The sequence below is a fragment of the Colobus angolensis genome, unplaced genomic scaffold (genome assembly GCF_000951035.1).
Source record: "Colobus angolensis palliatus isolate OR3802 unplaced genomic scaffold, Cang.pa_1.0 Scaffold35, whole genome shotgun sequence".
Lineage (NCBI taxonomy): Eukaryota > Metazoa > Chordata > Mammalia > Primates > Cercopithecidae > Colobus > Colobus angolensis.
The window spans coordinates 8,187,751-8,243,473 of NW_012116821.1; the positions used below are offsets into that span (position 1 = coordinate 8,187,751).

Below are 55,723 nucleotides of genomic sequence, written 5' to 3' on the forward strand. Positions count from 1 at the left end.
GGAGGTTGCCATGAGCCAAGATCAGGCACTGCACTCCAGCCTGGGCAACAGAGCAAGACTCCATCTCAAAAAAAAAAAAAAATTATACATGCTTCTTAACCTTAAAATATGTGTTTTGAACTCCCCCACCTTGTATAAAATATTGGACTAAATTAATATTTTTTATTCTTAGGGTCGCTGGTCATCCTCTGGCACAGAATGAACGTTGTCTTCACATGTTTTTACAAGATGAAATAATAGATAAAAGCTATACTCCATCTAAAATAAGACATGCCTGAAATTTGGCAAGAAGGGGCAAAAATGTGACTATTAATGATTGATAAGCACCAGTGAAGAAGTTCTAACTTTTAGCATGCTGCGCAGAAACTGGTATAACATGCCTTCAGTATACTAACACTCATATGCTCAGTTTTGTTTTGTTTTGGCAGTTGACAAGAAGTTAATTTGCTTTAGTGAAAATCCTTCATTCCAGCCTCTCTATATAAATAGCTCTTCCTTGCTGTTTTAATGTGGTGCACACTAGAGCCTCACAAACCCGTTATTCCAATGTAATCTGCAGTGTCCTAACTAAAGCTACTGGCTTGGTCTTATTTGCACAGTTTTTGTGTCTTGTTTGCTTCTTGCATCTGATTAACTAGAATATTTCTCTTTCCCCCTTTTAATGTGTGATGTCACTTGACCCAATTTATGTGTAGGAGCACTACACCATTGGTTTCCAATACTGCACACATAAGATACATACTTGTGTGCAGAAAGTATCTTCCTTCAGGCTTATAATACCCTTCACATGGAAGATTAATGAGGGAAATCTTTATATTCTGTATAAAAACAAAATCAAATTTATATACTAAAATCATTTGTCTAAAAATTTAAGTTGTTTTCAAATAAAAATTAAAATGCATTTCTGATATGCACTGACTGTGTTGCCTCCAGCTTTTCTTTGCTCTCTCTGAGTGACTGCTTAAGTCATTTGTTGAGAGGGATTATTTACTAATTATATACTTCTCATTCCTGTCATTCCATTCCCTTTAAACAGTGGCGACATCAAATATACTTCCACCCATTGAATGGGGTATTTTCAACAACAACAACAAAAGTGATATACTAAAAAATGTATTCCTTAAGACTTACTGAATCATTTTGAAGCACTTTGTGTATTTCAAAACTGCTTTATAAGCTCAAGTCATTTATTAAAAGGACTTTTAAAGATAAGTCAATACCATTTCTCCTATTTTTCAGAAGTTTTTTCCTAGTTCAACTGAGTGACTTGTTTAAATAAATTTAGCAGGGGTGTAATAACTCTTCTTAGTCAGCAGGTTTGTGCTTTCTCTTTAATTTGGTTTGGGATAGTAGCACACTTTATCCTCTTTAAGAGAAGGGCACAGTCTTGTAGCCTGACCTGCAAAAATGGTAAGATACCAGAAAATACATGACTTCTTGCTGCCTAGCTTGTGTTGTGGTCAGACCTTTCAGCCAGAATGTGGTCTCTGGTTTGAGTCTGTACAACTTCTGGTGGTTTGGGGACCCGTTGTGACTTGGAGTTAAATCCCAAGGTAAAGAAATTTTGTCCTCCTACAGCAGAGGCGTCTCCTCTGAAGATGGATCAGTCCATTTAAAAGGAAACAAGCTTAGGTCTTGGCCGAACTAGGATGTCCACCAAGCAGATGGAAGTCATAGGAAGAAGTCATAGTTGCCCCATAAGGCCTTTCGTTGCTCAAACAGTATTTCACAGTTCCCTAATACTGGACATTTCAATTACTGTAAAGTAAGAAGGTACAAAGCTAAGCAACACGTAAATTTTATTTCAGTGAACTGAGAAGTAAAGTCAAAGGCTGTCAGTTTTGGGTATGCAGAACAGAATAATGATAGCTCTGCAAAACCAAAGAATTCTTTAAAGCAGTGGTTCTCACCAAGGCACAATGACTTGCACCTATAGTGCCAGCATTTTGGGAGGCCAAGGCAGGAGGATTGCTTGAGGCCAGGAGTTCTGAGACCAACCTGGGTGACATAGTGAGACTGTGTCTGTACAAAAAGTTAAAAAATTAGCTGGGCATGGTAGTGTGTGCCTGTAGTCCCAGCTACTTGGGTGGCTAGCTGGAAGTTTATCTTGGGCCCAGGAAGTTGAGGTTGCAGTGAGGCAAGATCATGCCACTTCATTCTAGCCTGGGTGAGAGTGAGACCCTGTCTCAAAAGAATTTTTTTTTTTTTTTCTGTTAAACATTAAAATAAAGCAGTGGTTCTCAACCAGGGATGATTTTGTCCCCCAGAGGATGTTTGGCAATGTCTGAAGATATTTTTGGTTGTCTCTACTAGGGAATGTTACTGGAATCTAACAGGTGGATGTCAGAGATGCTGCTAAACCTCTTACAATGAACAAGCCAGCCTCCCACAACAGGAAAATGTCAGTGATGTCAGGGTTTCCACTCAACATAGAGTCTTGATTTTGATCACTTACAGATAAGGAATAGTGTGGTTTAGGATGGTTTGTACCAGCCTGCCCACTTTTAACCTCTACCACAATTTCCTAAGGGCAGGCATGCTCTTGAAAAGTCATTGGTTTTAAAGTAGGCGAAAAGTTTATTCTAGGTAACATGTTTTTGCCTAATGGAGGAGGGTACTTTTCAGTGTTGTCTCGTAGGAAATTGAGACCATGGTTTATAGTAAAACTATGCCTTTAACCCACTGAAGTAAAAATACAGGTGCTCATAATTCTAACTACATAGGAGGGGGTTCCAGAATCCCTTAAGAATCTTCCTAAAAAAACTAATTTGGCAGTGAATTACAAAGCAATAGATGGGTAATTCTAAGGAATCTCAGGCTCTGTGTCCATTATTTAAGTATTTAATTGCCTTGTCTCAACTCCTGCCAGTTATAAAGAGTCAATATCGGTGGTAACTTTAGTAACTTACATTGAGGATTACATGTAAAATTCATAGAACAGTGTCGGAACATATAAAAGCATAATAATAGTTATCAGTTGACAGTGGTAGTCATGGATACAACAGTAGTAGTAGCAAATGGTACCACTCTTACTCATTTACCATGGCAGTTCCAGAATAGGTTTATCTGGTATTTGATTTGCTACCCAGAGGTTCTGCCATCATGACCCCTGGTAGTGATTATGACTTGGAAAGGGGTGTTAGGGGAGGAGGAGCATCTCCTTTTTATTACATCCCATGGTTTTTCCACTCAGCCCTTTTTGCTAGGAGGCCACCCTAGATTAAAAGTCTGTCCTGTTGTGTCCACTTGCTTTGCGTTTTTTGGTTACATGAGTGGGGTGAATATGGCCAATGAAGGAATAAGGCTGTGGCCCCCAGGCCTTTACAGATAAAATGTGTTTGAGCTATGGATGGACAGAGTTTAGGCCCACTCCCTGGCATATAGATTAATATTCAGTGGGTGCCAGCTGCTATTATTAACAAAACGCCAGTGTTTAGGCTAGGAAAGGAGTTAAAACTGTTTTAGGATAGAGAGAATAAGTTTGTAATAATTCCACTGTGATCTCTGTCACAGAACTTCCCTATGAGGTAGATAATGTTATTTTTACAAATGAGAAGACTGAGGTTTTGAAAGCTTGAGCAGAATTTTCAAGGTTAACCAGGAGAGGATGGTACTGGATATAAACTGTGAAGATGTTTGATTCTAAAGGCCATGGCTTGGTGTACTTCCTTGTGGACAGGGCCTATGACTTTTTTTTTTTTTTTTTTTTGAGATGGAGTCTCACTCTTCCCCAGGCTGGAGTGCAGTGGCGTGATCTTGGCTCACTGCCTCCGCCTCCTGGGTTCAAGCAATTCTCCTGCCGCAGCCTCCCGATGTAGCTGGGATTACAGGCGTGCACCACCATGCCCAGCTAATTTTGTATTTTTTTAGTAGAGACGGGGTTTCACCATGTTGGTCAGGCTTGTCTCAAACTCCTGACCTCAAGTGATCCACCTGCCTCAGTCTCCCAAAGTGCTAGGATTACAGGCGTGAGCCACCGCACCCAGCCGTGCCTATGACTTTCAATACAGTTACTGAATGAGTGAAAGGGTGAATGTTAAGAAACAATTCCTATATCCTTTGTTATGAATGAATAGGTTTGGTTTGGTTTTTCTAATAGTATTTTTCACTTTGTCTCCCTAGTATGTTTTTTAGTTTTGATTTTAAGTTTAGGTGTAAGTAGCTCTTTTGGACATGCACAGCTTACTAGAAGTATCGTATTTTCCTAAACATAGCTGCCCACCACAATTACTCTCTTGGGACTGAGTTTAGGATTTTCTTTTTTAAAGCTTCCCAAGTAATTCCAAAACTGTCAGGTTTGGTCATTTAGCTCGGAGGCCCTGTGATTTCCTTGAACTTGGTCAAATCTGATCTTACCTGGCTACTTAAGTCATTACAAAAAGAAATCAAGAAATTGAGAAAAAAGGATTTATCAGAACTTGAGAAATTACTTTTGTAAATCCCGATTTACAGGAAGTGAAGTTTGCTTTATTCCAACCTTGCTAAGAAAGTAAGACTGACTTGGAGGCCAGGGAAATTAATTTAAAAGCACAAAGGAAGCTTAGAGGGTGCTGGGCAACAACACCTCATCCCAGATGCTCTTTACTGTAGAGTGAGTGCCAGAAATGAAAGCGACCCAGTGGACTCAACTAGCAACACCAAGCACTTGATTGTGCAAAGTGCTGACAGACAGGAGAGATCAAACACCAGCCCTTTCCTCAAACCCAGTCATGAAAAGACTAAGAGGTACAGTAGTCACGGCAAATGTGAGGACAAGAAGGGACACAGTAGTTCAGGTGGATGGAAGGGAATGACCAAAATGAAATAAATAATTCTGGTTTAAGCTTCTACAGGTAAAAAGCTTGAAAGTTGGCACCAAGCCTGGCACAGTGGTATGCACCTATAATCAACAGTACTTTGGGAGGCTGAGGCAGGCAGATTACTTGAGCCCAGGAGTTCGAGACCAGCCTGGACAACATGGCAAAACGCAGTCTCTATAAAAATTAAAAAATTAGCCAGGGATGGTGGCACGTACCTGTAGTCCCAGCTACTTGGGAGACTGAGGCGGGGTATCACCTGAGCCTGGGAGGGTGGGGCTGCAGTGAGCCGTGATTGCGCTGCTGCGCTCCAGCCTGGGTGACAGAGTGAGACCCTTTCTCAAGAGAAAAAGTTATCATCTTGTCCTTAACAACAAGAAAAATCTGGACAAATGGAAAATCAATGACTTTTCTTGGACCCATCAGAGAATTGAGGTTGAAGGGCAAACCACCATCCTAAAGTCTGGAGAAACAGGGCTATCTAGAGAGAGAGAGCCAAAATCTGCTTATCTGGAGCAAAAGCTACTGGAGCCATAAGCTAGTTGGAAACACTTAGATGGTAATGAATTGCTAGCGGCTGAGTGTGGGCGAGTATGAGAGTGAGAAGTCCCTGGGGATCGTAGTCTTTAAGAGGGGTCTCCACAGGTTCGTGAGCTTTACCTCCAAGAATCCCACCACATTCTCAGTGAAGTTCTAGTAAGATCTCTGGCTCTGATGTGGAAAAAGGATCAGTGTCCAAAACCTTTATTACAAAGGCTTACTCTCCAGGGTGAAAGACTGCCAGAGCCTTATCCCAACTGGCGGAAGGGCGTTCTTCCCACTCTAGCCCCTCCCCTCTAGGCTTCCTGTCTTACTTAATTGGGGCGGGGATGGGGACTTAGTCAAGAGGGGTCAGGATTTCAAGGAAATAGACTGGAAATGCTGCAGCCAGAGACGGGAGTAGGAGGCCAGAAAGGAAAAGCTCTACCACTGGAAAAACACTTGTGAAGCTCACAGGCCCACTAAGACATAGATTTAATCTGAAGATTATAGAATGGCCGGGCGCGGTGGCTCAAGCCTGTAATCCCAGCACTTTGGGAGGCTGAGACGGGCGGATCACGAGGTCAGGAGATCGAGACCATCCTGGCTAACACGGTGAAACCCCGTCTCTACTAAAAAAATACAAAAAACTAGGCGGGCGCCTGTAGTCCCAGCTACTCCGGAGGCTGAGGCAGCGTAAATCCGGGAGGCGGAGCTTGCAGTGAGCTGAGATCCGGCCACTGCACTCCAGCCCTGGCGACAGAGCGAGTCTCTGTCTCAAAAAAAAAAAAAAAAAAGATTATAGAATATCCCGCTTCCCACAGTTTACCACCACACCAATGGGATTCCAGTGTAATCGTAGTGGATTACAGCGGAAGTCCCCCTCTGTGGAGGAGTAACTAGGGAAACCCAAAGTTAAGAGACAGGCAAAAGCAAAGACACTAGAGGAAGGTGAAACCTCTGGCACCTGTAACTGCAGCAAACATTAAACATAGTCCGTCCTCTAGCCAGATTACCATGAACCTTCACACTTAAGGCCTGTTCACCTCAGTTTCTATTACCCAGTGCAACATACCTGGCTTTCAACAAAAAATTTCAAGGCATGCCAAAAAGAAAGAAAAAACAGTCTGAAGAGAGAAAGCAATCAGAACCAGAGTTGGATATGACACAGATTCCCTGTTTGATAATTACAACCTAACATATTAAAATGTGTAATGGAAAAAGTAGACATGTGCAAGAATAGATGGGTAATCAGAGAGATGGAAACTCAAAAGGAAATGCTAAAAATCAAAATCACTATAATAAAAATGAAGAATGTTTTTGATGGACTCATAAGTAGACTTGACAAATTTAGGAAGCAATTAGTGAATTTGAAGGTAGGTCAATAGGAACTTCCCAAACTGAAATGGGAAGAGAAAAAGTAGGAAAAAAACCCAGACCATCTGAAAACTGGGATCATTTCAAAAGGTATAGCATATGTGTAATTGGAATACCTGAAAAAGAGAGTAGAGCAAAAAAATATATACAGTTGAACAATGCAGGGGTTGGGGTGCCAACCCCTCACTCATATAGTTGAAAATTTGCATGTAACTTTTGACTCCCCTAAAATTTAATAGCCTACTGTTGTCCAGAAGCCTTGCTGATAACATAGTTAACAAGTATTTTGTATGTTACATGTATACTGTATTCTTAAAGTAAGCTAAAGAAAATGTTACTAAGAAAATCCTAAGGAAGAGAAAACATTCACTATTCATTAAGTGGAAGTGGATCACCATAAAGGTCTTCATCCTCATCTTCACGTTGAGTAGGCTGAGGAGGAGGAAGAGGAGGGGTTGGTCTTGCTGTCTAGGGGTGGGGAGGCAGAGAGGTGGAGGAGGTGGAAGGGGAGGCAGAAGGGACAGGCACATTCTATTACTTTTATTGAAAAAGTCTATGTATGCGTGGGCCTGCGCAGTTCAAACCCGTGTCGTTCAAACTGTCTATATGTTTGAAGTAATAATGGCTGAGACCTTTCCAAAATTAGTGAACCAAACCACGGATCCAGGATGCTGAGAGAACACCAAACAGAATAAATTTAAAAATAATAACCTTGTTGGTAAAAAAATAAAAATAACAAAAACACCTAGGGATGTCATGTTCAAACTGCAAAAATACCAAAGACCAAGATAAAATCTTGAAAGAAGTCAGAGAAAAAAGTAAAATAAGGGAGTGCTGGCTTGACAGTTTGTAAGTATCTTTTATCAGTAGTCTTGAGAACAGAGGTGGTAATATTTTATAATACCTGGAGTCTAATTTGAATGGGAAAATGGTATATCTTTAATATTCTTTTTTTTCTTCTGCTCTAAGGAAGAGAGAGAGGGGGTCACCTTTAATATTCTGTAACTGAAATTTATTATTTCTTCCATGATGAATGTAGAAGTAAACCAGAGAATTAGTAGAAGCAGGACTTTTGACTGTCACCAATTAAAAAATGTAAGTATGTTAATTATATCACATTTGTTGTTGCAGATCTTGAAATACATTGATCACTGCTTGAAAATTATTGTAGTTATCAGACTCACCCCCAGATGTTGTTTAATTTTTTTTTTCTTTTTTTTTTTTTTGAGACAGGGTCTCAATCTGTTGCCCAGGCTAGAGTGCAGTGGTGCGATCTCGGCTCACTGCAGCCTCCACCTCCTGGGTTTGAGCGATTCTCCAGACTCAGCCTCCCAAGTAGCTGAAACTACAGGCACACACATGCCTAATTTTTTTTTTTTTTTTTTCCAGTAGAGTCAGGGTTTCACCATGTTGGTCAGGCTGTTCTCAAACTCCTGGCCTCAAGTGATCCGCCCTCCTTGGCCACCCAAAGTGCTGGGATTACAGGTGTGAGCCACCGCACCCAGCTTGTTTAACATTTTCCAAAGAAGCACATATTTTATCACAAGTTTTAAAATATTTTAATAAACATACTTCAATAAGTTGGTTTCTTTTATAATCCTATGTATTTTATTTTATACTTTTACAAACAGATATGTGAGTAGGGGTCTTTACAAAAATGTTTAAGAAGCCCTAATGTAAAAACTCTGAATGCTCCTGTCACAGAGTAAGATCTGAAGTGCCTGATGTGGAACAGGTTCACTTGGTGCTCCGGTGTGTGTACAAGGGGAAGCAGGAGCAGGAGAGACAGAAAGACAGAGATTGGTGATCCGACCACCTATTGAGTGTTTAGGTTTCGGTGTAGGCTTTTACATGTATTACCTCATTTAATTATCAAAACAGCCCTATTGGATGGGTATTATCTTCATTTTACCAAGAGAGGAAATGGGACAGAGTTTAATTTGTCCAAGGTCACACAGCCAGTAAAAAGTACAATTGGGATTCAAACCCAAGTCTTTGTGATTCTAAAACCTGCACCTGTGTGATGGATGCTGCCTCCAATCTGGACTGTGTGCAGCTTGGCCAAGGCCCATGCCGAACACTCGCCCTGACAGCTGGTGCCTGCAGACTCCTGGACTCTACACCCCTCGTTCTCACACAGTTGCCTTGGTGCCAGTGTTATCAAAGAGGCCAACATGAGCAGAGGCTCATGTTGAGCTAAAGAAAAATTAAACATTTAAGAGAATTCATTTACAAACCTGGAATGGTCGTTCCTGCTCGACAGATGTAAACACCGCAGCTTTGTCATTGCTTAGCTCTCTCAGCACATTTCCTTTGCTTTCTAGCTAGATTATACTTTAATCCAGTTGTTTTCATGTTCACTAAATCCAAACCATGTTTAACCGGTTTATTCATTGGAGTGTCTCGGAGGTGAAGAAAGTTTTGTCCTTTCAACTTCACTGGGGATTTGCTGTCTTCTTTCTGCAAAGGGATTTTCCTGGATCTGTAATCTGAACACTTTGACCTGTGAGGGTTTTTTCCCCCAACTAGGAGCAAATTTGTGAGGCTTGACCCTTTGTATGCTGTGGAGCAGAGACAATGCCCTTCTGTGAATGTCTTCTCCTCTTGAGGACAGTAGTAATTGGCGACAGGAATGTTAATCATTTGGCAAGCGCTTCTTCATGGCTTTGCTGCCCTTTGCCACTGCAGCCAACTCCCGGCTTGCCTCTACTCCCTCCTTGAGAATGGGGCCGCCATTTTGTGGCAGCTTTCTACAGAAGTTTTGTTCAAGAGCACTTTGAGAGTTGACAGTCTGACTTAAACTGAAGTAAGTGAATACCAGTTCACTCTCAGATCACAGTCTGAGTTGATGAGACAACAGGTCCTCACACACATTGTCTGGTGGAAGGATAGATTGTTACAACTTTTATGGAAGGCAATTTGGCAGTAATTATGAAAACTGTATGCCCAGGAATCTCACTTCTAGGAATTTATCTCAGAGCACACTTTCTATTTGGAGATATATTTGTAGAATATAGATTTAATATAATTGAATATATCTTAAAGATTATATAAGAAACAGATAACATTGAACATTGGTTGTCTGGCTTGGGGACTGGCTGGATCAAGGACAGGGACAAAGGGAAAACATTACTTTAAAAACAAAAAACACAAAAACCCTTTTTATTTTGGAATAATTTTTTTTTTCTTTGAGACAGAGTCTTGCTCTTGTCACCCAGGCTGGAGTGCAGTGCACAATCTCAGCTCACTGCAACCTCCACCTCCCAGGTTCGAGTGATTCTCATGCCTCAGCCTCTCAAGTAGCTGGGATTACAGGCACCTGCCACCACGCCTGGTTAATTTTTGTATTTTTAGTAGAGATGGAGTTTCACCATCTTGACCAGGCTGGTCTCAAACTCATGACCTCAGGTGATCTACCCGCCTTGGCCTCCCAAAGTACTGGGATTATAGGCGTAAGCCACTGCCCCTGGCCTGTTTTAGAATAATTTTAGATTTACAGAAAAGTTGTAAGAGTACAAAGAGTTATATACCCCTTCATGCTGACATCTTACAGGACCATGGCATATTTGTCAAAACTAAGAACCAAGCACTGGGACCAGGAGTGGTGGCTCACGCCTATAATCTCAACACTTTGGGAGGGTGTTCACTTGAGACGGGTGATCACTTGAGACCAGGAGTTCGAGACCAGTTTGGTCAACATAGTGAAACCCCCTGTCTACCAAAAACACAAAAATTAGCCGAGTGTGGTGGTACGCACCTGTAATCCCAGCTACTTGGGAGGCTGAGGCTGGAGAATCGCTTGAACCCGGGAGGCAGAGGTTGTAGTGAACTGAAATTGTGCCACTGGACTCTAGCCTGGGCAACAGAGTGAGACTCTGTCTCAAAAAAAAAAAAAGAAAGAAACTAGTATTGGTACATTGTTACTAACCAAATTCCAAACTTTGACTTTCACTAGTTTTTTTTTTTTTTTATTATTTTTAAAATTTTTTTAGAGATGGGGGTGTGTGGCTCACTGTGTTGCCCATGCTGGTCTCCAACTCCTGGGCTCAAGTGATCCATTCACCTTGGCCTCCCAAAGTGCTGGGATTACAGGTGTGAGCCACAGTGCTGGACCAGGAAATCATATTTCACTTAGTCCTCCTATCTCTTTAGTTTCCTGGTCTGTGACATGTATATCCTTTTGAACTTTGTATCATGTGACTATTAACTATTCAAAAACAAGTAAATTAATTAATTAATTTTTTGTTGTTTTTTTTTTGAGGTGGAGTCTCACTCTGTCGCCTAAGGTGGAGTGCAGTGGCGCCATCTTGGCTCACTACAACCTCTGCCTCCCAGGTTCAAGTGATTCTCCTGCCTCAGCCTGAGTAGCTGGGATTACAGGCACGTGCCACCATGCCCAGCTAATTTTTGTATTTGTAGTACAGACAGGATTTCACCATGTTGGTCAGGCTGGTCTTGAACCCCTGACTTCGTGATCCGCCCGCCTCGGTCTTCCAAAGTGCTGGGATGTCTTCCAAAGTGCTGTGAGCCATCGCACCTGGCTAAAAACAAGTAAATTTTTTAAAAGAAATAGACTTGGAAAGTGCTAGGATGTTAGAACTGTAACAAATCTTAGAAGCAATCTCATCTAAGCCTCTCATAATGGGAAAGGACTTGTCCAAGGGCCTCCCCTAACAGCGGACCTGGGGCTCAGACTAGAAACCAAGGGGAGGGGCCTGGGATTCAGGGAGCTGAGGGGCCCTTGGAGAGTGGTTGAAAGAACACAGGCTTTGAAGTCACCCAGACTTGGGCTGGTCACTACACTTCTATTTGGACTGGCTTCTTTCGCTCCACATAATGTTTTAAGAGTCATCCATGTTGCACACATATCAATAATTTGCTTAAAAGACCAAAAAAATTAAAAACAATTCCTTGAAGAAGTATTCCTGATTTCTAAGAATTTTCTGAGAAAGAGAAGTGTGTTTCTTTATCCTGGATCTGTACTTGTGCAGAAACGCGACACCGCTGACCACTCTCTAACCTTCCCATAGACATTCCCGCACATTTCAGCACCAAACAGAAGCTTGCTTGGTGCACTTTGTCCTCAGCCCAGGCACTGTTGCTGGGGAGGGCCTGCAGGGCAGCAGTGATTAAGAGCACTGTGAGACAAAGCCCTCAGGCAGGGGAAATCAGAAGAAAACCTCAAATGTAAACACTGAGTCAGTACCTCCATATTAAGAAAGAAGCAGGGGAAATTAGCTAGGCGTGGTGGCCTGCGCTTGTGGTCCCAGCTACTCAAGAGGCTGAGGTGGGAGGGTGGCTTGAGCCCAGGAGGTCAAGGCTGCAGTGAACTGTGCACCACTGCACTCCAGCCTGGGTGATAGAGCAAAACCATGTCTCTAAATAAACAAATAAACTAATGCAAATTAAAAACCACATGATAGATTTTTTTGGAAAATGTAGATGAAAAGAACTTAAAGGCCCACATGGGAAGATCCCTTGAGGCCAAGAGTTTGAGACCAGTCTGGGATTCTACCCTGTCTCCAGGCAGGAGAATCGCTTGAACCTGGGAGGCGGAGGTTGCGGTGAGCCAAGATCATACCACTGCACTCCCGCCTGGGTAACAAGAGCGGGACTCTGCCCCACCCCTGCCAACCGCCAAAAAACTTCAAACTGTCCAGACCTTGTCTTGCAGGCCTGCTGACCTCCATGACTGCACCTCTCTGGGGGAAGAAGGCACTGACTGTGTGAGATCCAGCCTCCTGGGCCCTGGGGGTCAGGTCATAAAGCTTCCTCTTCTCTCTTTGATTCTCTCTCCAGAGATGGGCAGCACCTCCTAGAGTGAATGTGTGTACCACATAAAAATTCAAAGCAAATGGAAATTTTAGTAAATTTGCCAATTCCACTAAAACATGCATTTGAGAATCCTTTTTGAAATAAAGGACTACAGTCCTAGAGAATAATTTGTTGATTTTTCAGAGCTGATGTATCTAGTTTCAATTTTTTTGGTAGGTTTTACCATTGCACCCCTTCCTTTCATGCCGTGAATCTGCATTAATAAGACAATTAAGGCCAGTCTCGGTGGCCCGTGCCTGTAATCCTAGCATTCTGAGAGGATGAAGTGGGTGAATTGCTTGGGCCCAGGAGTTCGAGACCAGCCTGGGCAACATAGGAAGACCCTGTCTCTACAAAAAGTACAAAACTTAGCTGGGCGTGGTGGTGCCCACCTGTAGTCCTAGCTTCTTAGGAGGCCGAGGTGGGAGGATCGCTTGAGCCCAAGAGATGCAGGCTATAGTGAGATGAGATCATGCCACTTCACTCCATCCTGGGCAACGAAGCAAGCCGGGTCTCAAAAAACAGTAAAATGAAATAAAATAAGGTAAGTAAGAAAGAAAACTAAAATTAAGACAATATGAGGGATATGAAGATGATGAGAAAATGTAAGTCGGTTTTTATCCCCTCAGAAACCAGGCAATATATATATTTAAATTATCATCCCAGTTATTTTATTACTCATTTATAACGATTCTTATGGCCTGTACTTAAATGAAGGCAAAGTTGATGGCTGTGGCTGCCGCCATCACGCCGGCTGCAGCAGGGAGGCGCGGCTGGGACTGCACACTCCACGGAGCCAGTGAGAGCCCCACTGGGAGCTCTGCCTTTTCTTAGTTGGGATGGGAACTCCTGGAGCTGCCACAGCCTCCCAAACCACAGCTGCAGACCAGGCCTCCTGCTCCATGGAGCAGGCAGGAGTCCCCCGACTCCTGGGCAGGTCTGTAGCCACCCAAACTACAGCTATGGATTCGAACCTCTTTATGCTCTTGGAGGAGGGCTGGGTGCAGGCAGGATCTGCTGAGACTGCAGCCACCCTCCTAGACACAGGACCCATAGTCTCTGCAGCCTGTACCCTCGGGGGCCCCAGGAGGGAAACTCCCCACCGCAATCCCTGCAGGCTTGGGGGTGTCTGCTCCCACTGCCTGGCCCTCCTAGGTGCAGGACCTCTGCATCGCTGCAGCCTGCACCTTCAGGGGCCCCAGGAAGGACACTCCCCAACCCCTCCGCATCCCTACAGACTCGAGGGTGTCTGTTCCCACTGCCTGACCTCTCTCCACTTCTGGCGCCTGCTCTGATCTTGGAGTGGGATTGGGGCTGAGCCCCCAGGCCTTGAATGGCAGCGGGAGACAGAGTCCTGGCCTGAACGGGGCAGGTCCTTGGCAAGGCCCCACTTTCAGGCCAGAGAGGGCTTGAAGGCCAGGCTGCCAGTCCCACAGACTGAAGTGGGGACTGGTGGTGCCTCTTCCCGGCACCCGTGGCCACCCAAGGGGCAATTGGCACCCACTTCCTCCCCTCTGAGGTCCATGAAAACTGGGCTCAGTCAGAGCAGGGCAGAGGATGGCCATAAGAGAAGAGGGTAGAGAGACAATGGGAAGACAAGACGACCCTCTCTGCTGGGAGCTTCAGAGACCTGCAGAGATGAGCTCCTTTCTCTGCTGAGAGCTTCAGAGACCTGCAGAGATGAGCTCCTTTCTCTGCTGAGAGCTTCAGAGACATCCAAATGACCTGCCTGCAGAGAGGAGCCAACCTCTCCAGGGCCACGTCTCTGCTGAGAGCTCAACACTCCACAGGATGATCTGCCTGGAAAGAGGAGCTGCCCACTGTGGGTCTCCTCTGAGCTGTTTTAACACTAAATAAAACTCTTCATCTTCTTCACCCTTCACTTGTCTGTGTGCCTCATTCTTCCTGGACACAGGGCAGGAACTCAGGCCACAGAAGTTTCTAGTCAGAAAAATCGACACCCCAGAGATCCCATAACGAAGCGAAGAATAAGCTCACAACTGTGGCCCTGAAACGAAACTCAGCTAGGACATGGCAGGTGGCTGGGCTGGTCGCTGACTTGATTTTTCAGAGGTGGCAGCTCCCTCTCCCTTTCTGAAAGAAGTTGAGCCGCAGCCAGATTTGGGGTGGAATCACATGGCAGTTACTCCAAGTGCTCACCACAGTCTACTCGTGGTCATCTGGTGGTTTCTGGAGCCATTTTCTGGGCCCAGTCTCACTCCCGGGGCCTGCTTGCTCAGCCTCTGCTTATAGCTGGGCCAGACCGAGATTTGGGAGGTTTAAGGCAAATAAAGGAAGGTAAGGCAGGCATTTTCCTTTTTGCAGATAATTCTGACCACCAAGACACCAAAGAGGAGGAAAGAAAGCAGGTTGAAGAGACTGCCAGACGGTTTCGGCTTGGGAGAGAAGAGATGCTGGCAAGGGCAGCCTGTGTGTGCAGAGAGAGAGGCCTGGGCTGCCGGGAGTAAGGCGAGCCCAGCATGAGCCAAGCAATCCCTCACTGCTCCCTTCCTTGTGCTGACTGCCCAGATCTCCACCAGCTGGAAAATGTGGGTCCCTCCTACTCCCCCATCATCTGAGTATTGAGTTGCTGGAACAAAGGCACCTGGAGCAGATGTGACCTAGGGCCACAAGGTGCTGACATGTCCTGTGGCACCACCTTCCAGGAGAGCGAGTGCCCAGGTGGGGAAGAACAGCCCCATGGAGAAGAAGCTCCAGTGTAACCCACAGTTGTTTTTTTTTTTTCTTTTCTTTTCTTTCTTTTTTTTTTTTTTTCCAGGGTCAGGATCTCACTCTTTTGCCTAGGCTGGAGTGCAGTGGCACAAACAAAACTTACTGCAGCCTTGAATTCCTGGGCTCTAGCCATCCTTCTGCCTCAGCCTCCCAAGCAGCTGGGATTACAGGAATAAGCCACTGCACCTGGTCCACCCACATGTGAGAAACACACACACACACACACACGCATATATATGTGTGTGTGTATATATATATTTCATAGATATATATATATATTTTTTGAGACATAGCCTCATTCTGTCACACAGGCTGGAGTACAGTGGCATGATCTCTGCTCTCTGCAATCTCCTCCTCCTGAGTTCAACTGATTCTCCTGCCTCAGCCTCCCTAGTAGCTGGGATTACAAGTTTGCACCAACATGCCCAGCTATTTATATTTTCTGTATTTTTAGTAGAGACGGGGTTTCACCATGTTGCCCGGGCTGATCTTGAACTCCTGGCTTCAAGTGATCCAGCTGCCTTGGCCTCCCAAAGTGCTGGGTTACAGGCATGAGCCACCGCGCCCAGCCCCTACACACGATGTTTGAAGAGATGTTAACTCCAATCTTCTGCCCAACCTTGGTGTTAAGTGGAAGGGAAGATGAAAGCAATTGCTCTTGGTGTTTCTGTGGTGGCTATAACCAAGCCCCTATCATTGATGGTCCCTGAAGAAACTCAGCAAGCCCTAGGGCAGTGTTTCAGGAAGTACGGAGTGAGGACCAGTGGCATCAGGGTTGTGAAATGCAGGTGCCAGGTCTCCACCTCGCATTTGCTGAGTCCCACTCTCAGGAGGTAAGAACTGGGAATCTAATCTCCACGGGTAAGTCATATTCATGCTGTTTCATATATTGCGAACTGATTTTCTTAAACATTTTTGTTGGGCCTAATTAGCCAAAACAGTGAGTGGCAGGTAAAATGATGGCACACACCAACTAACAGAATTATTATGCAAACACCAAAAGGAATTCTAGACTTCATAACCACTAGTAACAATGTCAGAGATCGAATGTTAAGAGGGCTATCAGAATGCAAAACATGTTTACTCTGATTACAATTGTGTTAAAATACATAGGTACACGTGTAGGAAATAGAAAAAAAAGGCAAAAATAAAATAGTTGTATTAGAGAAGTAGAATTATAGGTGATTTATGCATCTCCAGATTTTCCTATAGTGTTATCCAAAAAAAAAAAAAAAATGGCCGGGTACAGTGGCTCATGCCTGTAATCCCAGCACTTTGGGAGTCTGAGGCAGGCAGATCGCCTGAGTTCAGGAGGTTGAGACCAGCCTGGCCAACATCGTGAAACTAAACTACAAAATTAAAACACAAAAATTAGCTGGGTGTGGTGGTGAGCACTTGTAATCCCAGCTACTCAGGAGGCTGAGGCAGGAGAATTGCTGGAACCAAGGAGATGGAGGTTGCAGTGAGCTGTGATTGCACCACTGCACTCCAGCCTGGGCGACAGAGTGAGACTCCATCTTAAATAAATAAATAAATAATGAAAATAAAAACAAAAATAAATCACTTTCATGTGGTTACAATATTGTAATTGAAATAAAATAGGGCTGGACATGGTGGCTCATGACTGTAATCCCAGCCCTTTGGGAGATTGAGGTGGGCATGATCACTTGAGGCCAGGAGTTCAAGACCAGCCTGGCCAATATGGTGAAACCCCATCTCTATTAAAAAATACAAAAATTAGCCAGGCATGGTGGCGCGTGCCTGTAATTCCAGTTATTTGGGAGGCTGAGGCAGGAGAATCGCTTGAACCCAGGAGGCGGAGCATGCAGTGAGTGGAGATCGCACCACTGCACTCCAGCCTAGGTGACAGAGTGAGACACTTTCTCAAAAAAAGAAAGAAAAAGAGAGAGAGAAAGAATAACTACCCTATCACCTCTGGCATACATGCCACTTACCCTGTATCTATAAAATATACCACACGGCACTGCATGGGTCAGAGATGTCTTCAGACAGCCCAGCCCTCCCAGAAGGGAAGGTCAGCCCTTGTCCCAGGGCACTGCGATTCTGCAGCTCGCTGCATGTGGAAGGAGCATGGAGTTGCCTGGGCTGTGGGGAGTGGCGGAGGGTGCATTGCATCAGGCTCAGCTGTTGTTTTTGTTGCTCTAAACAAGGTTCCAAGGGGAAGGATGGATCACCTCCTTGGGTCTGACAGTCTCAATCCCACTTCTGAACTACAGATAATCTGGGCCCACTGCCCCTCCCCAGCCAGATCTGGGTTGCCTAGTGTATACAAAATTCCCTGATCTTCCTTATCCCAGGGATGCCTTGAGACACCTCCCTTCCTATGGCAGAGCTTGGGTTGAGCCTGGAGTCCCGTTGGCAAGAACTGGCTTCCTTATTTTGATATTCAGGGAAGTGGAAGACCGGAATATCGCTAGCCCCTGGGGGAAGCTTTGGGAGTCAGCTCAAGGGGCGCAGAGCCCCTCCCTGCACCCCAGGCCCTCCCCACCTCTAGCCTCCCACAGACCCTGGATGCTCGGCTCCAAATCACAGGCTGCTGCCAATTACAAAAGGACTCTTAACTCCTTTTTGCAGCCCCTTGATTGATAGCACTGGTGAGTAAAATTATGAGCCTTAATGATCATGTTAATTTCTGGGGAAAGGGAAGCGGTCAGAAGAGGTTCTCAATCATAAGCGCCACAATCAGCTGGGTGAGTTCAATGACAAGCCAGAGCAAAAAAGAGGGGAAAGAATTAACTTTTTAAAAGGTCACCAGAAAGTAGGGGGAGACCAACCAGGCATGGCGGATGAGGGCACAGACGACTCTGGAGCCTGAAGATGAGCCCCTTTTCCAGGGTTCTTGACCAAAGGCCAGCATCAGGGCTTCTCATCTTTAGTTGCACACTGGAATTGCCTTAAAAACACTGATGCCAGCTGGGCGCGGTGGCTCAAGCCTGTAATCCCAGCACTTGGGAGTCCGAGGTGCATGGATCATGAGGTCAGGAGATCGAGACCATCCTGGCTAACATGGTGAAACCCTGTCTTTACTAAAACTACAAAAAAAAAAAAAAAAATTAGCCAGCTGTGGTAGCAGGTGGCTATAGTCCCAGCTACTCAGGAGGCTGAGGCAGGAGAATGGCGTGAACCCGGGAGGCGGAGCTTGCAGTGAACTGAGATTATGCCACTGCACTCCAGCCTGGGCGACAGAGTGAGACTCCGTCTCAAAAAACAAACAAACAAGCAAACAAAACAACACTGATGCCTGGGCCCTGACCCAGAAATGCTAGTGTAATCTATCTGGGGTACAGCTTGGACACTGAGCATTTTTAACACTCCCCAGGTGATTCCATGTGCAACAAAGATTGAGAAGGACCAGTCTAAAAGAAGCAAGTGGCCAAGGTTGAACACATTTGCAAATGTGCTTAATCTGATTTGTTCTTTTATTCTTTCCTTTCCTTTTCTTCCTTTCCTTTCCTTCTCTCTTTTCTTTCTTCCTTTCTTTCTTTTCCTTTCCTTTCTTTCCCTTTCCTTTCCCTTCTTTCTTTTCTTTCTTTTTTTTCAGCATGTTGTCCAAGCTGGTCTCAAACTCCTGGCCTCAAGCAATCCTCCCTCTTTGGCCTCCCAAAGTGCTGGGATTACAGGTGTGAGCCACTGCACCTGGGCACTCTGATTAATTCTTCCCACAAAGGAGAATTTCTTCTGGGGTCTCCTAGCACCACACCAGTTAAAGATGATGATGAGATTTTAGAACAGAAGGAGGAAAATTAGGCATCACTGAGCCTAATACTCCTTTCACAGATGAAAACCCAGAGGTGCAGACAGGTTAGCTGACCTGCCAGAGACCACACTGGTCACAACTGGAACCTCAGTCTCTTCCCCCTGGCCAATGCTCCTTCTACTAGGCCCATTGCTGTGTCAAACAAGATGCTCTGTTCTGACCGTCGGGGGTCGGGAGCTGTGAGCTGTTTTCTAGCCTGCATGGTAGAAGAGTCCAGGTCTCTCCCGACTCTTGCTCAGTTTCCTGGGACGTACTGATTGACAGATATTAGAGATATCAGTTCCACGGACAGAATAAGGCCACCTGGTTCACCTGAAAATGCAAACTATGACCTTAGTCTCCTCAATACATTGACTCCACCCATGGTTTCCCAGCAGAGCATTGCAACATCTTGACACATTATGAAGATGCCCAGGATATGTGGCAACATCCTGGTTTCTTCATCTGAGAGTCTGCTCTCTGCCACATTGCTGACAAGCCTGCCTCACAGTGTGCGGTAAAAGATCTGATGAGACTCCCTGATGGTCTATATTGAGGTCAGCAATATTCAATATTCAGCAATATTACAAAATGAGTTTCAAAAATCTAAAAACATTATTAAAAATGAAGACTACATTGAAAAGAAACCATTTGTAATTTGTGGTAAAGGTACTGGAGTTATTCAGTTAAGGAGAGTTGTTGTCCTTCAATTTCTAGAACTGATTGTTTTCAAAAAGGTGTTGTAAAATGCGTAGTGCAAGATCCTTAGAGCAGCATCTTAGTAGTAGAAAGCATAAGCCAGCCAAGTGCAGCGACTCACACCTGTAATTCTAGTGCTTTGGGAGGCTGAGGTAGGAGGATCACTCAAGGCCAGGATCTGAGACCAGCCTTGCCAACATAGCTTAGACCCTGTCTCTGCAAAGAAAAAGAATTCAGTAAAAAATTTAGCTGATCATGATCGCATGCACATTTACTCCTAGCCTACTCAGTAGGCTGAGGTGGGAGGATCCCTTGAGCCCAGGAGTTGGAGGCTGCAGTGAACTGTGATTGTATCACCGTACTCCAGCCTGGGTGACAAAGTAAGACTCTGTCTCAAAAAAAAAATTATCACACCTATAATCACAGAACTTTGGGAGGCTGAGATGGGCAGATCACTTGAGTCCAGGAGTTCGAGACCATCATGGGCAACATGGCGAGACCCCCCCATCTCTACAAAAAACTTAGCCGAGCATGGTAGTATCAGTTACTCAGGAGCTGAGGTGGGAAGATCACTTAAGTCCAGGAGGCAGAGGTTGCAGTAAGCCTGGATGGTGCCATCGCACTCCAGCCTGGGTGACAGAGTGAGATACTATCTCAAAAAAATTTTTTTAATTAAATTTTTAAAATAAAATAAAAAGCGTCAGCCAACCTGGTTCTACATTTTCACATTTTCTTTTTTTTTTTTTTTTTTTTTTGAGACGGAGTCTCGCTCTGTCACCCAGGCTGGAGTGCTGTGGCCGGATCTCAGCTCACTGCAAGCTCCGCCTCCCGGGTTCACGCCATTCTCCTGCCTCAGCCTCCGGAGTAGCTGGGACTACAGGCGCCGCCACCTCGCCCGGCTAGTTTTTTGTAGTTTTTTTTTAGTAGAGACGGGGTTTCACCGTGTTAGCCAGGATGGTCTCGATCTCCTGACCTCGTGATCCACCCGTCTCGGCCTCCCAAAGTGCTGGGATTACAGGGTTGAGCCACTGCGCCCGGCCACATTTTCACATTTTCATTTACCCTTTCTCTCAAACTTCACTGTAGCATGGGCACTCCCAAAAGTTCTTAGAAGTGGCCTGCACTAAAAATTTGGTGGAACCAAACTCTGACTATCAGTACAGGGTGAGACCTACTTAATGAGTCCAGTAAGCAGTGTAGCAGAGGCGTATTCACAATAGAAACATATGCATTCTCTGTATTTTTCTAACAGCTTCTGAAGTGTTCATCAAGCCTGTGTCTGATTAAGCACTTTTAAATTCTGAGCAATGAAATGGGCCCTCTCATACCCTCTTGGCAGGAGTGCAAATTGATACAACTCTTTGGAGAGCCATTTGGCTGTATCTGTCAAAATTAAAAATGCATATAATCTTTGACCCAGAAATGCCACTTCTAAAAATTTATCCTACAGAAACACCCCCCAAACCCACAGAACTGTACATGGAAGGTGAGTTCTTTGCAGTTTAATTTATCATAGTGAAACACTGCAAGCAAACCAAGTTCCTGAACAAGGAATTAGTTGGGTACATGGTGGTGCATCCTTAAAATGGAATACTATTAGATAGATGTTAAACTGAATGAGGTAGAGCCATATGTATTCATCGGGAGAGATAGACTTAGGCAAAAAAAGAACCTTACAGAAAAGTAGTGTTACCATTTTATAAAAATGTGTAAGGAAGGCAGCCATGAGCAATCTCTGGCCATTGGATTCAGTGCTTGGGCTCCTACATTGGAATGAAAACCTAATCTATATGTAAAATAACAGGAGTCTCAATTCAGTGCCTGAACTCACCCCCTGTTCTCTCTCTTCTCTTGTATCAAAGGATAACTAAAAGTAAGTTAAACACAAATGTAAGACATCATTCCTAATTGCCATGATATGTAAATAACACTTTTGAAAAGTGACCCTCCCAGATTTAGAAAAAACACTTATCAAAGGAGAAGCTCTAGGCTGGGCGCACTGGCTCACACCTGTAATCTCAGCACTTTGGGAGGCTGAGGCAGGTGGATCACCTGAGGTCAGGAGTTCGAGACCAGCCTGGCCAACATGGTGAAACCCCGTCTCCACTAAAAACACAGAATTAGCCGGGCGTGGGCCTGTGCCTGTAATCCCAGCTACTCCAGAGGCTGAGGGACGAGAATCACTTAGAACCCGGGAGGCAGAGGTTGCAGTGAGCCGAGATCGGGCCATTGTACTCCAGCCCGGGAGACAGAGTGAGATTCTGTCAAAAAAAAAAAAAAAAAAAATGGAGAAGCACTGAAGACATTTTTTTTTTTTTAACTGCAATAATCACTTGGCTGAATGCATCTCTTATTTGTCCATTTGGATTGCATATTTTGAATTTGTGTATTCACAGACCACTGTTGAGCCTCCCCCACAACACCAACCATAGAGACCATAGAGAATATCTGCCTTAAGTCCATGCACGTAGTAATGTTCTTCAAGAACCCAAAGGAGCCCATCCTCAGGCTACAGCCAGCAGAAACCCCAAAATCCCAGAAGAGACTGTTACTGAGTTTTAAATGCTTTAAATTCTGGGCTTTTTCAAATGTTGAAGGCCAGGCTTGCTTTTTTTTTTTTAAATAATGGCAGAGATGCCTAAAACAAAAGTCATCCCAGTAGGAATCAGTGTTCTGTGGCTTGTTCCAAGAATCTTACTCTCTTTTAATTTCCCTGAGAATATTTATAATAGACTAAAGTAGATTGTGATTATATTAGGTTTTGTTATAGTTCAGTGAATCTTCTCCCCTCACTCCACCTCCACAGGAGGAGTACACTTCTCTGCCCACTTAAGGTTGGGAAGGTTGGCCATCGATCTAGCTGTGGCCAGGGGAAAGTAAGCAATGTGAAGTGAGTAGCAGCTGTAAATGTCTTTGCATCAGCCTCTTGCACTTGTGCATGTTGCCATGAAAAGAAGTTATCCTAGGAAAGCTGCTAGTCCAGGATGAGAAAACCCTGAAGCTTATTTATTTATTTATTATTGAGACAGGGTCTCACTCTGTCACCAGGCTGGAGTGCAGTAGCATGATCACAGCTCACTGCAGCCTCGACTTCCTGGGCTCAAGTGATCCTCCCACCTTAGCCTCCCAAATAACTAGGACCACAGGTGCACATGACCACACCTGGCTAATTTTTTGTATTTTTAGTAGAGGCTGGGTTCCACCTTGTTGCACAGGCTGGTCTCGAACTCCTGGGCTTGTGATCTGCCTTCTCAGTCTCCCAAAGTGCTGGGATTATAGGTGTGAGTCACCTCGCCCAGACTCCCTGGAGCATATTTAAACCCAAACTATAGCCTGGAGTCAGCTCTAGCTGATCCCAGCCAAGCCCTGCACACCCACACGAGACTGGCAGCCCTGTGAGCAAGTTGTAAGAGTTTGTTGCTGTAAGCTTTGAGGGATGTTTGTTTTTCAGTATTATTGAAGGAAAACTTGACTGATACAGATGAACAGCCTTGAACCCATCAGTCAGCTTTACTAAATCTTGTCGTTGATCTCATATTTGTTTGAGTCTTTTCTTCTTAAGAAATTAACCATTACAGAAACATTTGAGGGTCCTCTAAGTATGCTTCACCCATCCCATCTCTTGGAAGTAGCCACTATCAAGCAGTTAGTATTTATAATACTCATGCCTATTTTAAATATTTCCTATACATTTATATACCCATAAACATTGTCTAGTATTGTTCTGTAGGTTGTAAAACTTTATATAAATGATACTAAGCTGTCTGTGTCCTCTGCAATTTACTTTCCCCATAACACACACAAACACACTGTATTTCAGATTTACCCATGTTGATACATTAGCTCTAGCCATTCACTTTGCCTATGGCGACACTGTCTGTATTCACTACAATGTACCTATTCTCTGACAATGGATATTAAAGTTGTTAAATACAAACAGTGTTGCAAGGGACATTTTGCACAATCTTTGAGTACTGTGCTTTTCTTTAAGACCAATTCTCATTCTTTGTAGAATAAGTAGACAAGAAGTGCACGGCTGATTGAAATTTCACATATGCAGTCTGCAAGGCCATTTTAGCAAGAGCAGAGGCACAAGCATCTCTTGCTGGAGCTGCCACCCAAAAGGAGTCCACAGTGCCTGTGGTCTTGGGCACCTCTGATTTCTATCTCTGGCCTTTCCTTGTGGGATCAGTGCCTTAAGACTTGCTGGGAACATCTGGATGACCTTTCTACTGCTCCTTCCACATCTTACTCACCATATGAACTTTGTCATACTTCATATTTTTGATCATTAAATGGTTTCAAGTGTCTGGTCAGGATTGAAATGTTGACAAGAGAGTTAGAAACAGAGGAAGGAACGAAGACTCTGTTAATCGGCCTCTTTCTTCCTCACACAGCAATTTTTCTAACAGATGCAATTACATTTGAGAGCTGTAGAGAACAGAATCTTATGTTTTATTTCTTTATTCATCATTTTCCAAATGGTATTCACTGTAAGAAGGAAATTGCCTTTGTAGTTCGGTTCTGCAGGCTCTGTGCTGGAGTGCTCCGAGCTTCAGTTTTAACACCAGCTGTTGCCCCTACCTTGTTTCTGGTGGGTGAGAACCAGCCAGAGAGGGAGGGTAAGAAATCAGGCAGAGTTCATTTAAATTCAATATATTTTTATTCTTTGTAAATACAATGAGTACAACCTCTTAACTTCACAAATCAGTTAATTCACTTTGTACAAGGAAAGTTTTACTCCTCCTATGATAGTCCAAGTGCTGAATGTTTTCCCTCAGTGCTAGTACCTAATAAATCAAAATGTGAAAAGTACAGCAGCTATTTAAAAATGTTTGTTTCTACATTTCCATAAGTATAGAGTCATACCAAAGGAGCAGCTTAAAGTGTAGGACGGTGTGTGTGTGTGTGTGTGTGTGTATGTTCATTCAAGGCTTTACTAGAAACCAGTTTTCGGAAAGGCATTGAAGAGTCTCAGGCTGTTAGCAATGGATCAATCAAGAGCCCTCTTAGCATTCATCTCCTTGAAGTTCCTTCTGCAATTGCATCCATACTCGTTTCCTGTCTGGTGTGACTTGCTGCACCATGAGTTTGGACCCCCACTGCCTTTGGTTTCAGCACTATGTTAACGGGACAGCAATCTACCTCACTCAATCACTCATCTCCACTTTATTTGGTTTTGCTGTTTTGATTCATCCTCCCTTGACTTATGTTCTTTTAGTAAAGCTCTTCTCTTTTTGAGATGTTATCCAACCTGAAGTCCTGGTGAGAATCTCATTTTGTCCACCAATTCCTTTGACAAGGTTGCCTGGCCTATGGTATTAAAAAAGAAGAAAAAGAAAGAACAAAAGAAGGAGAAAGAAAAGAAAAAAGAAAATAGCAAAAAAGCAAATCACATAGCATAAGCTACTTTTCACTTATTAACTCAGTTCTGAAGGCCATTTAATAATGTATTACAATAGAGGGGAAACTTTTGATAACACTTTTAATTTAAAACCTACCATTATTTTTAAAATAAATGCTTGAACATAACGTAGTTCTGAAGGCCGCAGTATGATGTTATACACAGAGCTACATTTGGTTACCAAACTTTATATGCTAAAAAGGAAAAGAAAGCACTACTTATGTTTCAGCTTTTGATCGTTCAGCCTGATCTTCCAGGTAAGAGGCAGAATGGCATGGCCTGTGGCAACCCCCAGTTTGCCCCCTCCCAGGGCATGGCAGCAGTGAGTTTTCAGCGCAGGCAGTCCTGTTGCACCCCTCTCCTTCCCAGCCTCCCTACCCTGGTCAGGGCGGCAGGTCATAGCTACTGGAATGTTTTGTGTCAATTGGCATTTTTTCCTGAAGGCTACACATTCCCCGGTGTATGCTTCCTGAAGGGTTTGTTAGTTGAGGCTTGTTCTCCATGGGTCGAAGTTCATCTGATACTGTCCCATCCTGAAAAGTGGGTACCTTGTGAGCTTAGATATCACTGGATTTGTACATATCTGAAAGCAGTCTTGTAATTGGCACATTGCCAATGGTTTTTTTGAAAAACACTTCTTCTATAGTTGATGGGCTAATAGAACGTAAAGCTGGCAAAAGCAACAGGAGTTTTCCAAAGCGACAGGGTTGAGTGGGATATCTGGAATATGAGAAGCCATGAAAACAAGGTCAGAGTCCATTACTCATGGAAACTAATGTCTTATACTTGAACATACATCATCTCCTGCATTCCTGATCTAGGTCTCCTGAATAACACAGTCTCCCTGCAGCAAAGTTTGGACGGACACTGTTGTCCCTGTTTTGCAGGTAGACTACTTGAGGCAGGGAGACCATAAATGATGCTGCCAAAATCACACAGACACTCTCTCTACATTAACAAAAGGATTGCATTTTGTTTGGGGGAAAAAAGAATTTTAAGAAACATAATACTAATTTTAAGCCAAATAATAAATTTAAGATTTCCATTATAGAAAATGACCAGGACGTTGAGGATAAAGCTAGCAACAGAATACACATTTTCTAATTCTCAGGACTCCTTCACAAGGCTATTTCCCTCACATAAAATGGCTTCTTTTTCTAAGCAATTCTCCAAATTATTATTCAGGCATTATACTTAGTCTCTCTCAGGAATAATTCCATCCTTATTACACTGCAAATTAAAGACTAAGTTCTGTTGGGGCAGTGCCACCCAACTCTCATGTCAATGAAATTGGCATGTAATTAAAGATGTGAGAAATTGCTTAACAATTTCCTCTCTTGATGTCTAACATATATCTGTGCTCAGATGTGCAAGTTCAATCTTCTGCTGCCTTTAGATGCCTGCATCCACCTCCTCACTGCAGCCCTGATACTTCTTCAGCCAATAGTTAGAATTAGATATCAATATACATAAGGAAGGCTCCCTCCACTGAAATGAAACACCTAAAAAACTGACCTTCTGGGATACACATCTGTGACTAAGCTGGGTTCAACCCAGGCCACAAGGTGCTAGAAGCTAAGGGATATCAAAATTCCTTCAAAGGAGTCAGGTGGCTGTGTTTAACTGCCGGATAACTCCACCCTGCAAATAAAGTTCAGGGGAGCAACTTTCATGCTTGTCTATTTAGCTTTGGGCACATAAGAGTCCTTCTCTTCCACAGAAGACAAGGCTTATAGTTCATTCTGGGCCTCTCAGGACCTCAGCTGACTCTTCCACAGCCCATTTTCATGACCACCTGGGGACAGGGGCCACCAGACCACATCTAGTAGTGTGGTGTGGAAATGGCGAAGCTTATCTACATTAAAAAAGAAAAAAAGAAGCAAAAAAAAAAAAAAAACTTAAATCCTACCACTTGTTCTCCTGGTTGAATGTATTTCTAATGTTTCTTGGAAAGTAATCCCCAAATCCATGTCTCCCTTTCACCTTGGCCACTTTTTTCTTCAACAGCTCTATTTCCCTTCCCAGGACCAGGCATAGTAGAGATAATTCTGCAGCAAGCTGGAGGCAGTGGCTGCCTGGACGACCTCTGCCATCTGCAGCATCCACCCAACATGCTGAACATTTCCCATGGTGAGAAACCACTGCGAGAAATCATCACCTTCAGAAAGGATGAATTTGGGGGAATCCATAGACAACCAACTCCTGATTTTCTGCAAACAGATTACCCACTCATCTACTCTCCCACTTATTTTATTCTCTAGTTGGGAAAGGGTTGGTTAGTCAGTCAACAAAAATTAATTGTCTATTATATGTAGCATACGGTACTACCAGAAATAGCAATGTATGAGGTCAGGTGTGGTAGGCTCATACCTGTAATCCCAGCACTTTGGGAGGCTGAGGCAAGAGCATCACTTCAGCCCAGGAGTTCAAGATGAGCGTGGGCAACAAAGCAAGGCTCATCTCTACAAAAATTCGCTGGGCACCTGTAGTCCCAGATACTCAGAAGGCAGAGGTGGGAGAATTGCTTGAGCCTAGGAGGCAGAGGTTGCAGTGAGCCACGATTGCACCACTGCAACACAGCCTGGACATTCAAAACAAAAACTGTGTGTGTGTGTGTGTGTGTGTGTGTGTGTGTGTGTGTGTGTGTGTGAAAGAGAGAGACAGACAGAGAAAGGGGGGGGGGAGTCTGACTAATCAAAATTATTTTTTATAATATCTATGCCCTTGTCTTCATCCATTAGCATCAATAATTGGATTTTCTTTCAGGTTTAAGTGTTTTAGGTCTATTACAGATTTGCACATTTGATCTTCAGTATAGCATATAGTTTGTGTGGAATGTCAATTCCTAGGCTCCTCCTTACATCCTGGATAATTAGAGAAATAGCTTAGAGAGCTGTAATATACAATTAGGCTCAATTTCAGTTTGCATGTTAACTTTTCATTTCAATTTCAGATTTTATTTTTCTAGACAGGAAAGTGCTGGAGGCAAAAGTGTTCACTGATTTGAAGGGCTAAGAAATAAGGCATAGTCATTTTTGTCACATATATGACCCTAGATATAAATATTAAATTACAGCTGTAGCTGATATCAGAATGAAATAAGAATTCCATAAAATAAGAAATTCCATAATTCCATTATTTAATAAGAAATAAGATACTTATTTAATATTTACTATTCGAATATTTAATAGAAATAATACGAATTCCATGGCAAAGCAGATGTGTTTTTTCCACACATGATTTTCTTCTTTTGGGGTGTTGGGGAGATGTAGTTTACTTGCCATTTCTCTAAAATAGGCTGTTGTTAACCCATGGTTGAATTCTCTTGGGCCACCCTATCAGCAGCTCCTGGCACACCAGGCTCCTCTCCTCACTCACCTCCCTGGCACTTCCCACAGGACGCCTACCAGCTCCTCCACCACTCTCAAGACACAACTTCTCTCCTGCTGAAATCCTCCTCCTATTGAAGGACCAACTCACATGTTCCTTCCTCCACCAATCAGACTTTCAGCCTTTCCAATTGTCCCTCACTCCCTCTGTCTAGGATTCATCTCCCACACTTCCCACATTGCTTTCCTCTCTTCTCTATTTGGATTGGAGTGACACTGTTGCCCACTGCTTGCGATGATAAAGGGCAGTGTCTTGCTCCTTCTGGTATCCCGTAATGCCCACCTGCAGCCCCGCATGTGGCCAGTACTCGGTAAAGGCTTGACTGGATCAATAACTGGATACCATGTTCTTCTCATTTTTAAGTTCTTTTTTTTTTTTTTTTGAGACGGAGTCTCGCTCATCGCCCAGGCTGGAGTGCAGTGGCACGATCTCAGCTCACTGCCAGCTCCGCCTCCTGTGTTCACGCCATTCTCCTGCCTCAGCCTCCCGAGTAGCTGGGACTACAGGCGCCCGCCACCACACCCGGCTAATTTTTTGTATTTTTAGTACAGACGGGATTTCACCGTGTTAGCCAGGATGGTCTTGATCTCCTGACCTCGTGATCCACCCACCTCGGCCTCCCAAAGTGCTGGGATTACAGGCGTGAGCCACCGTGCCCGGCCTCATTTTTAAGTTCTTAATACTATAATGATTCTAAATGTCAAAGGTCAGTTAATACATACAAGTTAGTTTGTTTTTGTTTTTTTTTGTTTGTTTGTTTGTTTTTTAGACAGAGTCTCACTCACTCTGTTACCTGGGGCTGGAGTACAGTGGCACAATCTCGGCTCACTGCAACCTCCACTTCCCAGCTTCAAGCTATTCTCCCGCCTCAGCCTCCCGAGTAGCTGGGACTACAGGTGCATGCCATGACACCCAGATAACTTCTGTATTTTTAGTAGAGACAGGTTTCACCATGTTGGCCAGGCTGATGTTGAACTGCTGACCTCAGGTGATCCACCCTCCTTGAACTCCCAAAGTGCTTGGGATTACAGGCGTGAGCCACTCTGCCCGGCCTACAAGTTAGTGGAAGTACCCAGATTATGTACTGCTCCATTTAATAATTTTGAACAAATATTAACTGCCTACTATATATATATTCTGTAATTCGATATGCATTAAAAATTTCAAATCCTGGCATTTTAATTTGGAAAAACATATACAGGTGCACTATCAACATAGTTTCAGTGATATTCCATGGACAGGGAACAGTGTTATTCATTTAGTATTCAAAAGAGGGTTTATGATAGAAATAGGGAGACCTTAGCAGAAGTGGTATCACCCCAAATGGACAGAGTTGACTTGGGATTTCTCTGACCCATTAGTTGAGGGAGGCATTAACAGCCTCTACCCATTTGATGTATTTATTCCCACCACAGTGTCTATAGCTGATGTTGAGATTATGGAGATGGGCTTTCGCAGGTTCCTTTCAAATCAGCCTAGAGAATAGCAACTCTATTCCAACCTCAAATCTACCACAGTCCTAACTCAGGAAACTAGAAAGGTTCCATTTCTCTTTAAAAGCCGGGCTTTTTTTTTTGCCCCCCTTAATGGCATAATAAAATTTATACTTCTTCTTTTTTTTTTTTTTTTAACTTTTGGTAGAGACAGAGTCATGCCATGTTGTGCCCAGGCTGGTCTCCTGAGCTCAAGTGAACTGCCTGCCTTGGCCTCCCAAAGTGCTGGGATTACAGGTGTGAGCCACCTCAGCCCCCAGTCTATACTTCTTGATGGGCTTGCCCGGTGCTGGGCCAGAAGGAGCTTTGTTAGAGCCCCAGTCTCTGAGAGTTCCTACAAAACAGTCAAGAACAGCCTCTGCATGTGGGCCCTGCAAGGCCAGAAGTTACCTGGTAGATGTTATGACTCAAAATAATAGATACCAGTCACCAAGGCCAAACAACAGTTATGATAGGTGAAAAGATGACTTCTCTAGGCTGGGCATAGTGGCCCAGGCCTGTAATTCCAGCACTTTGGGAGACTTAGGTGGGAGGATCACTTGAGGTCAGGAGTTCGAGACCAGCCTGGGCAACATAGCAAGACCTTGTCTCTACAAAAACTTTAAAAATTAGCTAGTTGTGTCAGGTGTGGTGGTTCACACCTGTAATCCCAGCACTTTGGGAGGCCAAGGCAGGCAGATCACAGGATCAGGAGTTCAAGACCTGCCTGGCCAACATGGTGAAACCCCACCTCTACTGAAAATACAAAAATTAGCCAGGCGTGGTGGCAGGCACCTGTAATCCCAGCTGCTTGGGAGGTTGAGGCAGGAGAATAGCTTGCAGGCGGAGGTTGCAGTGAGCAGAGATTGCACCACTGCACTCCAGCCTGGGTAAAAGAGTGAAACTCCATCTCAAAAATAAATAAATAAGTAAATAAATAAATAAGCTGGGTGTGGAGGCATGCACCTGTAGTCTCAGCTACTCAATAGGCTGAGGTGGGAGGATTGTATAAGCCCATGAGTTCATGGCTGCAGTGAGCCATGCTCACATGCCACTGCACTTCAGCCTTCCAGCCTGGGCAACAGAGCAAGACCCTGTCTCAAAAAAAACCTCTCTGGAAAGTTCTCTCATCCTTTTGAGATTGGCATCTGCAGAAAGGCACCTGTGTTTTCTCAAGGATGATGTGGCCACTCTCTCACATACCAACCATGACACTCTGGGCTTCATTTTGTTTTTGTTTTTTTGAGATGGAGTCTCATTCTGTCACCCAGGCTGGAGTGCAGTGGCACAATATTGGCTCACTGCAAGCTCCGCCTCCCAGGTTCACGACATTCTCCTGTCTCAGCCTCCCGAGTAGCCTGGCTAATTGTTTTGTATTTTTCAATAGAGACGAGGTTTCACCGTGTTAGCCAGGATGGTCTCGATCTCCTGACCTCGTGATCACCTGTCTCGGCCTCCCAAAGTGCTGGGATTACAGGTGTGAGCCACCGTGCCTGCCCTGGGCTTCATTTTTGACCCCTCCATACCCATTCACACAAATATTGTTCCATTATTTTGATGGATTAGTTTGTTCCACCAGGACAACTGTAATATGTCTGACAGTGCTTTCAGTTTGATCATCTAATTAGATTTGCTGAGATGATAGGTAACGACATGGATTCTCCCTAAATTAACTGGCTGGCAACAAGATAATTAGTCACAATGTTTGAACTGGCTTATTACCGCCTGCTCAGACGTTCACAATGAGGCAATTTTCTTAAGTACATGTTCAAGGCAAACAAGGGTCACCTGGTATGGATGTAGCTGTTGAGCGTTAGCTGAGCCTCATCTTGAAGGGCCGCAATGGCAGCAGCATTCCGGAAGCTTCTCAGTTCAGAACCACTATGTGTAGGAACTAGAAATGAAGACCAGGAAACTGTGATAGACAGCATAGAAATTGCATCTGGGAGCCAGGCATGGTGGCTCATGCCTGTAATCCCAGCAGTTTGGGAGGCCGAGGCAGGCGGATCACTTGAGGTCAGCAGTTCGAGACCAACCTGGCCAACATGGTGAAACCCTGTCTCTACTAGAAATACAAAAATTAGCCGGGTGTGGTGGCACGTGTCTGTAATCCCAGCTACTTGGGAGGCTGAGGCAGGAGAATTGCTTGAACTCAGGAGGCAGAGGTTCCAGTGAGCCGAGATGGTGCCATTGGACTCCAGCCTGGGTGACAAGAGCAAGACACCATCTCAAAAAAAAATTAAAAAAATTAAAAATAGACAGAAAAAAAGAAACTGGGTCTGGGAATGCACCTCTGTGGAAGTGGATGCCCAGCAGAATACGCAGGTTCCCATAGCAATCAAAAATGGGGCCAGATTAAGAGTATCAGCTCCCTTGAAAACCATCACCTCTTTTTGCAAAGGTCAGTTCAAACTTCAAGATGGCTGAATTAGTGAGGTGGTAAAACTGGGGAAGGAGAAGAAACAGGGGTCTGTGTCTGCTTACCGGCTTTGAAAGTGACGATGCATTTTAGACAGGCAAATTCAGTAGCATCTAACCGGAGTTGTCTAAATCGAGCCACCACCTCTTGTAAAGCCTGTATTTCAGATATGATCTTGTTCAGCTTCTGGGAATCTGTGTTGTCACCATTCATGCCTAGAATAAAAATATGGGATAAATACTCTAATATGAAGGCATTTTCATGATTTAATATTGATTTTTGACAAAATCCTGCATATCAATATCTATTCAATTGTCACTCTAAGATATCTGATTCCATGTAAACTGGCTATATTGTATGAAAGTTAATATAAAATCTTCTCTTGGATGATAACAAACACAGTAATTTGCATTTAAATAACAATGCAAGCAGTCATGAATACAACAAAACAACATTATTTGCATTTAAATATAGATTTATAAATGACAGGTATACTCTATTGTTCAGCAGGAATTTGTTATTCTTTACATGTTGTTCTTTTTTCAGTAATGTATTTTTATGGTAATTTCTACAACAAAGTCATTAAATTGTGCAATTCTTACCAGATACAGCCAGTAGAGTGTTAGCATCAACCGGAATGGCCCATTGTGCTATTCCTAGAACAAACAGTTCTCTCCAAGCATCTTCCAAAAGCATCAGCTGTCATACAATAGATGTATAATATAATATAGTGTGTAATTTATAAATTTATAAACAATTTCACTATGTAAATTTCCATTATTTTAAAAAGTGTTTTAAATGCCTGTCTTGGTAATTTTTTCTGAATATTCTAGCTTTCCCTTATTTTCCCATATTTTCCTTTTGAAAAGGTGCCTATAGATATGCACATGGATTTGAGAGTCAGCCATTCCAATTCTCCAAAGTTTCCTTCTCTCAGAAAAGGATTTGCCCTTCTTGTCCTTGTATCCACCCATTCCTGACCACCTAGAAGCTCCTCTAGAGACCGAGGCTTTATGAAATGCCAGCAGCCCAGCAGGTGGATTCCCCTCACAGAGAATGCTGCTATTAGCAGGGTTGAGGATTCCTCAGGCACTTGCAGAGCTGGGTCCCCATCTTCCTGGAGGGTTGAGGGGGCTGGGCTGGGAGAGAGACAGAGATCACTAATTCCCAAGAGGCATTCGGGGGAAATCAGGGTGTAATTATGTTAATCGGGTTTTGCTGAGTTTTCCTCGTCTCACTGCGTGATTTTTCTGAGACCCATAAATGGACAGCATCAAGGTGCTTGTCATTTTTATTCTAATAAAGTGTGCTATTGAATATTTAAAATGAAAATCTGTCTCTTTTTCCAAATTAATATACCAGATTCCATTTCACTGCAGTTTGCTCTTTGTCGAAGGATTTCTACCAAAGGGCTAAATGGCAGACAGTAAGTAAATTTTGCTTGGGTGAGAGTATACAAATACTTGTTTTGAAAAAAAAAAAAAAAGCCAATCTACACACACACACACACACACACACACACACACACACACACACACAGCAAATGGTTAGAGTTAAGCAGTAAACCTGTTCAAAGATAGGACCTAACTACCTTAAAAAATCTCAAAACTAAAAACCAGCCAATTCTAAATGATTTATGTAAAAGGATTTCTTTTGGGAGCTAAGAGCTGAATCATGAAGGCTTGTAACCAAAATCACAATTAGACCAAAGGGTTTAATTTTTTAAATGTTTTATTTTTAGTTTTATTGCATTAAGTACAGGAAATAATTGTAAAATGCAAGGTAAACAATATCTAATTCTGGCCATATTTGAAAGGGCAGGCCATGAGAAAAAGAACATCTCATGCTAGAAGATGAAATGCTTTTAGCACATTGCCTGATCTTTCCGTAGGAAACATACTTCATATAAAGGGCCACTATTATGCTTTAATTAGGTATGAAATGAATTGAAGAAATAAATCCTTTGCTTTTAGAACTACATATTAGCCTTTTGGAAAATTTGTCATTAATTCCTGTGAATGCACTGGTAACAGCCCAAGGTTGGGAACACTTTGTTTTCTTTCTTTCCTTTAAGGTTAGAAAAATGTTAGCATTTCTAATATTCCTAACAACAAAATTTCTGGGTCTCAGTACAATACAATGTTTCACTGCACACACTTTTTATTCCTCTGAATGTCATTTACAACCACAGAATTATGCAAAATGCCTATTTGTTTACAAAATGTCTAAAAGCACATGAAGAATCGAGGAAGATCCTAGCCTGCAGGAGGTGTGCACTGTGCCCCTTGGTCTTACATGCTGATCAATTAATGACCAAAACTGGGAGCATCACAATGGAGAACATAAAGCTGAGAATATAAATAATAACATCATTTCCGAAAATCTACTACTCTTACCACCTTCTACTTCTCTCAGTTCCAATGTTCTTAGTAAAACATTGTTTCGACAGTTTTAGAACATCATTACAATTTTAAAATTTGGTATTATATTTGCTGTTTCAATCAAACAAAAAGAGGTAATGTTCTTGTATGTGTGTTTTTCATAGACTGGACCCAGCTTTTCTGAAATAATGTAATTACGTTTCTTACTAAGGATCATATAGGTAGATATTTTGAGCCCATGGGAAGAAGCAAGTAAAAACAAGTAGTTTCCACGTTGCTGTTAAGAATGGATGCCTGCCTCGGGTGGTTTACCTGGGGATGGAGGGAGTTTTATAAGACTGAGTGCTACTGCTTCTTTCCCAGCTCTCTTTTTCCCAAGGCCTCAGTGCTCTGGTGGTCATACCTGGTCCTGCAAAGACAGCGTGGAGAAGGCTGGCACACTCTTAGCCCACTTGATGCTCATGAAGAGAAGTCTGGCAGCTGATTCACACACTGACTCTGTGGCCACTTCATAGAGATACATTGGGGTCCCATTCACTTCATGGGGGTACTGGGTGGGGAAGAAAGAAAGACACCTAGAAGTAAGGAAACCACAGCTTTGCAAGAAGAGACAAACTTAATTTCTAATTAAAGCAAGGAAGGGGATAAAAAGGAATTTGGATGTTTTGCTTAAACATGCAGTTGCCATCGATGGGCAAAAAAATCAAACATCTCTATCTATAGAGTTTGAAAAGTAATACTGGTTGGGGGAGGTCCATTTCCATTCTTTGGGAGCCTCTCCCTTCCAGAGGGTCCTCTGGCTTTTCTATCCCCTGCAGCAAATTTTCCTTGGGCTGAGCCAAGTGCCAAGCCTGGCTCCCAATTTAGACAAGAGCTGCTTGCATTTGTGTAAATGAAAATAGATGTGAAAAAGTATAAATTAATAGGCATCCCAAACACAAATATGCATATGAGTATTTTTAGAAAGGATTAGTATATTATGGAAATATTTCAGTTAGACATCTTAATCATTCACAGAGCATTCCCATTCATAACTGACAACATATTCATAACACTACTTCCCTGAGCTTATTATACACATGAAGGGTAAGAAAGCAATATTAAATATTGTGCGTGTGCATGTGCCCAGGTGTCTGGCTTCCCTGCAGTGTGCGGCTGCAGCTGGCCTTCCTCTGAGGGACATCCTAGGCCCTCATCGACCTGGAATGGGGGTCTTAGTAGGTATCAGCTGGAGGCCTGGAGGGTAGGCCTTAGGTGGCAGCCTTTCCAGGTGGTTCAGGCTGGGCCCTGCTCCTATGGAATCAACTCTGCTGTAAATCCACCTGCCTCAGAAGTAGGTGAGGAACCATGGGAAATGAACTCAGATTCCTCAAACTGTTCTAACAGTGTGATCTCCACATTTCTCTCTTGCGTTAGGAACTCATGGCTTTACCCAAGAGCATACAGGCCAAGATCTGGAATTCTGGGGCACTTCCTCCAGCTGTAGCCAACTCCTCTCCTCTAAAAATGAACGTTGGTTCTTCTGGCCTTTAGGAACACCTGAGGCTGCCCTCTGGGTTTAGACGAGGGCTCCACCCACCACCGATCACCAGTGGGTGTTTCCTAAAGGTGCAGGTTCCTGGACTCCACCCCAAACTTACAGAAACGAAATTTCTGGGGGGATAAGATCGGGACTGCACACTTGTAGCCACTCGGAGGCTGACTCTACTGTACACTCAAGTTTGAGCACCCCTGGCTGAACAAGGCAGAGCAGGGGGCCTGGAGCTCCATGCAGAGACCAGCCAAGCACCCTGGAGTTCTCTCCCCAGTATGCCTGACCCGCATCACAGCTCAGAAGAACTGGGTGCGTCCCTCTCCTCCATTCGCTGGCACGAGTCTCTTTGGGCCCAGCAAGGCCACTGACCTTGGGCGTGGGCTGAGCCAGGCTCACGAGGGTCTGCCGCTCAGGGGTGGTGGACACCGCGGCCAGCTCCAGTCCGTGCGGCTCCAGCTGCGTGACCGCAGTGAAGAAGGCCGGCGCAGGGAGCGCCGCGGAGGGAAAGTGCGCGGCCGCCCCGTTCTCCTCCTTGTGTCCACGGAAGTAGAGGGCCACTTGCTTGCGGATGGTGGACGTCCGAGGCCCCCGCTCGTGCTGCACGGCTGCAGAGGCAAACAGAAACGTATGCGGGCGATCAGAGACGTCGCGACACAGCTGCTGCGGCGGTCCCCCCAGCCCCGCCCCAATGTCAAGTCTGGGCAGGCAAAATCGCCCAAGAGGTGAAAAGAAGAGAGAGGGAATCTGAGGGAGGAAGGGATTCTGAGATTGTCTGACCACTACAGTGAATAGATTCGGAAGCTGAGACTTAGAAGAGGGGCCCGTGCTCAAAGTGCCATGATAATGGCAGAGCCTCAAGCAAGACTAAGTGTGTTCTCGGTCGGTCCAGGGCTCCTTCCGACCAGGGAAGGGGATTCGCAGGGAAACCAGAGACCCTCTGGGCCGGAGTAGGCAGGTATACTCGCCCCAAAAGAGGTATACTCATCCAAAAGAGAGGGAGCGTAGTGCACGCCAGACACTTCTTCTCTGCAGAGACTTTTCCAACTCCGCCCAAGAACAACCCTCCCTACCCCCAGGCCCCGCCCCCAGCGCAGTGGCTTTTGGCCTCTGAGGGCCGCAGGAGAAAAGGAACCGAGTCCCGGGATTGCTAGCGGATGGAAAGAGGGAGAACCCGTCTCCTAGTATGCTGGAGAAAGGCAGGGGAGATGTGACAATTACCACCAACAGTTTAAATAAACAAATTAATTCAGGGCAATCTTCCGCCCGCCGAGCTTGACAACTTGTCAATACACAAGTTCAACAGGTTGGACGCTCCCTCCGGCTTCCTGCGCCGCGGAGGAAGGGGCTCTCTCCTCCTGGAGCAGCCACCCGGCCCGAGCCGCCTCACAGCAAAACCCACTCGCACCCTGTTCCCAGGACCCACGGTGTCCTCCAGCCCTTTACCCTCGCCCCCTGCCTGAGCCTGGGGCGCCCTCGACAGGCTGCAGCGGGAGACGCAGCTCGGACCGTACTCCAGGCCCAGGAAGCACTCTGACGTCCTGGTTCTTGCTGCTCTGCGTTTAAGAGCCTTGGGAGAGCTGGGTGTCCGAGGCACCCACGGGCGTCACCCTTCCTCTCCAGCCCCCTTTCCCTCTTTTCTGTAGAACAGAGAGAAGGCCCTGGAAAAGCTCACATCGGCCCAATGGCCGTACTGATCTTGAATTTGCAAACGGGCTGGAAATTGCGCGTTTTCGCGTCTCTGCCCTCCCTTTTCCAACACACCGCGATCTTCCAGCCCGTATGATCTCCTCCCCGTGAGACTCTCCAGACTTTAAGATCCTGGGGGAGGCTAGCAGGCTTAAGGGTGGCCACGAAGGGCTGCAAAGAGGGATTAGGACCGGAGGTAGAAAATGCGCCGCGGTCCACCGGAGAGTGGGGTCCCCCCAAGGGCTGCCTTTGTGGAAATGACTGTGTGGCGCAAGTTCCTGATGTGGGCCTGGGTCTTGCCCTGGGGAATTCTAGGGGTCGCCAGCGGCTCCTGCTGACAGACGGGAAGGCTACGACTGAAAGCCCGAGGCCAATTCCCAGCATCTGGAAAGAAGCGCTCCGGAGTTGATTTACATGCATAGGAGTGCCAAGTATTTTCTGTACATATAATTTCCTTACTACTCAATCAACATTGGAATAAAGGGATGCACTGATTACCGTCTTTGTTCATGTTGACTTCCAAACACTTCTTCAGCCGACACGCCCTGCACTGGTTTCTGTGCGTCTTGTCCACCGGGCAGCCTCCCTGGAACAGAGCGCAGGGAGTCAGCGGTCCCCCTGGCCTTTAGGCGGGAGACCCGGAGCCGGCACCCGGGCGGGGAAACGGCGTGGAGGCGCGACCTTGCCCTACCGCAGGCCCTGGAGCCCCGAGCCTGGGCCTGCAAAACGCGAGAGCCTTGGGCATGAGCAGGGCCAGATCAAGAACGGGCTGGGACGTCCCAGGCTACTTCAAGAGGGCCAGTCCCGGACCCCAAGAAAGCGGACAAGGGGAAAACGTCCTTCTCCAAGCAGGTGAAGGATAGAGAGCCGGGTTAGCAGACCCCGCAGGCCTGCGGGGCTCTCGGTAGGGGAACTTCCGCCGGTCGCGGAGTGGTGGAACAGGGATGAGACTTCAGGACCGAAGACAGCGACTTGGCCCCAGAGAAGGAGGCCTCTGAGTTCCGTTAAGAGCTAGCTTTTGGGTCAGGATTCACGCCATACCGCCCTCCCGCCAACGATCCTTTCTGCTTTCAGTACTTGAGTCTACCTTTTTCTGCCACTTTCTGGGCAAGCCCGTTTATCTATCAGATAAATCTCTCCCATTTATTCTTCACTCTCCTGTTACCTCACTTTTGCTTTTGTATGAAGCCAACCTTATTATCAGCAAGTTGAGAGTTGCCTTAAAGACTAGCCTTGGCCCAGGTGCATAGAAACACAGCCCTTCCTGGAAGGTGAGGGGTTAAGAGGGCAAGGCCTAGAGAAGGTGAGGGTGAAAAAGGAAGAGCTCAAGGCTTGAGCAAAATATAGAAATGCCCACCATGTAAATAGGACCAGGAAGGTAATGTGACGGACTGTCAGTCTAAATGATAATATGGACTAAGAATGTTAGCATGGTAACTGAAAAAATAAAGGTGGTCACTTCTTTAGAAATATTTATCTGAGATGCATGAGAAAATAGATGTTTTACCTAACGCAACTTTCCAAAAAAAATTAGCCATTGAAAGAGGAAATCTACAGAAAAAGTTTCCTTTGCAATTTATTCAGTGTTAGGTGTCATTACTGAGGGGACATGTGCATGGATACATAAAGAGTCATGTTCATGAGTTTTATACACAGAAAATGTTTAAGACATTGTGTGCTCTCCTATATTTATAGAAGTTGCTACTGTTACATTTGTAGCGAGGAAAGATAATAAATGTATTTTTATTTTGCTTCATAATCTCAAAAATTCATATACTCTGGAGTTGGAGTATGTTTTTTCCCCCTGAAGCCCTTTAGGGGAAAATTACACATCAGAATGCAGTTTTATGAGTTCATGCTTCTCCAATTTAAAATATGATGATTTATTTAAAATAAAGGTGGGACAGATGTTCACATCCATTTCTACATGTCCTCATTACTGTTAATAATACATTGGAATATAATTTAATCTTAGAAAAAGAGAGAAAGGAAATAATTTTGGGGTCCAAAGTGAATCATTTAGGGCATCTTTGCTGGCCAATGTAATAGTTCGTTGTAAATAGGTTTTTTAAACTTATTATTAAATGTAATCATATATCTATCCTCAGATGGTATCTTTCCAGTATTCTTATAAACATGTAAATGCAAAATGGAAACCTTCATTAGTTCTTAAGTGTGTCTTCAAATCAGATCAAATGTATATAAATATCTAGTGCCAGAGAGAAGGATGAATGCCTCAGCTATGATCATTTACTCCCCTTGCAAGAAGAACACCAGGCCTGATGAGTCTATTATCAGTCCTTTACAAGCACTTGGACTGATATCAATATGCTTGAATTGATAGCCACCCCCTTTTAAAAGATCAAGCACAACATCAGAGATCTTGATTTTCCAATTCTGTTCACTGCATAAAAGCAAAAGACAATCTAAGTAGAAGTTAGTTCAAATCTGACAACCCCCAGTAATCGCACAATCCTGTGGAGTTATTGGGATACAGTCCTATGCACGTAAAATGTGATGTGTCCATATGGTGAAGCCAGAAACTGATACAGTATCCAATTAAACAGGTAACAGTGCTAGAGAGCTCAAAATTTATCTCAATGCAAATATCTTGTTTTGGTGGTTAATCCAAAACTATTAGAAAATGATATGAGCAGACATGACTTCAGAAAAAGACATCAGAACAATTCGCTAGCAGCAGACAATGTATGCATGTGTATACATGTACCCTATATTTACTAATTAGTGAAAAGTGTTTTACTATTTTGCTACCAAAGGATGACTCCTGACTAATGCACCTTCAGGGATCTTTCCAGGAGTGAAATGGAGGCCTCTGTGCTGAGGGTCTGAGTGGCTGGTAAGGAGAGGGCAAAGTGTGGGACCAGAAGGTTGATCTCCTTAGTTAAAATCAGCCTATTACTGAGCTGGAAACTGAGTCAAGGGGTTCTGCTCACTCTTTCTAGAAGCTTTGGCTCATACTGAGCCCATGCCAGATTCCTCTGTCTCTTTGAGACAGTTTTGCCTATTCAAGACCAAAACCACTAACTGGGTCCATATTCTAAGCAGAGGAGAACAGGGATATGGAAGCTTGAGGAGGATCCCAGTTGCACCTTCCTTTTGAATCTTCTCTTCTTCCTCACCCTGCCCTTTTCTGACAAGGCACAGCTAAGGTCACATGGGTGCTGAATTCCCACTGCCCAATTCCAGAGCAACCCTGCTTCTCTGGAGTTGAAAAGGCACAGCTCTTCAGAAAGCACTGCCTCTCTTTCAAGTAGCCAGCACTCACTTGGTGGTCTCAGCTAAAGGTGGTGGTGACCTTGACTCAGATATCTGTGTGCCACTTACTTCTGCATCCCAGGCAAGTGATCAGGGGACTGAGCTTGATGCTGCTAGGAGTGAGGGTGGGGTGGGCAGGCACAATAACAAAGCTCTTTCTCCTTCTGGCTACTTGTGGTTTACATGCTAAATTCTTTAGGTCCCTTGGACCAGCTTTAGAGCCACTGGACGTGGGCCTTAACCAGTGTCAAAATCTGTCAGAATTTAAAAAAAAAAAAAGTGTAGGGAGGCTCTAGGATTTCAGACTTCCTCCTATAAACTCATATCTTCCATTACCTCTTCCCGCCTTCCCCCAGCCAAAGGGCCTCCAAGAGTTGAGGCAAGAAGGAGGGGAGAGGAAGGGAGAGGTCAGGGCCAGGTCTCTCCTCAACAGCGTGGAAACTCAGAGGAGGCCTTGGCACAAACAAAAGAGTGAGGAGGCAGCAGAGGGGAGCCGAGCAGTGCAGCCCTGGCTAAGGTACCTGGTTTCCAGATTTGCAGACATACGTCCTATTTCTTCGGATGCTCCGTTTGAAAAAACCCGAGCAGCCGTCGCAGGCGTAGACCCCGTAGTGTTTCCCCGAGCTGCGGTCGCCACACACTTTGCAGGGGATATCTAAAATGCGGCCTGAAATCGCAGGAAAGGCCGGGAAGGGGGGAAGGGGCGAGAGGGAAAGGAGGGCGGAGAAGAGGGAGAAAAGGGGAGAGGGAGAGAGAGATGCTAAGCAATCTGACCTCTGAAGGGATTAGCACAGAAGCTGCGGTAAAAGCAAATAATGAAGTGATTTTATAGCCAAACTTTTTTTCCTTGAGCAAGTGTCAGTTTCCTACAATGAGCATTATTCATGCACCGCTACATGTATTTGGGTCTCCTCTAATCGCCGAGACCCATTTTGGAATAAAAGATGACAGCAGGCCCGGGCGGCAGCGCGGCCCTCCACTGCCTTTCTGCTTCGCGGAAAGTTTGGCCGCCTCCCTCCTTCGCTTTTGCATTTAACATAGAAAGTTGTTAGTGAGCGCGCGAGGAGACAAACTTGAAATGTAAAAGGGAAAAGAAGAAAAACAAACACGGCTGGAACCAGTGGTGGCAGCTGGAAGGCAATCGAGTTTTCTCTGAGCTCCGCCGGGCGGTGTTATTATTAGGATTATTATTGTAATGCTAATACTTGGATTATTAATGATAATAAGGGTAGTGGTAATTGGCCAACTTTCGCTTTACCTATTTAAAAAATGCTTGGTGGGTCGCTTTGGAGAAATTATTTCTTTTAGGAAAAAATTATTTTCTCCGCAAAGTGGTTCGGGGCTAGGCAAGGGAGAGGGGAGCGACGCAAGTTGTTGGTTCCCTGCCGGGTTAGCTTGGGACAGGCGTTCTTCTCCCTCCATTTCCTAAGCCCTTTCTCCCTAGACGACTGGCCTTCACACACTTGGTCCTGTATGGGTCTCTTCCTTCCGGTTTTTCCAGTGCTGTGTGAGCCTGATTTTGTTTTAATTAAGAATCTGACTGATTTTTCTAGGCTGAATCCCCCCACCCCCCATGGACCCCACCTCAAGAGAACTTTCCCTGGAATCCCCTCAAGCCTGGGGTGGCCAGAGACCCTGGAGGAGTGTCAGGGAGAGGGTAATATTTGGCCGTTTAGAAAGGGAGGAATTCTTTTCCTCTAAGGTTCAAGAGTCCAACAAGTGCCTGAAGCGGTTTATAGGGACTTAGAAATGCTTCCTCCCACAAAACAAAGGGAGTATTAAACTGTTAACTTAATTAACACTTTAATTTTAAAAATAACAATAGTTGATAACAATTGACTTATTAACACTTGCTTTTCTCTTCTTCTACCCATCCGAAGACCTCCATTTTGGGCCCCAGCGGCCTCAGGCCACCCTGAAATTCGACAGCTTCTGCGGAAAGCGCTTGGGTTGGGGACTACGATTAGATTGGGGTGGGGAGGGACGGCAGTGAAACGTCTGGGCGAGGGGAGCAGGGGAGGTGAGGGCGTGGCGCGGGGAGGGCCTCGAGGCACCAGAGGTGTAAACTTGCTCCTGGAACCCGAGGCGTCCGGGCGAGCTTGCACCCTGGGTCCCAGCCTAGTCTCAGGTGGAGGGGGTGGGAGGAGAGAGAGCCCGGGGGACCGTGCTTGGGGGTGGGGGGTGTTCGGTAACGACCAGGCTCGGCCGGGTAATTACAACCCCGCGGCAGCACCTGCCTATAGAGCCACCAGTGACCCGTCAAAAAGAGTAGCATGGGAATTCGGACGGCGACAAAGGCGGGCAGGGGAGGCGCGCGGCGCGGCGGCCACAGGCTCGGCGCTCCCTCTCCCACAGGGCGGGAGGGGAGATTGTGCTGTGGGAGGGAGGGGCTGGAGAGAGCCAGGCGAGGGCACAGCGGGTCTTGTCCTCCACTCCTTTGGGCCTGTCACGGCGCCCAAGGGAGTTCCTGGTCGCTCAGGAACCGGGTCTGGAGCGCCGCTGCAGGGCACTCACTCTGGAAGCAGTAAACTTGGTTTCCATATTTTACAACCATCCTCTGCACAACACGCGCCCTCTGACCGCTCCAGGGTCCACGTTTGGGGCCCAGCAGTACTGTCACCCCAGCTGTCCTCTTCCCCGTGGCACTGTTGAAGATGCCAAGATGAGTGAGTGGGAGGAGCAGTGATGGGGTCTCTTTTTCCCCACTTTCCATCCGGACAGGAAGCCCATGACAGCATCGCTGGAGAACCCGACGAGGGTGGAGGGAAGACCAGCGCAGGGTGGGGGCCCCTCCTCGGACTCCCCCACCCAAGCTTCCGGACTGTTGCCCCCTAGGCCACCACCAGTGCGAGTCCTGCCTCTGCGCAGACCTCCGAGCCGCGGCTCCTGGGGCAGATTAGAGACAGGCAACCGGGCTGGGGCGGGGCCCAGGAGGGAGGGACGCGAAAATTCCGGGGCATAGCGGGTCTGTGCCTCAGACTCCGCCACCCAGCCACGTTAAGGTGACTTGGGGTCACGAGACAAGCTGGTTGACCCCGTTGCAAAGCTCCTCTCATTTAGCAAGCCGAGTGAGCTCCGACGTGAGGCGAGCTGGAGTTTCCTGAAGCTGGAAAACCGTTCTTAACTTCCCTCGCCAGGGGGTCCCCTCGGGGCTTTTTGTGTGTCATAATTGCCTAAAGATATATGGCAGCTTCGATTACTGTAATTACCATCAGAGGCTGTTGAAAGAAGTTAGTCTGGGCTGCAGGGGTGACTGGCCAGGGTCTCGTTACCACCCAGGCGGGGCTCCGGGTGACATCGCTCTGCTCTCCAGCCGCGAGAAGCCGGGCAAGGCGGGGGCTGCAGCTCTGGCTGCTCGACCCAGTCCTGACCCGGCCCGCTGCGCGCCGACCTCCTCGCCGCCCCGGGCCCGAGGGACGCAGGTCTCGGGTTGGCTGCCGCCACCGGTTTGGAAAGGGCCTAGATGCAGCGGCGCCACGGGCGGGGGCCTCTGTCCTGCGGGCCTGAGAAAGCTCAGCAGCCGCGTCCCGACCTGAGCTGGGGCTGGAGACTTCCAAGGCCTCACTCAGGCTCTTGGGAAGTTGGAACGGCCAAAGTTTCCGCAATGAGCCCGCTGTGGTTTTTCCCCCAAAGTCTGGAGGGTTGGCCTACCACCTAGTCCACAGCCGGGGCGCAGCCGCAGGCGGGCAGAGCTCCCCGCTCACCCCTCCCTCGCCTCTGAGGCCTCACCTTTCAAGGGCCCCAGCGGCTCCGCACCCTGAAATGGACGAAAGAGCCCGGTACTCCTTACTTCCAGGGGTGTAGGCGAGGGCCTGTCCCGGGGCGAGCGAGCTAGGAGGCCTGCCGAGACCCGCGGGCTTCAGTTTTTGCAATGGAGGCTCAGAATGCAACAGAAACGGCCTCCTGCGCCTCCTGGGAAGGACACTCACGCCCGGGAATGCGCGCAACAAAAATCGAGGTCGCTTTCCCTCCTGGAAATTCCAACAGCGAGGGCCAGAGTAGGCCCGAGCCTAACGGGAAACTCAGTCCTGCGCCAGGGTCCGCTCTGCATTCCGGCCGTGGTTAGGGCTCCTTCTCTGCTCCCTCTGCCCCAGCTCGAAATATTTCTCCTTTTCTTTTTGTTCACGTTCATTTTACTCTAATTTTTAAAAGGTCAGCACCCAAAGCAAAATCAATGGACAAAGTGAAAATACAACCTCCTTCTTCGAGGGGGGTAGGAGGGCGGGAATTGCATCCCACTTAAGTGAGACTTCATTACCAGTCCTCAGAAGTATCTCCGATTCTCCCAACTTTCAAAGACTCAGGACAATGAGGGCGAGTGAAAGGGGGAGGGGGCGGGAAGGAACGCATAGAGCGCCAAAAAATGCTATCCGCGAAAAGAACACGGGCAGCAAGGCAACTTCAGGATATGGGGACTGCGGCGGCAACGGTCGTCCCCAGCCTCAGACCCTGGAGCCCCTCAGCCGTGGGCCACGGGATGGCGGGAACTGAAATGCTCCCGGGAGATCTGAGCACCGTGGTTGCGCCTGCTCAACGCTGGCTCGGGCCTGCACATTCTTGGGTTCCGCAGGCACCGTGCAAGCAAATGCCCTCGCACACACACTTAGCCCGGCACTCCTGAGTCTCGGGGTGGTGAGAGGTCAGCTGAGGCCTGGCGTTCAGAGAGCCGGCAACTAAGGAAGTTCGAGGAAGGAGAGAAGCGCACGGCGGGAGCAGGCCGAGCACTCCTGCCTCTGCTGGGCTCCGGCTCGAAAAGTCCCTGGGATTAGGGATTTGGTCCTCTCTTTGCTAGAGTGGTTCGCCATACTTTAAATTCTCCAGTTATGACCTACGCGGATTTAGGATTAAGGAAAATGTGACTTTTAAATTGTTTCTGCTTCCCAGTTTGCAGGATTATTTGAAATAGCTAGAAACGGGGTGCAAAGCATTCCATTCAAAATCCGCTTTGCACAGAGTTGCTTTTGCGCGCTGGAGCTCGGAGTTTTGAGCGAGTGTGTTATTGTGCTACCGCTTGAAACTGAGGCCCAGTTCCCGCCCCCATGGCCCCCCCACCCAGCACCTGGCGGCTAAATGGAGGCAACTCATCCGACTGGTGGGCTGCGCGGGTCGTAACCTTCACACCGCACCAGACAGGGGGGATCAAGCAATCCAGAGGCAACGAAACAGCTCTCCCCTCACCACGAAATGCTCCAACTCACGGTCTACAGGGCTGGGCCGAACGCACACGCCCGTTGGAGTCCCGGGGCTCAGAGTCGCAGCGCTCCAGGCAGGACCTCCCCAGCCTCCCTGCTCGCCCGCCCCAGGCTGCGCGTCTAGGCCCCACGGCGGCCGGAGAGGTACCCACTTGTTGATCCGGCTGGCTTGCTCATGCTGGCTGTCCCGGGGCGGAGCGGTTGGTGGGCGCTGCCCGAGTCCCGGCAGGCAGCGCCCGCCTCGCCGCCCGGCGCCGCCGCTCTCCAGCCGCCCTCCAGCCTGCAAGGCTCCTGGGCGGGACAGGTGGGTGTCAGTCGCGCGCTGTGCTGCTCCCTGGGCGCTCAGAATTCGTTCCACAGTGGAAATTTAAGCATCCTTAAGTTTCTTCCCGGCTCTTGCAAAACCGCAGCTGCTGGGAATGCTGCTTGATATGGACACACACATGGACCGACAGATGAAGAGATGGACAGGAAGACTGAGGAAGAAGGGAGAACAGCAAGAGAGGGATGTTGAAGGACAGAGATGGAGACACGAAAATGGCCTTCCTACGGAGCGAAATCCCTCTTTTTCCCCATTCCTGTCACTCAGTCTTCAATCTCTCCCTCTACATAGGTATGCAGAGTGTGGGCAATCTCTGCCGACCGCTGGTCTCCCAAGGAAAGAAGGAAAACACAACCGCAGTCTCAGAGGCAGACGGGCTCCGCGCTGCCGGAACCCGAGCGCAGAATGGGACAACTAGATTGCTGGGAAATCTTCCGAGGGAAGAGGCGGCCAGGTCCGGGTTTCCGGGGAGAGCCGCGCACTCAGCGGCGAAGGGTCCCCGAAGTTCATTACCCCGTGACTTTGTGCCTGTCGCTGCGGGCTGGGTCCCCTGTAATATCTCCAGAAGCGCTCTGACAGGCAGCCGCGGGGAGGGGAATAGGGCGTCCCTGGCCCACTTAGCTTTTCCCCCAACTCCTGGCGGGGTCTGACGTCAGCCATGTGCGGGGAGGGGATGGGAAGAGGGAGGGGGTTAAATGCTAATGATATTAATGAACCTCCAAGCGGCTCCCAAAGAAAATGCAGGCGCTCTCAGAGCTTACGAGTTAGAAAGTGTGAATACGGGAGTGTGGCTCTGTGCGTGCGTGATGGTGAGGACGGTGCGGCTCGTAATAAAAAATGAATTCGTATATTTCACGGCAAGAAGGAAGGGGAGGGGTGACGGGGTTTTCTCAAAACGCTTTTCCCCCTCTCTCCAGAGTGCCAGATAGATTCGCGGAAGAAATTGTGCGGCTGTGTGCTGGCGTGTGATTGTGCGCGCCGGACACGGCCATGTGAGTTGGTTCATTCTTGGTCCCGTGCCCCTTCTGTTGGGTAAAACTTGGATCTGGCCCGAGGTGAGTAATTTACTCATTTTGCACATATCTACGGAAAGTCAGGGCTGAGGATGGGGTCTTCTGGAGGTTCCGCGTTCCTTCGGCCTTCGCGAGTTGGGTTTGGTCTCCAGCTGAGGGGAGGGTGCCGCCAGCTTCCCCAAGCAGAGCTGGCCCATCCGACGCTGAACGAATCTCTTGTCGGCTCCATTATCTGCACCCGGGCGGCAGGAGGGCAGAGCGTTCCCTCCCACGGCTTGTCCTCTGCGGGCATCGCGGGTTCCCGCTCTCTGGGCGGAGGGATCATGAAGAGCGGGTCTCATCCCCTACCCCGGCCCCATTCCGTTTGCCTTCCCGCGATTCCTGAGCTCTCTCGCGCCTTGCTCTGTGCGCGGTGCTGGGAGAGCGCATGCCGAGGGAGCGATGATCCCCGATCTCTAAGAGATTAATTCTATTTAAGCTCTCTCGGCAGCTTGAACTTGTCGAACAAGAGCTTCCCAGTCCCTGCTCAGGGCGTGGGCCCGGCCAGAGGTCAGAGGTTACACCTCCCGCCCTCCGCTCGACGTTCGCGGGGAGGGGAGCTGTGGCCCGCGCTCTGCAATTCGGCCAGCCCACCCCCGGTCCCTCTTTCTCCAGACACGGTGTCATTCCAGGCTTTCAATCAGAGTTTGCCTGTGCGTGCAAGTGAATGCTGGAGTCCCCCGAGCCCTGGGAGGGCGCAGCAGGTCCTCGGCCCGGGCGTCCCAGGGGGAGCGGGCTGTGCGCTCCCGTGGGCTGCGATAGCACGTGATTGCAACTTTCTGCCCAGCCTTGGCTTGGCCTCGAGCTCGGGGTCGCTCACACCACACACACCAGAGCCTGTGTCCTCCCGAGTGGAGCGCCGCGACCAAGGCTGGGGTCCGCTGGAAAGAGCAAGATGGGGGACCTTTATCTCTCAAGTTATTCCCTCCTCCTCCGTTTTCCGAATTGGGACGAGATTGGGGAATTGTGGGACGAGGCCATAAGCGCGCAGAGTTTTATTAGGTGACAGGATGAGAAATCAGCGTTTTTTACAGCCAACTTGTACAGCTGCTTGTGGAGCTAGCCCGACCGGCGGCGTGGCACTTTCTCGAACTCGGCACACAGAGAGGGGAGGAATTTCGGGCAGGATTTGAGAAACACAATAAGATGCCAGGCTTCGTTTGGAATCCTCAGGTTCTGGTTCACGCCAGAAATCCACTTGCTTCAGCCACCACCACCACCACCCCCATAACGTGGACGCGAAAGACGGTGCTTGGTTAAGGACAAAGAACTTCAAGGGTGGAACTAATTTATCTCGGGCGAAGATAAGGGCAGTTTGGGGGGTGGTGACTAGACCCAGGTCTGTCTCCAGGGGAAGCATTTAGGGGTCTGTTTCGAGAAGGAGAACTACGAATTGCTTTGCCTGTGCGGGGGCTGGACGATGGCTTTTCTGGGCTCCAAACCACCTCTTCCCCTACTCTCAAACACTCCCGCCAGGCTGGCTCATTTGTAGGCACCAAAACTTCTGGAAAATACTCCCAAGGCTCATCAAATTGTCTCAAAATCAAAATGGGTATCTTCCCTCTTTTTCCTGTCACCAGTCCTTAATCAAGCAGGGTGTCAAGAAGATGCCTACGGAATACACACACACCCCATTCAGCCCTGGCAAAAGGCACAACACTGCGCGCACACACCCGCAGCATATGCATCCTGTGTTCTGTGCGCCCGGCTGTAATTATCGGCGCGCTTTGCATAAATCACAATACAGTTCTGAAATCATCGTGATGACTTTCTGGCATGATTGGTTCAGTGGTAACGGCGGCAACAAGCTCCAGGGTTGGCGGGAGGGGCTGAGGCCCCGTCGCCCACCAGGTCCCACAGAAGCCTGGAGCCTTAGTGCCGGCTGCCTTCTACTCAGGCAAAGCTGCTGCAGGTCACGGGGGACCTCGAATTTAAGGCGTAGAAACTTGGGGCTACCATGGGTACCGCTCAGAGAAGAAAGCCTCTGCAGGACAAAGACTGTGGCTCTTCATCTTTCTATCCACAGGCCCCAGCATGCTGCCTAATTCATAGTAGGTGCTGCATAAATGTTGGGCAAACGAATAAGGGAAGTCACCTGCAGATGCCCTGAGGGGCCAGGGGAGGCATAGCCAGGCTAAATGCTGGAAACCACAAGATTGGAATTCAGGACCTTAGGGAAGTGACTAGACCTCTCTGGGCTCCAGATTGTTATTTGTAAAAGGATTCTCACCCTGTTCAGTGTTAACTTTCAAAGATTTTTCCTGTGTTCCATTAAAGGAAATGATTGATAAGGGGCAAATACCATCTGTCTTCAGAATTATCTTTTAACAGAGACAAGACCTTGAGGTACAAGGATAAGTTTATAGCTTTGGAGGGTGGTGGGGATAGCCACACCCTCAGAGGTTCTGAAACCCTTCTAAACAGGTTCAGACATAGCCCCTAGTTTCCTCCGTAGGCGCTTGTGAGTATGGAGCTCTCAACCAAAACCAAAGCCTAAAACGCAGGGAAGGTATCTTTTATTGAAAGATGTTTACATTTTGGTCCAAGAGATAGGAAATAAGACCATGAGAAGACCATGGATCAAGAGGTATTTCTGCCCATCCATCAATCTACCCACTCATCAAATACTGCATGCCAGACCCTGGGGATATAGGAGATTAATGACATGACTCCTATCTCAATGTAGTGGGGAGCAGACACATAAAAGGTGATAAATGTTTTAGATTGGGATGAAACACAGGACACTGGAAATATATGTCAAGGAGCCGTAAACGAGTGTGCAGTGGGATAGGCTGTCCAGAATTGCCCTGGAAAGCTGGCCTTGTGTTAGGAGAATCTACTGATTCTACAGTCCTCTCAGGACTGTATTGTATTATAGCTCATTCCTCTGCTAATGCCCTGTTAAAGAGAATCCTATTAACTAGGTTGTATGAGAGAGGCAGGGGTACAGAGCACCCCTCTAAGTTTCAGAGTATCTGAGGTTGACTGCTAACTCTGTCATTCACTAGCTTTTCTAAAAATGGTGACATATTTTTCCATTAACACCCCCTCCAAACACACACATTCTTCTAAATTAAAATGCTAAAGGTGAAAGGACAAGCTTTCCCATCAGCAAGCAGAGCTGATGGAACTGGTGTTAAAGAGACCCTTTCCCCAACCAGGGACCAACCCCCTCACAGAGGCCATTCAGCCTCTAGAGAGTCACTCCTTTAAAATACCATTCCCCTTACTGACATGCAGAGTAAAGAGATGCTCAGACCCCGGAAATGGCTGGGAAAACCTACCAGCTGAGCTTGGCTGAGTTTTGATGTTGAGTATCCAAAAGACACTCTGACACCAGTTTTTGTTTGTTTGTTTGTTTATAGGAAGGAGGAAGTTGATTTGCATTTGCTTCCACATCATAATTCAACCTATGGTTGTTGTTTGCCCAATGGATGGTGAGAGAGGAGGTGGGGCATGGAGCAGTGTATGGCACATAGTAGGTGCTTGCTAAGTGCCAGAATGAAAGAAACAGTGTTTGCAGGCTTGCTGTTGATTCTGCTGTGGATCTCTCTACAAGTTGTTTGATTCCTATCCAAATTTACCCCCCAAGTAAACAAGAACAATCCAGAAAAGGGACCCTTGTTCTCTAGAATCCAGTGGGTCCTGAGTTGCAGGGTTTTTTCTTGACACTTTTGAGCACTGTGTTGCCAAAAGTAGTCTGTTACTCCCCACAAGTAGGAAGATAAACACTTGCTAACAGCAACAAGAAGACAGTGCTCTGTGTGACCCCCCGCATATACACACACACACACACACACACAACTTTAACAAATAACAAATCATGTCTGCATTTATTCACACCCTTGGTTGGGCAAAAATTCAGTTCTAAGGTCAGGCTGAGACTCTGAGGCTTCTAGAGTCCTGCTGCATCTTGACATTCTCTGGCTCCGAGAATAATCAAGTAGAAACATCTTTCTAGTCCCTTGCACCCTGGCACATAGTGGTGCTTTGTACATGTGGAATGTATGAGTGAACCTGCCTGATGATACTCGATGAAAGCTGCTGAAGCTTGAGGTGAGGGGCTCATTTTTGCTCAGCCTCAGCAATGGGGTAGGAAGGGAACAGGGACAGGTCCTCTGGATCTCCAAACCTTTGGAAGCAGTGCAGGTCATTTTTGGCTTTCTGAAAACAAAAGAATGACTAAAGAAAGCAGAGCACAGACTACATCCAGGGAGATACTGGCTGCCAAGCTTTCTTCAGTCTCCTAATTTCCTGTGAATTACACAGTCTAACTTGGCTTCCATTTAGCCCGGAATCACAGAGCACATAAGTCAAAAGGCACTCCTCTAATGTAGTCATTTTATGGATGAGGAAAGTGAGAACCTTAGAGACAACTTGTCTTTGCTTACTCACTGAGAGACAGAGACCGTCCCCAGAACCCAGAGCTCCTGATGCTGAGTCCAGTGCTCTTTGAAATACTCATTCCACTGCATTCCACTGCATCGAGCTACCTCTCATTTCCCAGAAGGGCTTCTAGAAGCTCCAATTAAAGCAATTTCACTTACTTACTAGTGAAGTAATCAGAATTAAGAACAGTGTTTTGTGCATTTTGAAACTATAGTTCAGTATTTGTGCAACGTCAGCCTCCTTTTCTTCACAGGGTTATTTTCTAAATTCCCTTTCTGGCCGGGTGCGGTGGCTCAAGCCTGTAATCCCAGCACTTTGGGAGGCCGAGACGGGCGGATCACAAGGTCAGGAGATCGAGACCATCCTGGCTAATACAGTGAAACCCCGTCTCTACTAAAAAATACAAAAAACTAGCTGGGCGAGGTGGCGGGCGCCTGTAGTCCCAGCTACTCGGGAGGCTGAGGCAGGAGAATGGCGTAAACCCGGGAGGCGGAGCTTGCAGTGAGCTGAGATCCGGCCACTGCACTCCAGCCTGGGCGACAGAGCGAGACTCCGTCTCAAAAAAAAAAAAAAAAAAAAAAAAATTCCCTTTCTGCCAGTACTTAAAATTTGCTGTGTTCCAAGGTATAGAAAACCTGTGAGGTGTCCTCTCTGTTTTATAGAAGGGATGATGTGACCTACGGGGCAATATTTAGAGACACACATCATAGATGCTGAGAAAAAGTCAATGATTAGATTGAGCAATTAGTCACTGAATTTGATCTGCCTGGATTGCCAATCTGGGCCTTTCAGATTTGCAAAACATTGCGGTCTTCCCTTCACAGCAGGTTTAGGACCTACTTTATCCAGGTTACTGTTTCAACATTTGTAGAAACAATTGTTATGTAAAATCAGGTACTCCAGTTTGAATGTGGCCAATAATATTTGAGAAGAAGCTACAATTCTTTATTATGTGGATGAGTATATCAGGACCACGTATTTGATCTCTGCCAATGAAGTGAAAAGCATCATACGTTCTCCTATGCTTTGTTTCCAACAGATCTAGTTCACACAGTACTCTGTTGTCCTATTCTAGTAAGTAATTTCAGAATTCACATCACTTACAAAGATGCCCAGTGGCTATTTAGGGAACTCTGATTCAAAAAAAAAAAAAAACCCAAAACAAAACAAACCTCCCCCTCTCTTCTCCCTCCCCCAAACCCCACGTGCTTTGTGCAAGACGGAGTCAACCAGTGGGATTCACAGGAGGTCCCCAAGTCAAATGCTGCAGCTGCGTTTTAAAAAAGGGTTGGATAAACTACAGCCGTTAATAACATCTGTATCTATGCAAGCTAAGATGATGATAGGGGTAATCAGATCTCATGCTTCAGGGCATAAGATGATTGCCTGCTGGGAGGAGGAGGATTTGGCCTTTCAGGTATAGGAGTTCACAACTGAGGAGGTAGGTTGCAGACATTTCTCCTCAGCCTCTAAAATTTCAGGTGTAACTGACATGAATTTGGGGTAGATGAAACAGTGATTTGAAATCTAACATTCCTATCAGATCAGGACATTAAATAAAACACCAACATGCACTACATACAACATATGTGTATCTATCTAGGATGGAAGTATTTTGATGCCTTTTTGGAAGGCTGACGTTGTTTGATATATTTTGACCATCTTTTAGTGCCAAGTGGATGCTCATTAAGTACTAAATAACAATGAAAACAGTGGAGGCAATTTGACTTTAGTCCATGCATTAATGGTTAGTTACAATGTGTAATTACCCAAGTATTCATAATTGTACATATCTGTGTCCCTAAATATATGTATTTCCGGTTGCAGTAGCTAAATAATCACTGGAATTGCATATTTGGGGTGTACAGAAATGCATTCATTTTAATCTTTGGATCACCAAGTCTTTAAAAATGTAATATTTGTCTGGAAGAGTGAGAAAACAATTTTGCAAAATAATCTTACCCTCTCTTTTGATTTCTTTAATATTTTCAAACCCCAAGAAAGGTACACTTTAGTACAGTTGCACAACTTAATCAATTTTGAAAACACTAGTGCACATGTGAGCAGGGTTAAATAATTCCATTTATTTAGACATGTAAACCATACTGAAGGTCATACGGGAGCAGACAGCTGTCTACATTTCAGAGAGTAAAATCTTTTAAAGTAGCCCATTTCTAGCAGAGTGGTTAGAGTTCTTTTGGCATGAAAGACATTCTTACTACTTACTGGCTTCATTGCTATTGCTAAACCATTCACTTCAGTTCCACACAGAGGGACTGTTTTGGAGAATATGGCTGTTAAATGCAATTTTTAAAATGATGCACAAACAGTTTTTAAAGGGGGAAAAATCCTGCAGCTGTTTGGCTGCAGACAGACATGGGAAATTAGTCAGAAGCCCAAAGCATCATAGTTAATAACCATTATTCTGTTGTCTGGGATGTTTGTTTAAATACTATTGACACTGTGTATGTATTGTCATCTTTTCTAAATTGTAGCTCTTAACCACTGAAATCTTGCTAAAGACCACCTAGGGTTTCCTCTGTATGATGCTGAAGTGTGTATTCACCTGATGGATAAACAAAAAACAGATTTTTTTTTTTTGCTTCAATTTTTCTCTCATGTGCAGCTAGCAGGAAATTTTCTGGACTAAAGGGAGATTGCTTAAGTACAGTAGAGTTAGACGCTGTGGAGTCCCAACCTTTGTATTTCTCATCTAGTGATAGAAGATGAACAAACCCATCAACTGATTAATACAATTCAGTTCTGCTTAAAATTCACAGATCTGTTTGGTATGAGACTGTATTTTAAAAGACTCCTACGTGCCATTAAGTGTGAAGAAATCAGTAACTATTCTTTTCATCCACAGCGTGTTGAGTCCCCCCCCCCTTTTAAATTTTGCTTATTAAGTGAGGTCATTTGGGAGAAGAGTGGCTCTGGTGGGTGGGGAAAAAAATATCTAACAGCTCGACTCCCAAGTTGAGAGCTCCAGATCATGGGCCATTGAGTACAAAGCGTTTTATATGTTGACTTATGAGGGGACAATAGCTGGTTTTACAAAGGCACCACCTGTGATTTCGCACGGTTGACATCTTTGTTAAGGAGGAGTCGGAGGGTAGCCGCGAAACAGCACATGCACGATCCGGAGCGCGTTACCGCGACCCACCTTCAAGACCGTTTCTCGCCTTCGCGGAGGCCTGGCCAGGTTTTCTGGCTTACAGTTTTTGGAAAGGGTGTGGGGAGAGAGAAAGGAAATGAGCGTCTTACACGCTGGTGGAGCCAAAGCTCTTGGACTTACGGCTTGCCAGCGCCCAGCTGCTCCATTTTACAGATGGGTAAAACGGAGGTCAGGTCCTCGGAGTGTCTGGCTCAGCAGATGCGGTGGTCGGGACCCCCGCGGGGCTTCGGGGCCGCAGGGCAGGGTGTGGGGAGAGAGAAAGGAAATGAGCGTCTTACACGCTGGTGGAGCCAAAGCTCTTGGACTTACGGCTTGCCAGCGCCCAGCTGCTCCATT

General features: G+C 46.2%; 2 protein-coding genes across 5 annotated transcripts in view; one reads left to right on the top strand and one right to left on the bottom strand.

The window, feature by feature from the left end:
- The window catches only part of SNX3 (sorting nexin 3), a 57,387-nt gene extending 56,472 nt beyond the window's left edge, over nucleotides 1-915 (top strand). For 3 of the 4 annotated variants that reach the window (XM_011952826.1, XM_011952830.1, XM_011952828.1), the window contains one exon: nucleotides 173-915. In XM_011952826.1, the coding sequence (XP_011808216.1) occupies nucleotides 173-278 (106 nt within the window). In that variant the 3' untranslated portion in view covers nucleotides 279-915. The remainder of the gene's footprint in view (nucleotides 1-172) is intronic. The other variant, XM_011952827.1, reaches the window with a different exon arrangement.
- A 23,420-nt stretch (nucleotides 916-24,335) lies between these two features.
- Nucleotides 24,336-47,391, bottom strand: NR2E1 (nuclear receptor subfamily 2, group E, member 1). The gene is made up of 9 exons (XM_011952832.1): nucleotides 46,602-47,391; nucleotides 41,779-41,924; nucleotides 38,480-38,567; nucleotides 36,665-36,900; nucleotides 35,165-35,311; nucleotides 32,983-33,079; nucleotides 32,446-32,595; nucleotides 31,750-31,855; nucleotides 24,336-25,819 (listed from the first exon to the last, which is right to left on the bottom strand). Exons 1-9 carry the CDS (start codon nucleotides 46,624-46,626, stop codon nucleotides 25,657-25,659), a joined length of 1,158 nt encoding a protein of 385 aa, XP_011808222.1. The 5' UTR covers nucleotides 46,627-47,391; the 3' UTR covers nucleotides 24,336-25,656.
- Nucleotides 47,392-55,723: the final 8,332 nt, after the last annotated feature.

What these genes read in the sequence shown, in the direction of transcription:
- NR2E1 (XM_011952832.1), bottom strand. Translation starts at nt 46,626, where the DNA reads ATGAGCAAGCCAGCCGGATCAACAA. An exon ending in AGTCAACATGAACAAAGACG is followed by an intron (nt 36,901 to 38,479) that starts GTAATCAGTGCA and finishes TTGCCTCTGCAG; the next exon opens with CCGTGCAGCACGAGCGGGGG. An exon ending in TGGCTCAGCCCACGCCCAAG is followed by an intron (nt 35,312 to 36,664) that starts GTCAGTGGCCTT and finishes TTCCCCACCCAG; the next exon opens with TACCCCCATGAAGTGAATGG.